This window comes from Myotis nattereri (assembly GCF_964212035.1).
Source record: "Myotis nattereri genome assembly, chromosome: 8".
In the NCBI taxonomy this organism is placed as follows: domain Eukaryota; kingdom Metazoa; phylum Chordata; class Mammalia; order Chiroptera; family Vespertilionidae; genus Myotis; species Myotis nattereri.
This window is the reverse complement of record NC_138083.1, coordinates 46159152-46231240: the sequence shown is the minus strand read 5'-3', so window position 1 is coordinate 46231240 and position 72089 is coordinate 46159152. Positions and strand designations below refer to the sequence as shown.

The 72089-nt window shown below is 39.7% G+C and overlaps 3 protein-coding genes across 4 annotated transcripts; all 3 read right to left on the bottom strand.

The window, feature by feature from the left end:
* Positions 1-19612: 19612 nt before the first annotated feature.
* Positions 19613-35764, bottom strand: SERPINB8 (serpin family B member 8). The gene is made up of 7 exons (XM_081097660.1): positions 35569-35764; positions 31104-31343; positions 29736-29873; positions 27284-27401; positions 25514-25656; positions 23440-23592; positions 19613-21665 (listed from the first exon to the last, which is right to left on the bottom strand). The coding sequence occupies exons 1-7, from the start codon at positions 35740-35742 to the stop codon at positions 21261-21263; spliced, it is 1371 nt and encodes a 456-aa protein (XP_080953786.1). The 5' UTR covers positions 35743-35764; the 3' UTR covers positions 19613-21260.
* A 2224-nt stretch (positions 35765-37988) lies between these two features.
* On the bottom strand, positions 37989-55296 carry SERPINB10 (serpin family B member 10). 2 transcript variants are annotated; one of them, XM_081098045.1, is made up of 8 exons: positions 55199-55263; positions 50670-50751; positions 48342-48407; positions 47759-47896; positions 46641-46758; positions 42867-43009; positions 41008-41163; positions 37989-38533 (listed from the first exon to the last, which is right to left on the bottom strand). In XM_081098045.1, the coding sequence occupies exons 3-8, from the start codon at positions 48342-48344 to the stop codon at positions 38129-38131; spliced, it is 963 nt and encodes a 320-aa protein (XP_080954171.1). In that variant the 5' UTR covers positions 48345-48407; positions 50670-50751; positions 55199-55263; the 3' UTR covers positions 37989-38128. The 2 variants fall into 2 exon arrangements, with proteins under 2 accessions (XP_080954171.1, XP_080954170.1); XM_081098044.1 differs by having other exon boundaries at positions 37990-38533; positions 50575-50751; positions 55199-55296.
* Positions 55297-59728: 4432 nt separating this feature from the next.
* SERPINB2 (serpin family B member 2) lies at positions 59729-71564 on the bottom strand (the record flags this gene model as incomplete). The annotated part of the gene is given in 9 exon segments (XM_081098043.1): positions 59729-60133; positions 60463-60627; positions 61230-61372; positions 63310-63427; positions 63942-64070; positions 65267-65383; positions 67148-67324; positions 71499-71510; positions 71514-71564. Coding segments are annotated over 9 exon segments (1317 nt in total).
* Positions 71565-72089: the final 525 nt, after the last annotated feature.

The window sequence follows — 72089 nt, the reverse complement described above, 5'->3', positions numbered from 1 at the left end:
TATAGTAATGAGCAAGAGTTAGAAAACTCGGAATTAACTGACTTTACTTCACCAAAAAGGATATTCAACAATTAGGGGAACATGACTATCAGAAATATTTATAAAGCATATAGCTATTACTTTGAAGATACAGGTATTTTCTTTATTTTGTGATACATATAAGAATACCCTTTATCATTATGGCTACCCTTTGACATATTCCTCATTGAAGTATAACCTATATGACTCCCAAAAAGAAAACCTTTGCATGTGGGAGTCACATCAGTCCTGTGAAAGGGGAACAACCTGGGCCTCTATTCGGACTGTTGTTCATTTTCATATCACATGACCTTATATTCTCATCCCTTCATCTACACAATGGAGAGCACTCATAGCTTCCTAACTTCAAAGTCTCTGAGTACTTTAAAAATAAGGTAAAAGATTTCTATTGTCTGGGACTCACCTCACCCTACAGCTAGTTTGTGACTTAAATCATGGGGAATAATGTTTGCAATGGTGACCCCTGGTGGTGATTTTTATTCTACTCCTTTTTGTTTGCTTACTTGTCCTAATCACTTTCGTAATAGCAAACACACACAAAAAATTTAAGTCAGTTTGAATACCAAATAGAACCTTTCAACTTCACACATGAAACTGGAACATATGACCTATCAACACTACTGGGATTTGCTCCTTACTTGCCCTCTAATCACACACTTAGTTAAATGTACTTTTATTGTCTCTACAAGAAGAGATTGGAAGAGTGGATACTAATTAAGCAGCTCCCATAATCATTTAAAAGCAGTTAATTCATATCTCTTTACCTATCCATGGATAGATTATTATTAGTGAAATGTGTTTGTCATTTTCCCCTCCTATTCATCTCTGAAATATTTTAACACAAAATTGTGCTTGCTGGTAAAATCTGGTGACTACAAAACTAATGGTTTTATTCTGCTTGAGCATGCCTTTTGTAAAATGCAGCCCTAATTATCATATTTCTTCTATGTGTGAGTTATTAATCTAGTCTATGTCCCATGCTTTGCAGAATATGAAAAATAGTGTGAAGTCCAAAGGTTCACCATCTCTATCAAATGATGACTAGTAACCCCAGTGGAAGCTACATTAGAACATTTTCTCTCAGCACACCTGGAAGGGGCTCCTTCTTATATTAGAGAAATAGACTAGCATCCATCTAGATAAATGTGATATTTTTAAAAATAGGACCTCTGGGTCCCAATTTCTAACATTTGAGTAATTTGGAATGTCACTAATCCTCTATAATAAACCTCAGGGCTACAAAGATACAGAGTTCCTAGAGGTGACGAAAGGTGTGCTGTGAACAGGAACTAACTAGTATTTGTGCTACATTCTCAGGTTATGTGGTGGTAGCTCTTTCTAGATTGTTTTAAATGTGTTACACAATTTAAGAATTATGCTTTGCATGCCCATAGCTATGTCATTTCACAACCAGTGCATGCTTTGATTCTATCCAAGGAAACTAAACAGTCCAAGCATATCCACAGACCAGTGAGCTTCTTCTATTTCTTACTGTTTGGTTCTTTCTTCTCCATCTATCTCATATCCCAGATTCAGCTCACCCTTCCTCATTGCTCCAATCACTACCTTCACTGCTAAATCTCAAATTGTAACTCCAGGTAGAGTTAACAGTAGGAAGGCAATTTCCTTCCCACTGTTGGGGGAATGGTGAGGAACGTTTCCCCCCTTGATTGCAGTCTGCAGAGCAGATATCTAGAACTGGTTCAGAGAAATCTAGTGACTGAATTAAAATGTTCAAACACAAAGACTAGGCCAAAGTATCAAAAAATAAGCCATTAAGCCAAAAAGAGAAAGCACTGATTACCTCCACTTGTGCTTTCCATGATACCTTATGCAGTCTTCTAATATAACATCAGTCAAATTGTATCGCATTTTTTATTTTACATGTGTCACACCTTTGTTAGATTATCAGCTCATCATGGAGAAGGAGTATATCTTATTCATCTTATCCCTGGTGCTTAGGCCAGGGCCTGATGTGCTGGTGTTACACACACACACACACACACACACACACACACACACCCCTAAATGAGTGAGAAAATAAGAAATGCAACCTAAGGTATTTGACTCCTCCATAAATTCCATTAAATCTTAGCAGACTCACAGGCTTTCTGAAGCACAGAGTCTTCACTATTAAAGGTCTTCAGACGCAACCTCCTCACCCCACAAAGGACCTCCTTCTATCTTGTGATTTTAGATGATAGAAGACTCACTGTCTTCTGAGGCTGTTGTTCATTCTTTGACCAGTTTAAATTGTTGGAAAGTTGTTCCTTTTATTGACATATCTGGCTTCCTCCCACATACTAGTTGTTCCCTTCAGGCTTTCAGTGAATAAATAGAATCTTTCAGAAGATTATTTGTCGTTGATTTGAGAGCTATGTCTAGGCCATATTTGATTTCCAACTGAATTTGTTACCAATCTTACGTCATTTCATTCACAAACTGTAATAAATTATTGTCAGAAACTCAATTGAAATTACTCAGTGCAGCATCAAAGGGATGGCTGCTTTCTTAGGACTTACCCATGTTGAATCAAGAAGGGAGAAAAGAACTGTGAGTTGTTTAGTGCCAACAATGTGTCAGCTAGTTCCCACACACTTTGTACTTCATCTAATTTAACTTTTCTCATCAAATTATGCTACAAAGAGTATCATTATTCTCCTTTTACAGATAGGCTAACTGGTATTGTTAAAGGAGCAAATTGTACCTGGTTCAATCATATAATAATATGTATGTGATTTTAGATAAAATTGACTAGAAGATTGTCATAAATTAATACATGAATTTTTTTAAAAAAATCCATTATTGGCAGAGAAATTTACTTCCTCTAGGAAGGCACCATGGATTTTAGAATGAAAAGGATCTTGGCTCTAATTCCTGGCTCTGCCTCTTTATAGCTGAATCATAGGGTAAATCATGTAACTTCTCTGGGATAGAGTATCCTAATCTGTGAAATGGTGATCAAAGTATAGACTCGGGAAGGTTGAAGTGTGGAAAAAATGAGATCATGTATGGAAAGGCTGAGTACAATGCCCAGAACATGACAGTGGTGATAATGATGAAGAGACATTGAGATCCAGTTCAAAAGACTCATAAGATTTCAGAGCTGGGAGTCACTTTAGCAATCACTTAGTCAATATATATATAGACATAGACCCTGAGGGGACATGGGTCTTATTCAAGGTCATAGAGCAAGTCAGCATTGCCTGCCAGTTCCCTAGGTCTGTGCTATTCCCTGCAGTCCACGGAGTTCCCAGAATTGACACCTCTTTCTACAAGTTAGGACAGAAATCAGCAGGCAAGGCAGCCCCTGCACTCAGCATGTCCTCCAGCCTGCAGGAGGGGTCCAGAAGAGAAAGCACAGCCTTGTTCTCCCCAATGTGCTCTTTCTCTAGTGTTCCCTTTATACTTAACAGCAAAAGACAGTCACATGAAAAATAAATCTTCATTCCTGTGGGGTCCATCTGTTCCCATCACTCATCTGCAGTGAGAGATGCCTATTCATAAATGCATCTCAATTTCTAATGAACAGTCAAATAAAAGCTACTGCCATCAAGGCTGCCTCATAGGTGATCAAAGCCACAAAGACAGGGCTCCTCCTGGGGCAACAAGCTCATGGCTTCCTTGCATCATGACCATGCTCCTAATACTGAGGCAGGTAAGAAGAACCTGTCAACGCCACTTCCCCAGACCTGGGGCCCTCAAGCAGGCAGATGTGTTGAGCGTGAAGAGAAGTTTCCAAAAGCTTCCTCACCCGCAGCCTGGGGCAGAGCAAACAGGGCTGGGACCACTGAGTCCTGAGTAACTGGCCTCCAGGGCTGAGGACCTAGTTATGGAATTTTAGCTTCACCTTCTTTCTCACCCCGGCTCCAGTTAGTTTAGTTGTGTGTTTTTATAGACTTGTAAAGTTATTTTTCTTTTATTTTTCCCCTCATACCTATGTGCTGATGTGATACCAAATTGAAAAGACAGGCACCTGACTAATTCTGACTGAGTGAAGAAGGCATATGGTTTTCAGGGAAAGGCGGGAAAGGGCTGAATCTTGTATTTTTAGTAACTGCCACTTTTCTTGATACTGCTATCCACTTTGTGCATTCTACAAAGCAGTGATGGGTGGGAATCATGCCTGAAGTACTGTGAATTTTCTGAAGAAAACCACATCTCCCCCATAAGGCTTTTTTTTAAAAGACTATTAGAAAATAATTAAGTTCTTGCATCTGTGGACTTCAATATGGAAATATATAAGCCTAGAAATGTTGGGGGCCACCATGTGAAATCGAAGAATGAAGGCTACCCAATTGAAGGCAGAGCCCAGAAATGGAGAAAAACTGAACTCTGATGAAACCCACTGAGAACCTAGATTAAGCAATGACTGAAGCTATAAATGTTCCCTTTTGCCAGTGTCTGCATTTTGGTATTCATTTGTAAAAATAACTAACTTATCAATTTCATTTAATAATCTACATTAATAAATATTCTGGTAAGGCAGGTTCAGTGCAAAGGTATGTGAATTTGCTAGCACAAAATATTGAAATAAAATAATATTATTTCATAAAACAATAGGACGATTTCTCTCTTTTTCTTTTTTTTGTAAGCACTACACAAGAAGAAAGCTATTAGGAACAAGTTATTTTAATGACTTACTCCCTCAAATGTCTTGAGCAGTACAATAAATTGTCACCCATTTACTACTTTGATTAAATATTTCTGAAGTCCAGTTCCCACTTTGTAACAATGTCTTCTTTTCTTTCCTAGACAATGGGTACCTTCCCTGGGTTCCTTTAAATGCAAAGAGTCAGTTTGACTGGTGCCCCTGCAAAGAGAAAAAGTGAAAAGCATGCTCAATGCTGTGGGCTCATGTGCTCCTCAATTATAGCCATTGCTGACATGTGTGGCTGTTAGTTTCAGGAGCTACAGGGACTGAGGACTCACTAAATTTCTGGCCTAGAAAGAGTTCTCTAGATGCTAGAGAGAGAATGATCCTTCTTCCTCAGTGTGATGCTCCAATATTTTCACTCCATGCCAACATGGGCATGACCCAGTGCCAAAGAGTTCTAGAATCTTGATAGCCTTGGCTTATACACTCAGCTGTTCTTTGAGGTGTGGCCTAAATACAAGGGTGACTGGATTACATAGAATTTGGCTAGGAGCCACATTTTGTATCAAGAGGTAAACCTTCCCTAGGAATATGGAGAGGAGGGAGTGCACTTATGCAGGTGCACCTTTATTGGGTTCAAGGGGTCATTCTGGTTCTTCTCACTGAATGTTAGAATTATCTGACCAAAGGTGGGGTAAGCATGTGGGTGGAGGAAGGTTTGGAGGTGATGGGCAGTCAAAATAACCCCCTTTCCAGTAGCCCCCAGTAGACCACCACACATCCTAATTTCAGCCTGACTCTATGTTTCTCCAAGACATCATGTTTTAGAATTAATTTGGGTTTTCCTGTAACACCCAGAGCAGGTTATATTTTCTATGGAGATCAGCTCCCTACTCCACTATACACTGGTTTCCCCCAGCATTAGCTCCTGCATCCTGTACTTGTTTTTTCTTCATCACAAACAGTTCTTCCCTATTTTAGAACAGCCTTAGCATCCAGTGTGTGCATGAAAGAGTACCCAACCCACTTTCTGCCTGTGGTGTCTATGGAAATAACGCATCTGCCAAACACTCTAAGATATTAATCGCAATCTAAAAGTTTTCCCTGTACGCCACCCTAGGCATGCTTTTTACGATCAAATGGGGATTCACACTTTCACAGACCACACAGTCCTTCCACACTGTCAGAGGAGGGCTGGCCTCACTACAGATCACTCTGATTCCACGTGAGAAGCACTGAACCCCAAAGGGCCAAGTTGCACTACCTTGATCAGAAGAGTGAAACCTCCATGCTCTTGAGTGAGGACACACTCCTCGTCACCTAGGCTTTCTGAGCCCAGATGAAATGCTTCTGATGTGTCTTACATGCTTGTAAAGTTTCAGCCAGCGTTTCTCGTTCCACAATTTGGAAGCAATGTGGGAATGTCTAGCTGGAAGCCAGGTAGTAACCAACCATCATAGACATCACACCGTCATAGACCAACCTATCCTCAGGAACTCCAAGGCTCTGAAAGGTGTCAGGAGAATGAAAAGAAGACACTGTGGGCTGGGAACAGACACAAGAAATTAAGGAAGAAGAAATGAGAGTTCATCTGAAAGTCTGTGAGGAGAGCAGCCCGTCACTCTCCACTAGTAGCTTCAGCAGCTCCACAGAAACAACAGAATGATGAGTGGACCAACAGGTGACACCGAGGGGGACAGAGTCATACCCTCAATGCAGCTGGCCACACTCTGACAGCCCCATGTGCCCTCAGGATTCTGCCTACGTGTCCTGGGCACTGTGTCAACCGACAGAATTGGGATTTGAAGCTTTTCAATAACATCAAAATGTTGAGTCTTGAGCAGCTGTTGAGTGGATGACAGAGAAAGCGAGATAGTGTTTTATTTATTTGTTTTGGTTTTAGTTTGGGGCTTTTTGTTTGTGTTCAGTGAAACTGTCAATTCTGAGAGAAACTGTGAGAAAAGCAGAATCTGCTCCTCCAGATGGAAGGTTGGACACCCGCCTGCCAGAGGGGCTGTGGGAGTAAGAACACGAGGAAGAAACAGGAGGGAGCCCAGGGAGTTGATGGGAGGGGAGGGAGGAGGCGGCATGGGCAAGGAGGACAAGCTTAAACCAGGGGGTGAAAAGAGAAATGAAGGGGGCCTGATGGTCTGGCAAAAGGCACCAGGAGAGACCTGCATTTGACTTGCAGCCAAAAGGGAGGGACTCTGGTGTCCCACGAGGGAAGGAAGTTCATCCATCAGCTACACTTGAAATTGGAAGGTGGAAAGAAGAGCAGTTTGGGAGTGGCCCAATTCCCTTTGCATAGTTTCTGAGAGATAGAAATTAACATAGTTGAAAAGGATACTTTTTGTTTTATAATTGTGTGTTCTGTTTTTAAACTTCTGAGGTGTGACATCATTTTTAGCACTATTGTAAACCTTATTGACTACACTCGGACATAATAGGGTTTTCTGGAGACTGTTACTTCATATGTGAAAGTCAGACTTTTGTATTCAGACTCTGCCCGCTATCCTGTACAAACTCATAAGAGGAGAGGTGGTAAAAACACAATTTTGTGGATACATATTAAATTTAAAATATTTGATTTTTTTGTTGTTGGTAATCCTCACCAGAGGCTTTTTTCCCATAGATTTCTGGAGAGGGTGGAAGGGAGGGAGAGAGAGAAACGGAGAGAAACATTGACACGAGAGAGACATAGTGATTAGTTGCCTCCTGCAAGTGTCCACAGGGGGCCAAGGATCGAACCTGCAACCAAGGTACATGCCTTTGACTGGAATTGAACTCATGACCCTTCAGTCCGAGGACCGACACCCTAACCCCTGAACAAAACCTGCCAGGGCTAAAACATCTGATTTTAAACATTTGAATGCAAATATTAAGATAAAGACAAAAGCTACAGGTGAAAAAAAAAATGTTAAATACAAAAGACTAAAAACTTTCCATTACAATAATTGCCTAAGTCACTTTTAAAGAATTAAAATGTCATTACTTAGGATCAAATTTTCTGAGGTAGGTGGCAAGAAATCTCCTAGTGTGGATGTGAGCATAAAGCATTCTGATCTGACTGGCAGTAAGATGTGTTCAAAACAAAAGCTGAGTGAGTTACGAGCTTCAGTAGCTAAAACTGTTGAAAGTTTTATTTAATAAGATTTAGATGAAATGCTATTATATAACTCATAATGACGAAAAAAATCTTTTTTCTCAAAATGCCTAATTTTAGTTTTTATGGAATATACTAAGTACAAACAAAGGATTTTTTAGCTGTTCCCAAAACCAAAGGCAATATATACTGGACTTATGCAAATCCTGTAAAAAACAAAGAACATCAGTTCTCAAATAACAGGGAAAATGAATTCTTTTTAAAATTGGTCTTTAGCAGGTATAATGAAGAAAATAAATTTGAACAATTAGAAACTAATAAAGACTGTGTAAAAATTGCTATTTACAAAGAATAAGTGGGAAAATTATTGGGGGGGAAATGGACATATATTAAGCAATAGGTCTGAATGACAAATGCCCTAGGCCAGTGGTCGGCAAACTCATTAGTCAACAGAGCCAAATATCAACAGTACAACGATTAAAATTTCTTTTGAGAGCCAAATTTTTTAAACTTAAACTATATAGGTAGGTACATTGTTGTTAACTTAATTAGAGTACTCCTAAGGCTTAGGAAGAGCCACACTCAAGGGGCCAAAAAGCTTCATGTGGCTCGTGAGCCGCAGTTTGCTGACCACGGCCCTAGGCTATTAAGGAAATCCTATGTAATAAATCCTATATAATAAAGAGGTAATATGCAAATTAGCCATCATGGCCACCCCCATGTGATCACAAGATAGCCACGCCCATGTGGTTACAAGATGGCCGGCTCAGGAGGGCAGTTGATGGTGACCAGGCCAGCAAGGAAGGTCAGTGGGGGTGCTCAGGCCAGAAGGGGAGCAGTTAGGCATTGATCAGGCTGGCAGGCAGAAGCGGTTAGGGGCAATCAGGCAGGCAGGCAGGCGAGTGGTTGGGAGCCAGCAGTCCTGGATTGTGAGAGGGATTTCCCAGATTGGAGAGGGTGCAGGCTGGGCTGAGGTACAACGCACCCCACCCCCAGTGCATGAATTTTGTGCACCGGGCCTCTAGTTAGTCAATAAACTTAATTAACTTAAAATGGTATTTCAAAACTCTTATAATAGATCAGATACTGGCAGCATGGTGTCCAGCTTAAGGAAAAGATCAGAAAGAATGAACTCAGAAATTGCCAGGGGGGAATTTTTTCATTAATTATATTAATTACTAATAAAGTCATAAGGTTAGAATGCAGTACATGCAAAAAGATCATGGCACCAGATTCATAATAATCATGAGCTTATATTTGTTAAAAAAAAACCACACAATATAAAAAAACTTTTATTTGTTTTCCCTCAATACAATTGAAATGCAGAGAGAAGGAAAATAAAATTTACATTGACTAAGAACATATATATTTTTATAAATTTGGAATGTAAAAAATCAAACATTCACTTGAAAAATTACTTTGAATGACTTGTTTAGAAGTTTAGCTATGTACGTTGAAACCTGCCCTTGGCAAGGAAAGACTGATCATTATCATCACATAAAAGAAATCTCTAGTGAAGGGTCAGAATAGTTCTTCGAAGTCTAATTTCCATTAGTCTGTACCCTATAATAATGATGTCGGGACCCAACATTGTGACATTTGGTTAAATCTCAATAGTGAAAGTAATCTGAGGATTTAAGCTTTCATTGCATTGGAAATTTGTGGTTAGTACTGGTATGGGGAAAAAAGAAAGAGGAGAGAGAGAGAGAAAGAGAGAGAGAGAGAGAGAGAGAGAGAGAGAGAGAGAGAGAGAAAGGAAGGAAGGAAGGAAGGAAGGAAGGAAGGAAGGAAGGAAGGAAGGAAGAAAGAAAGAAAGAAAGAAAGAAAGAAAGAAAGAAAGAAAGAAAGAAAGAAAGAAAGAAAGAAAGAAAGGAAGAAAGAAAGAAAGAAAGAATCTAAAAACTCAAAGCCAGGAGAAAAAAAATAGCTTTAAGTGGGAAAAATTAGAGACAAGTATTAGAGAGGAAACAAAGTCTTTAATGAAGATAAATGTGTGGCTAAAAAGCAAGTAATCAGTGGAAGAAGGATATTCCCCAGCCAGTGGCCATCCTGATGAATTATTCACTAGAACCATGCCCAGGGCCTGCTGGGAACTGTCCTCTCCTCAAATCTGCAATTACTGGCAAAGGCAATGGCTGTGTCCGGACTTGACTCCATGCACCCTGGGCCCAGCCTTGAGGAGTCAGACTGTGGCAGGTTTGGGAAAATTATCTTCATAGTGTTGAAATAGACAGTAACCTACATAAAAACCTTGCTAAGCTGCTTTGATATTTGATGTTCTGGAGACTCTTCATGCTATGTTTCCTTTGTCTTATCTTTTTCTTCTCATATCCTGATAAGAGAAGAGAGAAAAATAGAATATTTGATGCATTTTGGTTGATTCTAGAGATAATATTCGTCCTTCGGAAGAGGAGCTTGGGAGAGCAAAAGTTGTATATCCACAGTATAAGTGTTGCATCGTCTATTACTTCAGCATTTATGCATTTGCATTTAAAACCCAGAGCATATATATTGTGAGTCAGAATCAATTTTGCTTTAAATCATTTGGGTAGATCCAGAGCCAAAGCACACTGGCAGCCAAGGTACCTGTTAAGGGAGATGATAAATTGAGTCCTTAAGTCCTTGGCAGAGGAGCTGACTTGGAGATAAGAGATAAGAAAATTAGTTTGCAATAGAATCTCTAATGATTGCTTGGGATGGAAATCAGAAGGTCTTCTGCAGTCTTGATTACATTTTTTATTACCTTGGCAACTTATTTGGCATATCAGCATCTTTTGCAACTTTTCCCCCTCAGTCCCTTCAGTAGCATCTTTTGCTGGAGTGAGCAGTAAATAACAAGCAGAACTAGAGACAATTAACTATTATCGTAACCCTATGACTAATGAAAATTCGTACATTGCACTTTGGGGGAAAATGTACTTATTAACTTGCCTGCAGGGGGTAGGTTAATGTTGCTATTTTAACTTTGCTTAGGAGAAACTGAAGTAGAATAAGTTAACCAAGGTTATCCAGCTACCTATAGCAGCCAGAATTACACAGATTTCCTCCCAGCAATGGCCCTAAGCTACCTTTTGAAGAAAGTCCAGGGTACCTACAGGGTCCTCTTGCCATACCCCAGACTCTAGACAGAGGATTCATCTCTGTATAGTGAAGCTGCTTAGCTGACTAACTAAAAATTTATGTATAAACTAATAATTCTTAATACTCCCAAATCTTTTCACATGCATTCACATATTTACTTAATCATTAATTTTTGAGGATTTTTTTAGCCCAACTCAAATTTCCAAAGCTCCCCCAAAAATAAATTTTTAGTGGTGTGGCAATTGGCGGGGTTGAGGTGCAAGTCTATTCTCCATCAAATCACACTTAAATTCAAAATTCCTTGAGGACTTTTTGGGTAATTCAGTGTGGCCATAGCATAAATCGTAACAGAGTACTGTAGTATTACACAGGGAGCATGTACTAAGTGCTTTCTGATTTTAACCTCTAGTTAATGGTTAGCTACTGGGAAATTCTGAACACAAGTGTGACTTGATTAGATTTTCTTGGCTGGTTCTGGCAACAATCTGGAGGTCAGAGTAGAGAAAAAACTGGAGCAAGAGTTAGGAAATAGTCCTTTTCTTGAAAGAGATGATGAGAACTTGAACTAGGGTATGCAGAAATGAAGACAAATTGTCAGAGATATCAGTATCCAGAAGACAAACAGGAAGACATGAGTGACTGAATATAAGAGACAGGAGAAAAGGGAAGACTAGGATGACTTCCAGGCTTTCTGGCTTGAAAAATGGGGTGGATGATGGTGCTCCTGGAATCTCAGGGGGCAAATAAGATGGGGTTGGTTGGGATGCAGCTGATATAGGGATGGAAAATGTCTTTACTTTGAAATATGCTGAGTTTGAAATACCTCCAAACACTCTCAAAGACTAGGCAGCTTGCTATGCAGGTATGACCTCAAGGCGAAATCAGTACTTACATAAAGATTTGGTAATCATGATGTAGTTGACCTTCATGCATGTTGGTTGGCCTTGACTTTTCACCCAGCTGGTATTTGCTCTTAAATAAAGGTTATAATCCTTAGACTTGAAAAACTGGAGACAGTTTTCTTTTTCTTTTTGTCTTCATTATTAATATATATTTTTTAACCGTGAAGAAATATGATGAATTTAGCAAGTACTAGGAACAATGTGCAGTCCAATATCAAGATGTGTCTAATGAACTTGGGTAGACTTTTATAAATCCATAATAATAGGGAGTATAACTCATGGATGTTTCTCCTGTGTCTTCTTTGTTTCTGGTTTCCCTGAGTATTTTTTGACATTTTCCCTCTGCCTAATGGGAGTCATTAAAATAAGTGCTTTGTTAACTGCATAATATTAAAGAATTAAAATGGTCATAATGATGATGATTAGACTTTATAAATGTAAATCACTTAACAAAAATATTCACATGGTAAGTACTCAATCAATTTTTTTTTACCCACCTCAGTGGACCCACATGCTTACATCTTCAGCATCATAAAGACTAGAACAGTACTAATAACCAAATTACTAGTTGAAAAAATCAACTCTAAATATTCCAACTCACTTTGCATTGATTTGGCTTTGACAACATTTTTAAGAATTTCTTTCTGGTCCTTTTATTTCTGCTCAATACACTGAGATGACTTGGATGCAATAACCAAGGCTTTTTATTCTTAATTAGAGAAGATCTATTTGTTCAGAAATGTGTCTACTGAAATAAACCCAATGTTTTGAAAAATAATATTAAAAAGCAAGACATTTAGTTGAACTCTGATAGATCTATTTCAGCTTAGCCCAAAAATATTTCTTTAAAATAAACAAGTTGTCATTTGTTTAGAATACATATACACTGAAAGTAAATCATTATTTGGTCAACAGGCTAACAGCGACACCAAGTGGTATCATGTTAGAAATGTTTTTAGTCTGGTTTTTAAACATCTGAGAGAAATTACAGCCTGGGAGAATGGTTACTGTGACCAGCCTATCTGTGATCCGGCCCTAAGTGGGTGGAATTTTTTAAATTATAATTACAACCAGTACTTCTGAAATACAAATGATGTCTCTAGTGCAGACTCAGAGTCCAATAAGAAATTCCATTGAGGTCACCATGATTAGTACAGAAATGAACATAAGTAATTTTGCTTATCCTTTTAGAAATAAGGGGGAGGCAGGTGTTGAGCAGTGTGGCGTCAGCATTCTACAGAGGCAGCTTCTAATCATGAGAAGTACCAATGGGAGGTTCAACCCAAAAGGTTAAATCTTTCTTTGCTGACTATTAGGTGCCCTCTTTGCAGCGCATTATTTAAAATCTCTCATTAATACGTTGTTCCTCCATCTCTAAAATGGGAAACCTAACCTCATCTGTATGAGGGAAGGCCAGACAATGGATCTGTGATCACATTCAGATAGCTGGACACCTCTTGTCTTACATTTATCTGGAACCACCTGAGTTATTCCGGGTTGCAAGATGCTCCATACGATGAAAAGAAACAGAGAGTATGCCCCTTGTTTAACTGATACCCATGGGCACGAGGACACGAAGCCATGTGGGATATTCACCAAAGTACCCCACTCACTACAGCTGAAATATTATGTACAAGTACCAGTAGAGTCTCATGCCTCCCCTTCTTCCACACCCATCATTCAGGACTGGCACCAACAAGATTTGTGCTCCAGAACACTCATTCAAAATAGTTAATAAACTTATAAAATGTGTAAGGCTATGTGCAGGGTGCTGGGCAAGCCATACAAGCTCTATAGGTCTTAGATATCATAAAAGAAAGAGTAGTGTTTAGATTATTCTTAAAATCCCTTCTCATTCAAATACCAAAACTGTGACTTTCCAACAAACCGGTCTCCATCACTTGTCAGTCTTAGCAACAACAATGTTTATCCCTTCCACTCATCACCATTGGTATTTCTCTCTGGTGTCTACCTAAACATACGGAAACTAACCTTCAACCTCCCCTGAAAACAGAAGTATCAGAGATTCTGGGCTTTCTAGAACAAACCTGATTTCAACCAGAACAATCTTGATTTCAAGCTAGAAAAGAAAACCTGGTTTCAAACCTGTCTCTCAGAAAACACGTCTGCATTGTGCCCTGATTCCACTTGAACGCTTTCTTTGTGTGCCTTCAGGAAAGCTCTCTGACCCACTGGATAAGCGAGGCCTCTCCCTGCTGAAGGGCTTTATGGTGTTTCACCAGCTATGCTTCTCAGGAAGGGATAACCAGGTCAGCTATTCCCACCCCCCAACCCCAGGGCTCCCAGGCCTCCCTCTCCTGGGGAAGAGGCATAAAGGGTCTGGAATATAAATAAGCCAACTTCCAATCAGCATCAAGAAGGCTACAGAAGCCACCAAGCCTTAAGGGAGTTGTTGCCTCCAAATTGTGGTCCCCTAATTGAATGTTGGCTCTCTTTATGGGGAGGAGAGGAGATTGCCCAGAGACCTTGGTTAGCAAAAGCAGGTTTGCCTAAACCTCTTTCTGGGGCACAAGCAGCAGCCCTGAGAACTATTAGCAGAGGCCTTAATTCTGATGAGAAAATCTTCAAAGGCCCCGAGTGAGGGAAGAAGTGTCACTGAAAAATGTTAAAATGACAAGTAGCAATATTTCCGCTGACAAAAGATGAAGATGAAACAAATGTTAGAACAGAAAACATGATTTTATTTGGCGATGCTCTCCCTGGCAACTGTCATCAAAGTCTTGAACTGAAATGAAAAAGGTTATCGATATAACAAGCACACGAGAGCATACTTAGATTTCTAACAACAAAAGTTATCTTTGAAATAACAAAAGCTTGTAACAAAATGAAAGCTCACAAGGCAGAAAGTAAAGGGGGTGGCCCCAAACAGCCTGGTGCTGCACATTTGTTAGAGAATGTTAGAGCTGGAAGCCACTTAGGGATCATCTGGACAAATCCTTTAATGTTACAAAGGAGGAGATGCCGAACCCAAAGGACTTTAAGTTACTTGTTCAAGGTCATATAACTAGTTAGTGACTTCTGAATTGTTAGCAACTACCTTCTCTGCTTCTGCAGAGCCAGTTTTTGAAGTCTTCAACCTGAAAACTTACCTTTGCCTAGTTACTGAAGTTCAAGGTCATTAGTTGCTGGGCCTCGTATTTGTCTTGTCTTTGATCCATTCTGTGTTCTGCTCACATAGACTTGCTGGAAGGCACATCACTACTATAGACTACCACCCCCTCAGCTGCAGACCCAGCCTGCCATTATCTGATATGATAGAGACAAAGATTGTAAATAAATCCCAGAAAAATCTTGGGCAAAATGGTTAGAGAAGGCGTGGTGCATCCTAGAAACTGAAGCCCACAGAATTAAATATTATGAATCAAATGAAAGATAGAAAACCCAAAAAGTAAATAAATAAATGAATAAATAAACAAAAAATTTTAAAAAATTAAAAACTTTAAACACTGCTCAGTATGAGAGGTCCTGAGGATCAGTCAATAGGTGAGACATTTGGACAATTTACCTTTTAGAAACTTGTCAAGGATTTGGAGCTCTGTAGCTTAATCTGCCTTTCAGATAAACAGATTATACATTTTTTTTTAAAATGTGAAAAACATATTTTAAAAAGCATGGAGCATATAGAGCAAAACAACTTCAGATCAAAGGGCAAGAAGCAGCATGAAAAATACTCAGAGAAACACAATTGGAGAAAGATCTTCTGCAGAATCTAGTGTACTGGCATATGCAGCAGAAATCAGGATGTGCTATTTATGAAATGGGATCACACCATCAAGGAGAGAAGAGTCTAGCATGGCAAGACTGAGATAACTGGCATAAGGAAGGATGTCCCAAGGACACTCAATGCACACTCTCTTCCCAGGTCTCCTGCTTTCCCAGCCTCACCCATGGCCTCTCCTCCAGCTGAAATAGTCTTCTAGGTTCCAGACCCAACACATCTCCTTCCATTCCTTTGCTCATCCCAACCCTTCAATAACTTTACTTCTCCACACCAACCCCACATGTATGTTGACACATTCTGTCCAACACTTGGACCTCTGATTTCTTCTTTAATAGATGACTCCACCACATTACCTTCCCTTCCCTACATATATTTCTCTACCAATCCAGTGTGAACAGGACTCATCTGTTGTCAAGGCTATTAAATAATCTTCCAGTTGGGCATCTGTTCCTATTTTTGATCCCTTTATTTCATTCCCCATATAGTAGTCCAAATAATCTTTATAAATTACAAACTTAAATGTATTTCTCCTCAAGGTAAAACCTTTTATTCATTGGTTTACTACAGGACAAATATTGACACTCAGCAGAGTTGATCTGGAAGAAACAATTTAGGTAAGAACATGAAAAACCTTCATTAATATCTTTAGCTAATCCTAGAAGTTATTACACATGCTTACACACACATAGACAAGCACACACACTGATATGAAAAAAAAGGAATGATCAAAAGGCAAAAAATACCACATTATTGCCTCCCTAATCAATAGAGGAACTAGGAGAAAAAGCTCAAGATATATTTTTAAATTAAAGAAGGGAACATAGAAAGAAGTTGAGTGTAGGGTCCAACACTCAATGCACATGCATTCTAGACAGTAAGATAGTAAGAGAAGAAAAACCCAATAAACTATACCCCATTTCATTAATTCTAAAATGACCTCAGCTCTGAAATGCATTATTATTTCATGTACCACTAAGAAAATGAAAGCTCTGCCAATTGAATTATGATATTATATTTTCTTTCACTTAAATTTTTATTCTATATATATGTACATATATATTTCTTTTATGTACTTAGATATATATTTTAATATGCTTTTTTATTGTTCATAATTAAATATTTGCAATATATACTTCAAGATAACCTTAGAACATATTTAGAGTCTGAGTCTTTTTCATCATGGGGCATAAACTATGGATGTTCATGTTTTTCATCACATCACTGTGTATTGATTATGCCATCAACAGCTTTGCTATGTGGATATCACCAACCACCAAACAGGAGCAAACACAGCACTATTGTCTCTGGGATTTTCTTCCAAGTGGCTAATACCCTCTCTGCAGATTCTGCTGTTGGTATGTGATTGGTCATCCTCTAGCACAACTTTTGCTGCTTGTCTGTTTTGCTGCTCCTATAAATCATGGCCACTGCTTTGCAAGAAAATAGAAAAATGCACTAGTTCCTCCAAATATAAAGTGTTTGCTTCTCTAATATCAAATCCCACATCAATTTCACTTCAATAATTTTTGATATTCACAATAATTTTCTCAATGTCAAATAATAATATAACCTTAAAAATAATGACAACTATACTTAACACATATATTACCAATGATAACTTAAAGTGGGAAAAAATTATAGTCATCTATGTCTAAATGCAAGCATGTATGGGCAATAAAAGATACATCAAGACATATCTTAATTTCAGAGGTATAAAGGTGTACAAAAATGGGTCTTAGCCGAAACCGGTTTGGCTCAGTGGATAGAGCGTCGGCCTGCGGACTGAAAGGTCCCAGGTTCGATTCCGGTCAAGGGCATGTACCTGGGTTGCGGGCATATCCCCAGTAGGAGGTGTGCAGGAGGCAGCTGATCGATGTTTCTCTCTCATCGATGTTTCTAACTCTCTATCTCTCTCCCTTCCTCTCTGTAAAAAATCAATAAAAAATATATTTTAAAAAAAAATGGGTCTTAGTGTAAAGTACAGTGTAATATTGAACTTTTCATCCAACTTTTATGATTTATTTTTTCTATGTTCATCTGTCCAGTTTTAACATTTTACCTTTCCTATGAATCATGCCCTTTTCTATATCAAATGATAGCATTTCTCCATTTTTATTAATTTCCTTAAAGTCCACTTGTTCTGATATTATTAATAGCATGACCACTGCTGTCCTTTTAAATTTGCCTGATACATCTTTACCTCTCAGTTCACGTACATATTTTGTGTCACTTTGTTTGAGAAATGCTAATTGAAATCACATTTACCAAAATACTGTTTCTCATCTCCAATCTAAAAGGGGTTGTTCTTTTTTTGTCTTTTAACAGGAAAGTTACATTTAGCTTTATTATTAAATTTGCAATATTTTATTTTTTTCTATCTTAGCTGATTGTAGTTCTCACCACATCATATCATACCATGATTTATCCATTCTTTTATTAAATTTCTTTTCATTGTTAAATGCATCATACATATAATGCAATGAATTTACATATATACTATACTTAAAAGTTAATAGTAGATTGAATAATTATCTAATATCTACTACCCAGTTTAAGAAATAGAGAATCATGAATAATTTTAAAGCTCCCTGCTGACCTAGTTAATCACATTCTTTCCTGGATTTAATATTATTCTGTTTTGTATGAATTTCTTTGTTCTTTCCTATGTAGCTTTATTGTGTGTGTGTGTGTGTGTGTGTAGCACAATAATCAGTTTGCCTATTGTTTAACATTATGCGAATGCAACTGATACTTGTTATTTTGGGTTGGCATTGTGTTTTATAGTGGTAGCTGTGGTTAATTTATTTTGCTTAATATATGGTATTCTGCACAAATTTGTACAAACTCCAGAAAATGCCAGTAACATTATTGAAATGTGCAGACTATGTGAATGGTGCCCCAGAGCTGAGCAAGGCAATGACCCTGATTCTTTCCTCTGCATGAGTGCAACATGATTTATTCATTTTAATAATTCAGTGTTTTTTTTATATTTCTACATTTTTTTCTTGCTATGATGAACAATGTTGCTATGAGCATTATTTTTGCATGCTTTTTGAACATAGAGTTTTTCTAGGGTTTCTAGCCAGGAGTGGAATATCTGGTCATAGTAAATACAAATGCTTAACATTACTAAGTCATGCCAGAATCCTTTTCTAAGTGGTTTTACCAATTTCTGCTCCCTCCAGCATTATATGAGAATTGCTCTTGATCTCTGCCAAGATTTTATATTTGCAGGTTTTTCTTTATAAATCTAGAGACTATAAAATATAATTTATATTTTTAAAGAGTAATTCAAATTTATTAATAGTCTATGAGTATATGGTAAAATACACCTTTTTTTTACTTTGACATATTAGCACAAACATCATTAAAAAGATGATTCTGTTTCCTGCAAAGATGCCACAAAGCAGGAGTTTGACTCTCTTCCCAAAACTCAGCTCTAGAGAAATTAAAGGCAGGAGAGAAACAAGAGATCTAATCAATCAAACAAATAGTAACAACAAGATAAGACTCACCAAGCAACAAGACAGCCAAGCCATCCATGGGAAGCAGAATGGTGCTTGGACGCTGGTGCTCAAGCAGTGCACAGCTGCCATTTGGAAAGGGAGACACCTGCTGCCTACAGAGAAGATAGGCTGGGCCAGATGTTTTAAGTTCCTGCCTTGCTGGCCTTGTTCCTTCAGAACAAAACTCTAAATTGATAGCCTATATCATCTGTATTAGCATCCTTGAGATTATATTGGTACATTTTAAAAGCCTAGCAGGGGTGAGGAGTTGAAGTTAACAGGTGAGAATTTGGTTCCCTTTGAGTATGACTGCTTCAGCCCTATGAGGTTTTCCTGATGGACTGACAGAAAGTGTGTCATCAAACTGGGTAGGACTGTCACTAAAAAAAAGACAAAATTAAAAAAAAAAAAAGGTCTGACTTTTAAGCCTTACTCAACCCATATCAGCAGAACATATCTGATAACCCAAGGTCAACTTGAACCCACAGGCCAAAAACTGGATACTTGAGGAAGAAAAACACTATAAAATAAATTGACTGAAGTGAGCAAAATGGGGGTTGGATGCTGGGAAGGGGGGAATGTGGGATATCTATAATAGTGTCAATAAAAAAAAAGAAAATAAATTGACCAACCTAAACATTTGAAGCAGAACTGTTGCAACAGACATTTTATTTTTTTATATTTTTATTGATTTTGAGAGAGAGGAAAGGAAAGGAAGAGAGAGACAGAAACATTGATGAGAGAGAAACATCAATCAGTTGCCTCCTGTGGGACCCCCTACTAGGGATCGAGCCCACAACCTGAATGGGAATCAAACCAGTGACCTCTCGGTGTATGGATCAATGCTCAATCACTGAGTCATACCAGCCAGGCACAACAGACATTTTAAATAAGAAAATAAAAGAAGATAATAGTGATAAAAAGTAAACAATTTAAAATATCTTATAAGAAAACACAATGATTAAAATAAATAAAAAGAAAATAGATGAGACCCATAATAGTAAGATTTATAAAGAAGCCAAAGACATCTAAGATCAAACTATAAAAATCGACAGCATTTCTCTATTCCAGAGATAAATAACTAAGACATACTACAAAGGCTTTCTAATTAAAAATAAACATAAAAATAAAAAAGCAGCTTGTTCAAGGACAAATAGATGGAACTACATTAAGGGCATAGAGAGAACAATATGTATTAGAGCAGAAAATACTATAAATATGTTCATGCGAATCAAAAGCAGATAGTTGTAAGGGTAGAAATTAGCTACAGAAGGGCCTGATTAACTTGTGTTGGTTTATAAACTTCTATTTGCATACATAGAACAGGGAAGTATATTTATCATTGTTAACAGTAGTGATTGCTGGGTAGTGGAACTGTGAGTGACTAATTTTCTTTGTATACTTTTCTATAATTTCTAAAATGTTCAGATTAAAAGTGTGTTTTTTTAATCTGAAAAAATGACGTAGGGAGATCTGTTTTTTAACACGGGGGGTGCTTGAGCTATGTGTGATTAACTAGAGGGTCATTACTTCCAAGAAGTGCTTGGTGTGGGCTTTTTCCTGGTTGTGTGTATGTTTCAGAAGCAAGGGAAATGGAGAGGACTGGGCATGTTTCAGAGATTTGGCTCCAAACTCATTTCTGAAGCTACCTGCTGAGCCCCTGAACTCATATCAGGTTTATGGCAAAAGGATTTGAAGGAGTGATTTGCATAAGGGACTGTGTGAGATATGGGACATGCAAGGCTGCCTGTGTGATACTGCCCAGGGGGCACTCTGTCTCAGTTGTTATGAGACATAGGTGGCTAGTGTTAGTTGTAGCATCCACCCCTGGCCTTGTATGCAGGGGGCCTGGACACTGCCATCTCCAGCTGAGCCTGGCAATGGTGGTGGGCACCTCAGTGATCTTTGAGATCATTGTAGAATGGAAGGGCATGTGGAGGGCTGATTTGTCAATCCTTGACATGTTCCTAAAGATGCCCACAATGGGCACGGACTTTGAGGATTGCTGGCCATCTTATAGCAGGTAGGTGAGGGCAGAGTCTTTGAGGGAAGAGCTCCCCAAACATTTCAGAACAAGCATACCCTTCTCCTTCCCAAACTCCACCCATCTGAAGTCTCAATTAATCTCAGTGGCCGTGGAATATTTGGTAAAGACATTCACAGACATCCTAGGTGCAAACGCTTTATTTTGGCATTCATACCACCACATGCACCAATTTGGTCCTACAGAATCTGAATCAAGGCAAGGTTGGCAGAAGGGAAAGGAGCACCTGTAAGCAATGGCACCTCTTTATGGAGAAGAGAACCTGCCGCAGAACAAGATACTGTTGGTTTTGTGGTGCCTGATGAAGAAAAGGAATGGGTGGTCTGCACAAAATCTTGGCTCTATTCTGCAGGACCGGGAATTCCTGACCACGGCAGTGGCCGCAGCTGCCTCTGTGCCTTCCTCATTGACCTCTACAAAGCACTTGTGTGCAACCTTGGACACAGGCACATTCTTCTTAGTTGACATTCCAGAAAAGTCTGCCTTGGCTTCCTCAAAAGCATCAGTCATTCCTAAACTTCGAAGATAAGACTCCAAGTCATAGCTCTTCTCCAGTTTTAACCGGGGAAGAAAAACTTGAACTTTTATCTCACTCATGTTTTCTGGATCCGTCCAGGCTCTGAACTTCTCATATGTAAGTGCCTTTTCCACCTGAAATAATGAAGAGTCAAATCCTAAAATCCAGATGACAATAGCCTGGTGTGCACCCCCCTTTATTCATCCCCCATAGAATGCAACTAGATGCTGAGTTCTGAACCAAGACAATCTACTGAGATTGTCCTTACACCCAGATTTCCCCTCAAATTCTCATCTTTTCCCTGTTTTGTGGAACCAAGAGTAAAACACCTAAGACAATGGGAGGGTTTTTTTTAAACCATCCATATCAAATTCATTTCAAAATTATTTAATATCCTATCTAACAAAAAGGGAATATGCTAATTGACTCTCACTTCGTTGCAAAGATGGCAGTGCCCACAGCCAATAAGGAGGGAATATTCTAATTGTCTGACCTGCCCTCAAAGATGGCGGTGCCCACAGCCACAAGATGGCAGCGCCTAGTCCCCTAAGCCCTGCTGGGCCCGGCCTTGCCGCGCACCTGCCTCTGGAGTCCCCCAGTCCCCTCGGCCTCCCAGCCACCCAGGGCCAGCCAGAGGCGCAGGCAAGCCTCAGATGGCGGCTGCCCAGCTGCCCAGAACCGCCCGAGGCTCAGGTAACCAGGGCCGGCTGAGACTTGCGCTGCCGGCAGTGGCAGCAGCAGAGGTGTGATGGGACCATTGCCTTCTTCTGATCACCAGGTCAACTCCTGCCCCTGAGGGCTCCCGGACTGTGAGAGGGGGCAGGCCGGGTTGAGGGACCCCCACTCCAGTGCATGAATTTTCATGCACCAGGCCTCTAGTATTTTAATAATCAGGCAGACCCCACCCTCAACATCCTGTGCATTGGTATGCTGGAGCTGGCTTGTATATCTGGCGAAAGTCAATTGTTAAATTCTTGGTAATCTAAACTTAGCCAAGTGGAGTATTTGCATGAAATCAGCAAATATTATAAGTCCCATCACCCAGGGATCCAGATAGCCAGCACACTGTTGGTTCTCTACCATCCATCTTACAAATTTACCTTCCTCCTGAACTCCATTCCTTTTCTGTCATGGGAAGAGGGCTCTCTGCTCCTGTCTAAGATACACTGCTCACCTGTACTCTTGTACTCAAAATGTGGTCCATGACCAATAATAGCACCTGTATCACCTGGAATCTTGTTAGAAATGCAAAAAATCTCAGGCCATAGCCCAGCCGTGGGCAAACTACGGCCCGCAAGCCGGATCCGGCCCGTTTGAAATGAATAAAACTATTGAAAAAAAAGACCATACCCTTTTATGTAATGATGTTTACTTTGAATTTATATTAGTTCACACAAACACTCCATCCATGCTTTTGTTCCGGCCCTCTGGTCCAGTTTAAGAACCCATTGTGGCCCTCGAGTCAAAAAGTTTGCCCACCCCTGCCATAGCCCTTAGTCAAAAATCTTCATTGTAGCAAGATCCCTAGGAGATTTGTATGCACATGGATGTTTGAGGAACTCAGCCCAGATCAATCCTGTCCTTTTCTAGTACTTTCATTCAACAGTTATTGGGCCCTCAACTAGCCTCTCTCTTAAGAATAAAGAATAACGATTAATGAATAATTCTTTTAAATTCTTGGAGCTCTCCTTAGCTTCAACATTTGTCCTTACCCGCAATTCCATTCCTAGATATATACTCAACAGAAATGCATATACACTCCCACCAAAGACATGCAATAGTGTTCATCCAGCACTCTTTGTAATAACTCCAAATTGAAAACTCCTCAAATGCTATCTGATGGATGGACTTAGAGAAAGGAGCTAAGACTAGATCCACAGACACTCAGACTCATTGCCAAGGGCTTACCACTGCAAGATCAATGTCTTCATCAGGCAGCAGAATGACCATGCTCAGCTCCTCCCCCACATAGGGCAGCTCCAGGATCTGGCTTTTCACCTCCTCCACACAGCCCATTTTAAATTTATCATGCTTAAACATCATCTGCACTGTCTTTTTTTCCTAATGAAAACATGAAATTAAAATCAGATTTTTGAAAAATGAGCACAGTTCACTAAAAATATGTCTAATTCACAGAACCTCTAGATACATTTAAGAGAATGATTACTTCTGTGCATTTATGCTGATATATACAAAATCCTCATTATTACATATTAGTATTGAGTATAACATGCTCATGCCCCAGCAGATCAATTATAACCAGATAAGAGAATAAATTGTAAAATATGGACAGACATAAAACTCTCTCATTATTTTTGGAAGAAGTTTAGGTTTTCTTTTTTGAGAAAATACATAAAGAAGCACTCCCAGAGACCTTATAATTAAAAATTGTTTTTCTAAGTTTAGAGGAGAATTAACTAATATTCAGGTCTTTGGGCTGGAGGATTAGGTTAGAGAAGATGTATAGGCCAAAGGAAGTTAGACTTTTATTCTGAAAAGTTGCTCAATTATACAATTGATTACACAGCTTTGATTTTCTTGAAGGGAGAACCTTAACAAGATGTGTAGGGTTCACCATTTTTAAAGCTTGCATCAAATATACTCTAGACTTTTAAATCTTGGTGCAATGTGCTATTGTCAAGTTGATGGAGGTGAAATTCCAAGCTAACAGCTATTGACACCAGCCATTATCATACACAAAAGGAATGGAGAGATATATTTTTAATGTTCGACTTATAAGTCTGGATACCTAATGTAGAACATGATGACTATATATATATATAATGCAAATTAGGCCGGGACTCCATAACGGGAGGAGGTTGAGTGGGCAGGTGAGACCCAGAGCAGAGACAAAGACAGGGGCAGGGGGGCCTGCCTGAGCTGGCGCGGTGGCTCAGGTGGCCCCAGAGCAGACACAGGCAGGGGGGCCAGGAACACTGCAAATCAGGCGCGGGTCCTGGCCTCCTGGGGTCCCAGAGTGGACCAATCTGGCCGAACTCCCATGGTGGCCAGTGCTGCACGAGTCAGGTGTAGGTCCCGACCCCCTGTGGGGTGCCTCCTCCCACAGGGGGAGGTGGGGCGCCTCCTTGTGTGATTTCAATCACATGCTGGGCCTCTAGTAGTTAATAAAACTGTACTGAATTCTGGATAGTTGCTAACAGAGTAGATTTCAGGGCTCTCATTACACACACAAGAAGGTAAGTATGTGGAGAGATGTTAGTTAGCTTTTCAGTATGCATATTAAATCATAATCTTGTACACTTTGAATATATACAATTTTTATTTTTAAAAGATTCCCCCAAAATTAAAAATAAATATTCAGCCCTAACTGGTTTGGCTCAGTGGATAGAGCATCAGCCTGCGGACTCAAGGGTCCCAGGTTCGATTCCGGTCAAGGGCATGTACCTTGGTTGCGGGCACACCCCCAGTGGGGAGTGTGCAGGAGGCAGCTGATCGATGTTACTCTCTCATCAATGTTTCTGGCTCTCTATCCCTCTCCCTTCCTCTCTGTAAAAAATCAATAAAATATATTTAAAAAAATAAATAAATAAATAAATATTCAGCCTTAACATCTGTTAACAACTTTTTCCTTGTGCTCAGAATTGCATAGCCATGGATTCTAAGGCAATAAATAGGCACAGTTTACCATGACACTAAAGAGGTGTCTAAGTAAATATAGTCAGTGATAGTTCAATATAAGCATAATTCCAAGGCTTAGAAGAAATTTTTTTCCATCACAATAATGTGACCAGGGATAGGTCATTTTGAACAAGGTCTGAAAAATGGAAACTATCAATAGAAAAAATTATTTTCATTTTTCTCCTCTTTTTTCCAATAACATATAGGAGGCATGAAATACATTCAGAAATGGGTCAACAATCAAAACAGTGTGAAATAAATGATTGATATTTTTCCCATTCACAACTATTCCCAATGTGCTACTCTAAGAAAATAGCGGTGTATCTGAAGTCGCTGTCCCTACCTGGTTGACTTTGAAAGGCATCCCCCTTGTGTGTTTTCTGTCGAACTGCTCCTTCCACCTGCCTTTGAAGTAGATCGCATTCACCAGAACCAGTTTGGTCAGTGGATCAACGGTGCCAACACCCAAAATCTCCGAAATCTTACCTATAAAGAGTAGGAGAGAAATGTATTGCTATTTGGGGGAGAATAAATATTCTTTTACAAAAATCCCCTTGACATAGAACACAGGCTTGGTTGACAGCCAGGCTGGAATCCTGTCTTTCGGTTGCTGGATGACTCGGGGTGATGACGCTTTGGGCTGGGCACCCACACTGCGTACTGTCTGTCCTTAAGCAGCAATCCTGAAAAGGGCAGGTCAACTATCATTTTGCCCTCAACTGACAGATGTAGAAATTCAGGTTCAGAGCATTTGCCTAACTTTTTTGCTAAGGTCACTAGATGGCAAGTAACTGGGCTGAGAAAAGATTTTATTTTAACTATAAGCCACTCAACCTTGGCACCATAATTTCTCAACCATGCCACTGTTGACATTTTAGGCCAGATAATTATTTGCTGAGGGGAGGAGAGCCTTCCAAAGAATGGGAAATGCAGCCCGATCATGGGAGAAAGCAGGCTTCCTGAACAGGGTGAATGGAGCAAAGGAATTAGGGGTATGCAATGAAGAAGCCCAACTTGTTGTTCAACGAAAGTAGGGACAAGGTGATCCCCAAAGTCCCCCCAGCTCTAATATTCTGGAAAAAAAAACATGGGTGGCCAGCCTGATGGAAGGAAAGGTGTGAACAGCTGTGGAGGGAATGCAGCAGGTGAAGGAAGGTGAGGTACAAAGCTTCTGGCTTCGCCAGTGACTTACAACTGCTCCAATTACTGGGGAATGAGAGACCACTGCACATAACACCTAAGAAAACATGAAAGGTTCTTCCCTTCCAACAGTCATTACTTTATGGGCTCTCAGTATAATCGTGATTGTTGCTGCTGCCTGAGATGGCAGGGATGCCACAAAGACTGAATGGATGGAATGATGAGTGTTGTTTGGGCACGCGGAGAAATTAGTGACTGAAGTCCCCATGTTCTGGAAGTCTCTACATGGTAGCTATTTAGAGTGCTTAAAAGCATGTCCTTTTTCTCTGCACTCTAATCAGGAACTGGTGGAACTATATCTTCTGAGACAGAATGTGGTTTGGACAGGGGACTTCGTAGGCTCCGCATAGGCTGTGGTTCCTGAATCTGGAGCAAACTCAGAAAACGTCATACTCTAAAAGCAAACTTAGCCACAGCCTCGTGACAAAGAAGGAGCAGGCCAAGAATGAAACCAGAGCTGTTCCATTACCACAGGGAGATAATGTGAAAGGTGGCCCTATCTGAGCTGCCACCAAAATTGGATGTCATCCTGCCCTCAGAGTGGGCAAGGCTCCTCCCAGATAGTAGAAAAACAGGGCCCCATGAGGATGCGTTTTTCTGATATTTTCTAGTAGAGTCCAGTGGGGAAGGCGTCTGAGACCCTTACACCTGGTTTAAGTTTTTATTTGAAATCACCACTCTGGGATCTGATAAGCCCAAGAAAAATCACAGAACTGCATGGCTGGCCTGAAATCACAGTGAGCACGTGCACATACACAGACACAGACACACACAGAGACACACACACACACACACACACACACACACGCTGGTTACAGGGTGCCAGTGGCAATACTGTGGAGGTCACAGCCCAGGCCCTCTCACCTCCTGTTCCTTCGCAGCTTCCCAAGCGCATGGAAATGAAACCTCTCACCTTCAGTCTTTTCTGCCACCCAGTCGTTGATGTGCTTTCTGCATTCCTCGGTGTCTTTAGCAAAGGACAGCTCCTCCAGCTCGGCCTGATAGAACTTCTGGCAGGATTCCTTAAAGGCCTGCAAGCGCAAGATACCAAGTCCAACCCCATGCAGCAGGTCCCCATGGTGGGAACACATCTGTTTTTTCTGAACATGTTTCTAGCCTAACTGCTTGCACAGCTCATCCTGCATTTTAACACTCATTCATGCAATTAACAAAAATGCACAAACCACCACTGGGTGCTGGACACCAGGGTGAAGACATGGCATGAGACCAGAGATGGCTCCCAGTCTGTGAGATGACGTACACGCACAGATAGTTATAAGATGTCTTGAGAACATGAAGGGTGGCAGGCATGCACCAAAGAGCCCATCATGAATGCCCATCAAGCACTTAAACTGCATATTGATTTCTGTTTGATTTTTCTGTCTCCCTCCCCACCAAGCACTCTAACTTTCTTTATTCACTTTTGCATCACTGGCACCAGCCCCAGAGTCTGAAACATATCTGTGGAGTGATTGGGAGGCTCCATGGCAGAACTAGATTACCAAGAAATCTTACAGGTCTCCCAGGAGTGGAATGTGACTGTCCTAGATGTGTGTGTGTATGTGTGTGTGCCATAAACCAATTCCAGCATGTCTTAATTTTAAGAGTTTCATCAAAAGGCTGATGAGACTTGGGGACTCAACAGGGTTGAGTCACACATATAGTCACCTGTGGGAATGGCTAAAGGCACTTCCCCAAACTTGAATAGTAAAGTGATTGTGGCTGCCAGACAGTTAAAGGGCATCTTAATCTACATGTTATTGCCTCCTACTGGCCAAACACCTGAATAGCTGTAGGCTATTCCCCAAACTGACAATGCTTCTGTAGCCTTTGAAACCTTACCCTTTGAAGTGTATTATCTCTACCTTGCCTTAGGACAAATTGTGTGAATAAAAGCAAGGGTCCTAGACAAGGAGGGACTCTTCAGTTTCTTTAGCTGAAGGTCCTCTGACCCCCAATGCCTTTCAAAATTATATCTCATCTCTGGACTCTTTATTAGTCTCTGGATTCCTATGCCATCTATGCACTATGCACAGCCTTTTCCAGATTCCTGAACCCTTCTTGATGCTGGGACAAGAACCCCGGCATGTGTGTGTGTGTATGTGTGTGTATGGTGTGTGTGTGTGTGTGTGTGTGTGTGTGTAAGGGATTAGGGGGAAAAAAACACAGGGACAGGGGCTGAACCTTGAAATGTAAGGTGGGATCAAATCAGGGAGGCCCTGTACCCAATATATTAAAACCCAACGATAACTCACCTCACAAAAACTTGGTCTCAGATATAATGTGCCTGGAGGGTGCCTATCCTCCGCCCATCTCCTGTTCTCAAATAGTTTAGCTTCTACAGAAGAAAGAAGATGTAGAGAGAAGAGCCAAGCAACTGAGAAAGGTGGCAGGTGGTTCCCTGTGTCCCCAATATTCCCCAATAACAATATTCAAAGATTAGGCTGATGTTCAAAGTGAACATTGTTTAACCAGTAGATTCCTGGAATCATGCTTATCCTAGAAGACCTAGCCAGCTGAAAGATCCAGAATCATCTCCAGTGATTTTTATGCCCAGTGCAGGCAACCTCCACGGGGTAGTGCCCACCAGCAGGGATGTATGTGAGTCCTACAGAAGAATCCTGGGAACTGCCAGGCAATAAACGGCCAGGCTCATCCTGACCATTTCCTTTATCTCAAGATAGCATCTCTCTGCATATTACACAGCAGCATTTTTTGGACCTCACTTACTGAATCATGGCAGGCTTTCTTTCACTGGACAAGGGGAACTCTGGAATTATACACTTAAATCAATAGGAACTACTCAGATCAAGAGGAAAAGAGTCTGGATGTCAGAGGATGGACATATTGAGATTAAAGTTCAGGAGGAATATATCAGAAACAATTTAAAAAGGGCATAATTCAGAAGCCATCATAAAATTCAAAATTATAATTACAGAGGTAAAATTCTAAGCAAATGTTTAAGGTAGTAGATTTATACTTTATCTCAGTTCCTCTGAAGTTTCTATTTAATTTTCAATTTATTGTTAATCAATGTGTGAGTACTACTGCGCTGGCCCATGTGGCTCAGTTGGTTGGAGCCTTGTCCAGTACAACTAAAGGTCACAGGTTCGATTCCTGGTCAGGGCACATACCCAGGTTTCAAGTACAATCACCAATCAGGGCTTGTGTGGAGGCTATCTATTGATGTTTCACTCTCACATCAATGTTTCTCTCTCTCTCTGCCTCCCTCCCTCTCCCTTCCTTTCTCTCTAAAAGCAATAAAAGCATGTCCTCAGGTGAGGATTAAAAATAATAATAAATAAATAAATAAATAAATAAATAAATAAATAAATAAATAAAAAAAATATGTGAGTACTACGTACCGGAAGGAAATCACACGTCTTTTCTCCAAAGAGTCTGTTGGCAGTTCTGAGCAAGTACTGGGTGTCAGATCTGTTAACGTCCGAGAGAAGTGCCTGGAAACCTTGGTGGACATCACCAGCCTTGTTCAGACAAAGTGCCTGGTAAGAGAAAACACAGACTTTTAACATTGCCATTTTGCTCCTCCAAACAAATCTTCATGCTGAAAATCACAGAGGATCCTATCTCGAAATGAGTTTGCTTTCACCAGTCAGCACAGGCTTTCTCAACCTCGGACTACTGACATGTTGGACCAGTTTCTTTGTTGTTGGGGCTGTCCTGTACACACAAGATATGTTGCAGCATTTCTGGCCTCCACCCACTAGATGGCAGCAGTACCTCTCAATTATAACCACCAAAACTGCCTCCATTTCAAACCGCGCCCCCCCCCCCCCCCCCCCCCGCCCGCCCCGCCTCCCTGGGTGTTTTACAGGAAGGCCAGGTTGTGAAAACTCAGGAGGGAGACAGAACACAACAAATAGGTGGCTGGAATGGATCTAGCCTGACCTGGGAAAACTTCAAGAATGAGCAGAAATAAACATGAAAATGTCTCACCAGCAATATTACAGAGGTTCTCCAGCCCAACCAACACCCCAGCCCAAAGCCTCAGTCCTCCCGTGAACTGGATGAAACAACCATGGAGATTCAGACAGTGGACACGCTTCTGTACACCCTGACATGAGTGGCAAAGTGACGAGCATAAGCAATTTTCTGGGTCGCTTTCACAAGACGATCAAAGAAACTAAGACCCAAAGAGGTTAAGGACTCCTTCCCTAAGGTATCATCCACCACTTCAGGGTAGCTGAGGTCACACCGAACCCCCATCAGATCTGTCAGATCATATATTCCTACTCAGTGACTCTGGGTAATAGAAGTCCACATCTGTGTGCATTCTTCCTCCACTTGTGCACAATCATACATTAGAAATAACTTGTTTGACAGAAAGTGCATTTACATAGCTACATTTCCATTTGAAATGTGTTAGCAAAAGTTAAAATATAATAAAGCTTAAATTTTTGGCCTTCTTATGGGACAAAATTATAATTTACCTTACTTCTCAAAGATACAATTTTGATGTAGCATATTGATGCTTTTTATCCACAGAAAATAACCTGAGACTTGATTTCTCCCATAAACACTAAGAGGAAATTCCCTGTCCTATGTAATTTACCTGCTCTACCTATGTCTGCCCTTTGTCCATAGCAAGTGTCCCCCTTCCCACCTACCAGCCACACTGGTTTTCATCAGCTGGGATAGATATGAAAAGACCAGCCCCGTGGAAGCAGAGAAAAAACCATGCATTGCTCTTCCTTTGTGGCAGGCACACCTACCTGGGACATCTGGGCTGCAGTGTCTCCTTTGGCCCCCATGAAGACCATGGCCAGGGCAGAGGAGATGCTCAGAGGAGATAAGAACACATTCTGTGAGTTGTCTTCTTCACCCAACATTTTTAATAAGTTGATGGCAAAAGTGCCATTTGCTTCCCCAAAGTCATCCATCAGGGAAGGTCTGTTGATACCAAGGGAAGGTCTATTGATGGATGATACCAAAATGGATCTTGCCCAATGAATCTGGAAAGGAATTAATTTCAATATTAAAACAAATTAACACCTTTGGGTACCAGTGCCACAATTCAACTGTGTCATAAAAACACAACACAGAAGCACATCAAGCCAAACCCTCTGACACCAGGTGTGGTCGGCAGAATAACCATACCCCCAAAGACATCCACGTTGAATTCCCCAATCTGTGACTACATTATCTTATGTGGCATGAGGGACTTTGCCGATGCCAGCGAATTAGGAATAATAAGATGGGGAGAATCTACTGGGTGATCCACGTGGGCTCACTGTAATCACAAGGTCCTTACAAGAGGAAGGCAGGAGGATCAAAGTCAGAAATGTGATGATGGATGCAAAGATCAGAATGATGAGAACCCAGGAACCAAGGAATGCAGGCAGCCTTTAAGGGCTGCAAAAGGCAAGGAAACTGATTCTTTCCTTGGACCTCCAGAAAAAGAAAACAAAACAGTAACTCTGGGGACCTATTTTGGACTTCTGACCTCCAGAACTGTCTGATAATAAATTTTTGTTGCTTTCAAGAACCAAATTTGTGGTAAGGTTTTACAGCATCGATAGGTAACTAATACTCTGGTTTACTCACCAAGTAAATCCCAGAGCTCATAACCGATCCCATCCTTAGCAACAGGACCTCTGCTGAGGCTCGGACACTCTCCAAGACCTGCTGACTGCTAATCTCATTTGTACACTAAAGCTGTTAGAGCAGTGTACAACTGCTCTTTAAATACAGTTCCTCATGTTGTGACCCAACCATAAAATTACTTTCATTGTTACTCCATAACTGTAATGTTGCTACTGTTATGAATCGTAATGTAAATATCTGATATGCAGGATGGTCTTAGGCGACCATCCCGCCAAAGGGGTCACGACCCCACAGGTTGAGAACCACTGTGTTAGAGGATTGGAACTTTAAACAAAATGGACCTTGCCCAATGAGTCTAAAAAGGAATTAATTTCAATATAAAACAGAGTAATACCTTTGGGTACCAGTGTCACAATTCAACTGTGTCATAAAAACACAACAATGTGATTTCCAGTCAGTAAAATGAGTTGGCATTAAACTAGTTTTCCCTTTACAGGTGAACAGACAAGGTCAGGACTCCTCTTAAGGTCTCATAGTAAGAGTGGCCGAGTTGGCCGCAAAAGCAAGCCTTCTGGTACCAAGTGTGTCATCTTCCTCTTCCTGGGGCTTTGAACACCTGCCAACTCCCTGCTCCACTCCCCTTCCTCATACACACACCCCAAAGTGAATTTGTTCAAAGAGCATTTAAGTAGAACTTTCCTTATTTGGGTTTGGGCAAGGAAATGAACAATAAATGTCATAATTCCCACCTGCGAGCGAGCTCCCTAGGGGAGACACACAGACACAAATGCATGGTTACAAGCCAGCCAGGGGCCCCGTAACAGGATTTACAGAAAGCCATGGAAGACCACAGAACAGCAGAATGAATTTACTTTAGCAGCCCCTGTGGTGAAGATGAGTGGTGAGCTGGCCCTACAAGGTGGGACAAAAGTTTCAGTAAGCTGGTGAAAGGGGGAGGTGAATTTTAAGGCTGTGGCTGTGGGATTGGCAGATGCAAAGAATGTAGCAGGGCGACATGTTTGTGTGTGGCCAGGGAGTGGGTCTGTGTGGTGTCCTCACAGGGACAGGGTGTGGTGAGTCAGGATGGGCCCCTTGTACCCGGTTTAAAAGTCTGAACTTCAGCTATTGGCTGGAAAGCCATGCATGATTTTTAAACAAATGCTTTACAGGAATATATTGGAATTTTAGAGAAATACTGTGGCTCACCCTATAGCATGAAAAAAGGCTGGGGACCCAGCTGGTGGACCACTGCCGTTGATCAGTACAGCTGAATACAGAGGAAGCTCACGCACTAGCAGTGATGGCGAACCTATGACACGCGTGTCAGAGGTGACACGTGAACTCATTTTTTTTGTTGATTTTTCTTTGTTAAATGGCATTTAAATATATAAAATAAATATCAAAAATATAAATCTTTGTTTTACTATTGTTGCAAAAATCAAAAAATTTCTATATGTGACACAGCACCAGAGTTAAGTTAGGGTTTTTCAAAATGCTGACACGCCGAGCTCAAAAGGTTCGCCATCACTGCTCTAGAGCAGCCTTGGGCAAACTACGGCCGCGGGCCGGATCCGGCCTGTTTGAAATGAATAAAACTAAAAAAAAAAAAAGACCTGGACCCTTTTATGTAATGATGTTTACTTTGAATTTATATTAGTTCACACAAACACTCCATCCATGCTTTTGTTCCAGCCCTCCGGTCCAGTTTAAGAACCCATTGTGGCCCTCGAGTCAAAAAGTTTGCCCACCCCTGCTCTAGAGAGTGGGAGATGGAACTGCCCTGTTGGGGGACTGATCACATCAGGGCAGGGAGCGGAAGGAGTCAAGGATTACACTGAAGCTTCTTAAAAGACAACAGACCCAAAGTGGAGTCACTTATGCGAAGCCCCACATCACCAAACCAAGACTTAATTACAGTTTCAGCTCTCCCAGAAACGGGATCTTAAAGCAGTCAATCAGGGTACCTGATCAGCACTAGTCAGGTCATCTGCCGTCCCTAAAGGAAAGCAACTGCAATAACCCACCGGCCTTTTGCCCAATCCTTGTCCTGGTCCCTTCTGCCTACAAAAGCCTTTCATTGTCTACAGCTCCTTGGAGCTCCTTTCAGTCTGCTAGGTTGGATGCTGCCAGACTCAAACTGATCTTTTGCTCAAATAAACTCTTAGAATTTTTAATGTGCCTTGGCTTATCTTCTAATAGACTGCTAACTAATTATGCTGAAGAGGGGCCAGGAGCCACAGGAAGTTCATATGAGGAGCCAGCACGGAATGGGGAAGGTGTACATTCCAGGTGACATGTGTGGAACACACCACACCAACAGAGCAGAACTAAGACAGCCAGGGCGTTGGCAGGTGACATAAGGTGAGCAAGGGTCCTAGAGGGAGAGCTTGGGAACCACAGCATTCTGATTCCAGGAGAGTCTAGGCAAATGGGATGATATCACTCAAAAGGTACAGTGGAGGCAGAAGACAAGAAAGTCACCTAGTTCTGGAGACTGTCCAATGTTTGCAGGTAGGAAGAGGAAGAGGGCAGGGACTGCCACCCAGCAATCGGGACATTCTGGGAGAGCTGCGAGTCTCTCTCTCTCTCTCTCTCTCTCTCTCTCTCTCTCTCTGTGTGTGTGTGTGTTGTCTGGGGGGAGGAGGGAACAGGGAAGCTGGGAGGCAGGCAGGAGGAGAGGTCAGGCCGGTAGTGAACTTGGAGGCAGTTTGGCCCAGAAGCAGCCTCAGCAAGGAGAGGGAGCAGGGGCTGGAGCTACAAGGCGGAGTGGCTGGGAAGTGAGGACTCCATTCCATTAAGTACTGCGGCTGCTGCGGAGAAGACAGCAGGTGAGCGCGCACCTTTTCAAGGTGAGAGAGAGAAGCCCATGAAGAACAGATGAAAGAAAGGAAAAATGGACAAAGAATTGAAGGGAAAAAAAACAGAAAAAGAAAGGAAGGAAGGAGGGACGAAGGAAGGAATCAGAGGGGGGTGTAAGGGAAGGAGAGAGAGAGAGAGAGAGAGAGAGAGAGAGAGAGAGAGAGAGAGAGAGAGAGAGAGAGAAACAGGCAGGATCGCAGAGGGAGTCAGGGGACAGGCATCTGCGCGGGAGGTGGCTTGCCCAGCACCCCGGAACTTGCCCCAGGAGGCACAGAAAATCCAGGCCAGGGTGCAATTAGCACTCCAGTTTTCCGGCTGCACCCTGCGGCTCCTCCCACTCACCTCCCAAAGTTTCCGCCCACCCTTCTGGGTCACTGGCTACTCCTTCACGGCTGGCAAAGGGCAACGCAGTGGCGTCAGCAGGCCGCAGTGTCCCTCCCACCCGGACCACCCTCAGACCCAGTCGCCGCTCGGCAGCGCTCGGGTCCCACGCCCCCCGCCTAGGCGGACACGCACCGCCCGGTAGCGCACCAGACTGCGTGGCGGAGCCAAGGGCGCGGCGGGGACCACGGCGACCCCGGTCCAGTAGCAATCCTGCCGGGTTACCCCTCGCCACCTTTCCCCTAGTCGTCTCCGCCCCTTCCTCCTCTAGCGCCTGCCGTCTGCCTTCCTCCCTCCCTCCCTTCCCTTCCTCCTTCCCGCCCTGCGCCCGAGCTCCTGGCCAGAGGGGTCCGCGTGGGAACCTGGGACCCGAGCGCCTCCCAGCCCCGGTACCTGGGAAGTTCCTGCTGCGGCTGCTGCTCCTGCTTTGCAGCTACTAGTCCAACTTGGAAGATGCTTCCCGTTCGCTCTGATTTGCTTCCGGCGATGACTCACAGCAGCCGGATTGCACTGGCCTGAACCATCTGACCCACATCCCCAGGCTGGGGCCGGGAGGAGCCTGAGCATCGCGCTCACCCTCCGCCCAGGCCCGAGTGCAGATGGCTTGGCGCGGGAGCCTCGCGTCCAGTCCTACACCCAGTGGGGGATTGGTTCCTTTTCCTGTGTTAGCATGCGCAGAATTCCTGCTCAGTGTGTGCATGCAAGAGAAGTTCGGACATTGAGACTTGCTTTTGAAAATTAACCAAAAGCAAAACCGGAGGTGAAAAGTGGTTCCTAAAGCCATTTGTTTCCAAACTGCATAGGGTACACCATCAAAACAATTGTTGAGCATATACCCCCAGTACCTATATGAACTATATGTAGTAATATGTTAACTATTAATATACCATGAACACTATAAAACACATAAACAGAAATTAAAACGAATAAGAAATAAAAATTTTATTAAAATACTCATTTTTTTCTGCTTACAAAAATTTAAAAATTTAATGAGACCAGTGTAATTAAATGCGTGATTGTTTTCATTTTAGTTTAAAGCTTTGAAATAGAGTTAATTTGAAGACCTGGTTTTAAGTTCAGTTTATTTCTAAACTTGCATTATTGATGGCTGTCAGGAAGAAAGGCTGCTGGGGAAATGGGTTGATTTAAATGGAACAAAAATATCTTTGGCTCTACTTACTAAATCTTGACACTTGATTTTTTTCAATCCATATACTAATTGTGCAAATATTTCTAGTTGACATCTCACTAGTAAAAAACCATTCATCCTCTTGAAAGTCAGTTCTTTCTGCAAGCTAATTTTTTCTAAATGTTGTATTTTTAACGTTTTTACAGTTTGAAGCCCACCAAATGTTTTCTGTTTGGAAGATTTTTATGAAGTTTTGAAATTGTATTTTCACTTTTAAATGCAAATATATGAGAGTTTAAATATTTTTTTTAGTAATAAAATCATCTAATGATGGAAAAAATACACAAATAGATGTTCTCAAAAGGATCACTCCACATTCTTAAAAAAAAAAAAAAAGTTGATTTCTCATTCACAGACAATGAGCACCTTTACCTACAGGCAACCTAATACCCCAAGGCTGAGATTCAGACTTCTTTGAAGGTATGGCTGACACAGAAATGTGCCTTCTGCCAGTGGCAAAGAAATTTGCCGGAGGTCAGAACTGGTTCACAGAAGCTGTCTGCATTACAGGAAGGTGTGGGCAATCTACAGCTGGCCCATGGAAGCAAAATGCCAGGCAGCAAAATCCCCAAAGTGATTTCTTTCATTGCGACTTAATATGAGGTGTTCCATAAAGAGATGATAAAATATCATATATATTACAATTTTCCATCTTTATAGCTAAGACATTGTCATTGGTTTAGTACATTTTATTGTACTCATTTATATAATAATGTTCAGGTCAGACCCACTCTTCCATTTGTTAAATAAAGTCAAACAAGCAATCTAGAGTGACACAATCAATCTTCTCTAAAAGCAGAATAACAGCTGGTGAGACTACCAATAAGCAGTTTCTGGAGAGCCGAGGCACTCACCTAGGCTCTGTCCTGTTGCTTCTCCCCTGAGACCTCTCAGCTTCATATTCCCAGCTTTAATAAATGTCCTCTAAAAATTACTTGGACTTGTACTGTGAAATCTTTCCTGCACAAAGTCAAGAACCCACACATTACAGGCCGACCCTGCTCAGAGCTTGCTCCCTTTCCAGTGACACTAATATCTAACATGACCAAGACACATCTGTGAAAACGAAGAAGCCAACATTGGTACATTGCTGTTAAGTAAATTCCAAATTTCATTTGGCTTTCACTAGCTTTTCCATTAATGTGAACAGAGTATTTTTAAATAGATAACAGAAAAGGGGGGTTTAATTTTCCAGTAGTAATTTATGAACTATCAAAATTATACTTCTAAAAAACTCTTGTTTATCAATATATCATCTTTATAAAGATTTTTCTTCATTAAATGATGCATGTGAAACATAAGTGATAATACCATGACAGGCAGCTCAAGAATTATAAGGCATTCAGTTGAATAGCATAGTAGTTCTGAAATGTAAATAAAAGCCGCATTAAAAAAACGTCTAGTGGTAGAAATACAATTTGCCATTCTTTCTAGCCATAAAGATATGACAGTATCCAAGTTTCTTAATATTAAGGAATTCATGCTTGTGCTGGCTATGATTCCCCGTGCTGTAAATAATATCTTCTATTATTTTTACTCTTCTGTAGTCTGATGCCTGGATGTCATTTTTTAAATATAATAAATATTATAGTAATATTTGAAAAAAAGATATGACAGTATCATTAGAATGCATTATTTCAAGATTTATTTTCTAATATTCAAATGTGAAAAATATCTAGACTGCAAACTATTTTTTATTATAATTGTTTTTCCATCTTATGATGTATTTTTCACGTCGTCTTGTTTGATGAGGAAGAAGCAGGCTTAGGGGGAGCAGAATCTCCCATAAAAGAGAATGGTGTTGGTTTTGTTGTGCCTGATGAAGAAGAGGAATGGGTGGTCTGCACTGAATTCAATGGATGGGAGTTTCATTCGATAACTCACCTCACTCCCACTACCAGCTGCAGCCTCTGTACCTTCTTCATTTATTTCCACAAAGGACTTGTGGAAAACATTGGACAGAAATAGGTTTTTCTCTGGGGACATTCCTGAGAAATCAGCCTTGCTCTGGCTAAAGGCATCGCTCATCCCCATGCTGCTTAGGGCTAACTTGAGATCATAAGACTCTTCCAGCTTGAACTTGGGAAGGTGCAGCTTCACATCATACATCTCCATCATGTCTGCGCTGGTCCACTCACTCAGCTTTTCATAGGTGGCGGCCTTTTCCAGCTGCAGGTGTGGAACCAAGGGAGAAAAAGTCAGTAATTCCAAAGTGGAGTGGGAAATATTGGTTGAGTGAGATCTCTATATAATTGATGAATTACGATTTCTCCCAGTAACAAAACACACATGTATGGAAATTCTTTGGGTCACAACATCTTTCACATGGTTAACCTACAGAATCTTTGTTCTGCAGATTGATGGTTCTCAGGATGTAAGAGAATTCTATCTTGATTAATAATGAAAGTACTTCTATGATAATATGCAAAAGATGAAAAAATACACTCAGATACATAAAAAATAGATACAATTTACATGTTGTCTACACAAAAGCATATACTATAGGACAAGTTGTAAGTCCTATACAAAAACCATTAGTGTGTTCTTTAGTTTTTTTATTGATTAAGGTATTACAAATGTGTCTTTATCCCCCCATGGTCCCCTCATGCCCCCAGTTTTGCCCTCATCCTCACCCCCTGTTGTCTGCGTCCATCGCTTATGCTTATATGCATGCATACAAGTCCTTTGATTGATCTCTCCCCCTTAACCCAACCCTCCCATTCCTTCCCTCTGAGGTTTGAGCATCTGATTGATGCTTCTCTGTTTCTAGATCTGTTTTTATTCACCAGTTTATGTTGTTCATTATAGTCCACAAATGAGTGAGATCATGTGATATGTATCTTTCTCTGACTGACTTATTTCCCTTAACATAATATTCTCCAGCTCCATCATAAAAAATGAATTTAATTTGCATGTTGTGTACACAAAAGCATATACTATAGGACAAGTATGTCAGGGCACAAAAACCATTAGTTTTATTAACATAGGAGATAATTTTTTAACATAAAATCTGAGATAGAATAAGATGTCTATAATCACAACAATATGAATTTAGTAACCATAAACAATGCAAAGAAAGAAAGAAAAAACCCAAAAAGATAGGGAAATCCCCAAATCTTAAGAGTAATGACTTTTAAAAATTGATTAGTAACATTGGTTAATAAACTTACATAGGTTTCAGGTATACAATTCTATAATACATATCTGAATATTGTATTGTGTGTTCACCACCCCAAATCAAGTCTCCTTCCATTACCATCTATCCCTGAGTAATGACTATTTTTATAGTGATTTTGGGGGTGCTTTTTCTCCTCTTTATGTTATAAATTTTAAAATAATAAATATATATGTATGTATATATACATATGTGTATGTGGAGAAAAAGTTTTTGAGTTTTTTTTAATAACCTGTTTGTTTCAAAGTATGTTCTTTTGCTACTTTGTGAGTTTAGTTTTCTAGACCCAAGTTTTGCTGTCAATGACATACTTATAAATGGCATACATTAATAATGTGACCATATCTTAAGTTCAGGAACCTGCACTCTTAGGAAGAAAGGCTTATCTTGTAAGAATGTGACTCTCATGGTTTAGTGTCCACACATGGTCTTATTTTTACCATCGTCTCCAGTTTCAAAAATTTTATGATACAGTGGGAAATATTTTCTACATACTAGTAGGACCATGGAAACTTCTAAGTATAAAAAGTCTAGCACACATAAAAAATTAAGCATTGTGCAAAGAAAGACAGGCCATCTGCAGAGAAATCAATGTTCAATTTAGACATGCAAACTACTCAGAAATGTCATCTGGCCAAAATTATATCAGGCTTAATAGAAATGTGGCTGACAAACAACTTAAATAATACTTGAAGATGATACTTATATAGACTATTTCTTCAAAAGACTGTTTACATGATAAAACTGTGTTTACAATTTTTGGAAGTAAATTTAATGTTTTAAAATGTACATCTAATGCTACTTTAATGCAGGTGATTAAAAATTAATCTCCCATACTAGCCAGTTTTGCTCAGTGGATAGAACCTCAGTCCATGGACTGAAGGGTCTCAGATAAGATTCTGATCAAGGGCTAGTAACCTCAGTTGTAGGCTCAATCCCCAGGCCTGGTCAGAGCATGTGCAGGAGGCAACCAATGGATGTGTCTCTCTCACATCAATGTTTCTCTCTCTCAGTCTCTCCCTCAGGAACCTGCACTCTTAGAAATAAAGGCTTATCTCATAAGAATGTGACTCTTCTTACAAGGTAAGAGAGATAGGCTTCCACTCTCTCTAAAAAATATTAATGGAAAAATACCCTCGGGTGAGGATTAACAAAAAAAAATAAAAAAATTTCCCATTAGGTAGGTCCTGCCAGAGGGAGAAGAAAGACCTGAACGATCAATCCACATAACTTTGTGACTGACCATATCTGTATCTGTTGTTCATGTTGCTGTTTGTGGGACTACCCCAGATTACAGGTGTCTATCAATTACTGACACTTTCTAAGGAATAGCCATATCATCCTTACAGAGTTTTGTGAAGCTGAAATGGTATTGGTTGCCTTCCTCTACAAGTTAGGAGACAGGGAAGCCATATTACATGGGGGTAAACACCAGAATCATCCTCATGTCAGACAGATGATGTCTTACCTGATCCAGCCCACCGATGTCTTCTGGCAGCAGTATGAACAGGCTGAGGGCACGGCTCTCATAGTAGAGTTGAAGGCCGATTGCTTGTGGATTTTCTATGTGAAAAACGGGAAGCTTTTTTTTCATCCACATCATTTGCACTGGTTTGCTTGTAGTCTATAGAAAATAAGTAGCAAAGTCACTGAGGAGGTGTTCCACCAAATCCTTCATTCTTTATCCTCATTGGTCCCCAGGAGTCTTGGGCAAGGGCTAATTTGGTGATCCTCTGCTAAATACTGAATAAAGTTATTCAGACTTTGCTCTCTGAAAATATGTCTTCTACTGGATAGCATCATGAACAGGTGATATGGAGTTTCATTCTTTAACATTATTGTGGCAACATGTATATATCATAGTTGCTCATTCTATCAAACACTTAAAAGATTATATAATCTTATGCAAACTATGTAAGTGCCAATGATTCAGATACTGAATAAGGTGTGTTTCAAAGGCAAACATTTTGAGAAAGTATTTCAGTTTCATAAAAAATGGAAATTCACTAAGAGAATGAGGAGATAAGCAATACACTAGGAGAAAATATTTACAAAACACACCCAATAAAGGACTGGTATGCAAAATTTACAAAGAACTCTTAAAAACTCAGTGGTAATTAAGCAGACAACCCAATTTTAAAAATAGGCAAAAGATCTGAACAGACACCTCCTCAAATAGAAAGAGAGAGAGAGGAGAGAGAGAGAGAGAGAGAGAGAGAGAGAGAGAGAGAGAGAGAGAGAGAGAAGTGAGATTATGTTTTTGAGACTCTCGGGTTGCCACTCTAGGACATGTCAGTTTCTCTTATTTACATGAGTCAATGCTAACACAATTCACATTTTACTGGAGCTAGTTTGGAATGCTTTCCTCTCGCTTGCAACTGAAAACTCCTGCTGAATATACCAAGGTGACTATCTAGCTCAATTCTGGTTAGCCTTCCCCATTATTATCCCACTGATTGGGAACTGCTTATTGCATACATCCACAGGATTTCAGCAATAGGTCCTCAGCAGCACTGTTTGTATGAGATGTCCCACCCCAGACTAAACCCCTTTTGCAAACTTTGTCCAATCAGTTCCTTTCCCAGGAATTTTGGAATGAGATCTATTAGAATGTCTTGCGAATGGAAGAGGTGCGTGGGTAGCCAGGTTCTGCCATTGCCAACTGGGAAGAAGAGGAAGTTAGACCTCAGCTTGAGAGAAGAATGATGAGAGAAACAGTTGAAAAGGTAGAGAATGAATCCTGACAGCATTTGGATCCTTGTTTCCATGCAAGTCCCAAGTTCCAGCCACCTACTGGCCCTTGGATTCTATGAGATATAGCTGCCATCTTATGTTTGTTTCTGTTTTTGCTGTAGTGGGTTCCTAGTACAAAAATAAGTGTGTTATGTCCTAGCATGAATAGAAACCTTAATGAGAGAGGTGATTTTTTTAATTTTTTGGGGTTTTTTTGTGGGTTTTTTTTTGGTAGAAGATAGTATAGGTTTAGTAGAACAAAAACAGAAGTAATATTGAAGACTTTCGGTTCTAGTAGACTTCTAACTTAATCACTTAACCACACTGTATTGCTCACCTGGGAAACAAATATAACTTATTTCTCTAGCTTACTTGTAGCAAGGACTGAGTGATAACATACGTGAATAGTCTATTTTTTAGAGAAAAGGAGATTTCAAGGTGGGATGAAATTGGGAATGCTCACTTTAGCCATCTGTGCCCTAGTAAGAGCCATACTTTATAAGAACATATATTTAAAAAGAGGATTGAATTTAAAATAGGATCCCCTTTACAAGGCCACATGAAAATCCATGCTGATTATTAAATGATTCCTACCTTGTTTATTCTGAAAGGCTTTTCTGTGGTGTCTTGGACTAAGAATTGATGTTCCCAGGTTCCTTTAAAGTAAAGGGCATTCACCAGGACCATTTTGGTTGCAGAATCTACAGCATCATCAGGTAGGAGATTCAGAATTTTTCCTAGAAGAGCAAAAGGACAGATTCAAATGGTTTAGTTAAATCTCGATGACATACCACACTTATAAAAATGATGATCATGAAATATTATAATCCAAACCAGGAAGCCACCTTTTTAAAAAAATATTTTATTGATTTCAGAGAGGAAGGGAGAGAGAGAGGGAGAGAGAGATAGAAACATCAATGATGAGAGAGAATCATAGATCAGCTGCCTCCTGCATGCCCCCTCCAAGGAACTGAGCCCTTAACCCATGCATGTGCCCTGACCGGGAATTGAACTGAGACCTCCTGGTTCATAGGTTGATGCTCAACCACTGAGCAACACTGGCCAGGACAGGAAGTTAGCTTTGGTAGAATACTATGAACAGATCTTATTCAAATTTTATCAGTTGTTCCAATAACTTATTTTTCTGGACTAGAAAATGATCCAAGATCTCAAGCTGTGCTTAGTTGTCATTTCCTCTTAGTTGTTAGTCCTCTTTAACCTGGGAGAGTTTCTCAGTCAACGCTTGTCTCCCATGACCTTGATACTTTTGAAAAAGTTTTATAAGAATGTCCATCAGCCCTAGCTGCTTTGGCTCAGTGTATAGAGCCTCCATCTGCAGACTCAAGGGTACTGGGTTCGATTCCAGTCAAGGGCACATGCCTGGATTGCAAGCTCGGTCCCCAGTAGGGGGCATGCAGGAGGCAGCCAATCAATGATTCCCTCTCATCATTGATGTTTCTATCTCTCTCTTCCTCTCTAAAATCAATAAAAATATATTTTAAAAAATGAATGTCCATCAATTCTTAGTTCAAATTTGTCTGATGTTTCCTCACAGATAATATTTAGGTTACAGATTTTTTTTTTAGAATGCTACCATTGTGGGTTTGTATCCTCCAACCCCTGAAGAGATGTGAACTGGCTCTTGTGAGCCTTTGCTATGGACTCCAACATACCCCTCAACCGCTGGTCTTCACAGGGGCATCTCCCAAACACTGCAGCTTTATTTAAAAGTTCTAAGGGCAGCACTTCTAGAGATTCCACTAGCTCAGAGGTGTGGTTTGAACATGTCTACTCAAAACAAAACAAAACAAACATCCCCCCTATGAAACAGACCTTTAGGTTTTAGAAATTAAATATAAATTTGGTTTTCAATGCTGATGTGAAAATTTCCTGAAACTTTCATATTTGTTTTTCTATCTGATTAAAGACAGTATATTAAACTTAATTTGAAAAATTTTTTGTGATTTAACCTGGGGAGTCATGTGTCATTTTTTAAATATGGTTTTTGCACAGAAGTTGTTTTTTTTAAGCTCTGTGTCATACTAAGTGAATTATTCTATCATTTGATAGAGTTGTAGATGTAAATAGAGAGCATATCGAGGACTGAGGTTTACACAGGTTGATCTCAAGTTAGTTGGCATCCAGAGGATTTAAGTTTCATTGCCTTGTTCTCTGGGTTCAAACGTTTTCAAGGAGCATAGCCTCTTGAATCCACATCCGTGTTGTTAGTTTATTTGACAAAGGATGTACAAAATGTATTTACAGACAACTTCAAAGTAATGCAGAGCAAATGGACTCTTCTAAGAAATGTTCTACTATCCTCTTCAGAGTTAAAGTGCCACCTACTGGCTTGCACATTGCACACATCCTTGGTAGCTCTAGGTAATGAATGGGAAGGGCATTGGCTTCACAAATATTCAGGTTACTGGTAAGTCCTGCTGGGCACATATTAATGTGACACTAGAGGTTCCTATTTGCCAAGCGCATGATAGATTTTGAGATTACAAATATGCACACAATAACCTTCCCCAATTCCTCACATTTTAGGAGCTTATAGATTATAAGGAAAAAAATAGGAAAAAAATTGTAGCAACACATGACAGGTATTATCTTGGAGAATTTGACTCTGAATGCCTTGTGTTCTGGTAGTTCATGCAGCTATTTGGAAAAAGACCTATTCGAAGGGCCAAGGAAAGAAGCTTCTTTCGAGTGGTTCAGATAGAACTTAGGCATGCTGAAGAGTTTCTAGCAATGTCTCCATAAGGATGCAACAAAGTCAAAGTTCCTGAATAGCTGGTCAATTTTTTTACTTAAACTGATGTTGAATAGCTGCCAAATAGCAGATATTTGTGTCCAATGTGTAAAACAACATACAGAAAAATTTCAGCTTTCTCCCCCATTGGAAGGTTCAACTTCTAAGAAATAGAGTCCACAGGGCCAGTGGGAGGAATGTAGACATGAAATTAGGGAAACAGGGACTTAAAAGCTCTGACCACGTCCAGGGTGGGCATAATTTTGGGGACCTCTTACTGGATGAGTGCTATGACAACAGAGGATTTTTCAAAGTGTGCCCACTGTGTATTTTGACCATATAGTGACCATAATCTGAAGTTTACGCTTTCCTCCATAATGTAAAGTATTTGTTCAGGTCTTCTAAAACATCTGTGTTGTTGAATATGGTAGCCACCAGACACACAAGTCTACTTAAATTTAAATTAAAATGAACTAAAATTTAAAAATTCAGTTCCTCTGTTGAGTTAGCCACATTTCAAATCATCTCTGGTCACATGTGGATAGAACATGTGACTGTATCAAATTGGGCAATGCAGATGTATGGCACATTTGTCATCACAGGAAGATTTCCAGGACAGCTCTGGCATCTAGACAGTTATCATTCCCCTGGAGTGTGCCAACCCCACTGGGGAAGCATGACAAGGACCAAGCTATGCAGCATCTGATGACAGGTCTCCTCTCAGGTCTAAAAGGCTTTGCTGGGTGAAAAGGTAGCAGATTACTTATTTGCTCGTAGCTTCCCTATGTGTAGGGTTCCCAACTGTCTTCCAGACAACATACTTGACACTGGGCTAAAAATTTAAGGCCAGAGATCTAGTTTAGTCCCTTACTATTCTTCTACCCCTTACTATTCTCCTACCTCTGCCATGTTGAATTTGAGTTGCATATTACTATGGGCTGTTCCTTCTACAGTCCTATTTGGTCCTCTTGTAAACTGGAGCAGTGCAAGTACCCAGTAAATGCTAGCTAATTCTAATTCTAAAAGAGTCAACTTTTGGATGACTCAAAATCAGGAATGAGTTCAATATAATGGTCATTTTTGCCTCACCATGGCTTTTGAAAGTTACATGAAAAAGGAACTGAGAATTTAGGGCTGCCAATTTCCTCAGTTCACTCCAATGAACATTAATTTTCTGAATAACAACTATGAGTGGGCTTTTTATATGTTATTTATTCAAAGCTGAAACCAGAGCTATTATGCATGGGATCCTTCAGGGGAGGCAGTTGAAATGAAGCATCAGAGTTAATTTCAATAACACTGTGGACAGTGTAACAATAAACAATGCTTGTCCCTAGCCTGTTTGGCTCAGTGGATAGAGTGTCAGCCCGCGGACTGAAGGGTCCCCATTTTGATTCCAATCAAGGGCACATGCCTAGGTTGTGGGCTCCATCCCTAGTGTGGGATGTTTCTCTCTCTCTCTCTCTCTCTCTCTCTCTCTCTCTCTCTCTCTCTCTCTTCCTCCCTCCCTCCCTCTTTCTCTCTCGCTTCCTTCCTCCCTGAAATCAATAAAAAATATTTTTTTAAAACCAATGCTTGGAGAGATCATGCGGATGGGCACCTTGGTGACAGCTTACCCTCAGTCTGGCTTTCAACCCAAGCGTTGATCTCCTTTCTGATTTGGTCAGAAGCTCCCAAAAAGTCCACAGGCTGTGGCTCTGCACCAAAGTATGCTTTCATGTCTTCTAAATATTTCTGAAAGATACCGGTAAAATTTCCTTTTGTAGAGTTTTTCCAAAACTGATAAATCAAGTCTATTTAGGTTATCAAAAAGCTAGATAGAAGAACAATTGTACACACACACACACACACACACACACACACACGCACACACACACACTGCTCCATTCTCTCTTTCCCACTCCTGTTTTGGTCAAAGACTATACTCCTCCTCTTTAAATTTTTCTGGGCTCTGACTAGCCATGAAAAACTCCAGGTATAGAAGGAAGGTCTGCCACCCACAGCTCTGACATTACTGCTTGAAATCTCAAGATAGGTTTATTGATTCTACTGCTATCCCTCCACCCTGCGCAATGTCCTTGCTTTTTGTCTACTGGACCCCTCTGTCCTCCTGCTCCTTTCTAAGATGTGCCAAAGATGTAATGGACAAATATGAGACAAGTAAATGCTTGTCATGGCTCCTGGGTAGACCCCTCTGAGAAGCCTTTGAGTCTGAACTAAGGATGAAGTCATGGCCTACTCCATGGAATTCCAACCACCCAAGAAAGGACAAAGTTGATATTATTCCATGTTAAGAATCTTCCATAATCTCTAAAGTCATGATAGAAAATGACTTGTCTGATTCCAATATCAACTTTGCTCTCCATTACACAGTTTCCAGGCATATTCCTCTGTCCAACATCACCCTCTGCTCCTTCAGATTTACCCTACATCCATACTCTACATATTTTATTCCATTTCCCATGAAGCAAATGTTGGCACACAGATTATATAAACCACATTTATATCTTACTACTTTGGATAAAGATCTGCTCACTAGACCTGGTTTGAGACCTATTATTGGTTTTCTTTACAACTAGACACTTATTGGTTGGTCTAAATGATTGTTTACCAGAAATCTTGACCACATTAAAGTTGTCCCTGGGATCCCTAAAGAAATGTACAAAGAGTTCATTGATTGATTTCACATGGCTCTTTGTTTCCCATCAGCTTTAAATAACATATTTGCACTTACTTTGAGAAATGGGTAAGTTTTTTCTGCATATATCCCATTGGCTGTTTTAAGAACATAGGCATTACTGGGACTGTTGATTTCGGAGATGAGTGTTTGGAAATTGGAGTGTATTTCTTCAACCTTCCCCAAGTTGAAATCCTTTAAAAGAAAAGGGATTAGTCTAATAAAAACATTGAACAAGAATCGTATATATAGGAACATCCTACAACTAAATGAAATAATTTGGTGTATTGTGAACAAAAAGATGAAATTAATTATAAAATAGATAAATGTTTTCTCTAATGTTACCAGGGCAAAAACATAAAATAATTGAGGGCATCATTTCCTTCACAGTTACTTTGCAAAAACAGGAATAATTTTGAAAGTAGAGCAGTTTTGAAAGAGAAGCAAAAGAGGAGAAGAGATGAGGTTAAAAAAGATAACCCTTCCAAAAAGTGTAGACATTCAGTATTACAAAAAAATTTTAACATATGTTTCTAAGAATATTTATCCAGTAAAGTTTGCTTAACTTAGTCATTAACATGCGGATGCTGAAAGTGGTTTCCCCCTTATCAGCAAATGGATATTAAAATATAAAATATACCATTTTCCTTTTCTTTTCACATTCAGGATAAGATTTGATGTCCTGATCCCTGTTAAATTGAAGCACCTATAATTTCAATAAAAAGACAATATTTGAGTGCACTTTGCAGAGAAATAATCATATCAAACACACCTTGATAAATACATTGCTACAGAACATATAATTAATGAACCAAGGGGGTTCTGATTTGATTTAACAGTATGTTAGCTGAACTAGTACACTAGGTCAAGAGTTGCTTTTAGCCCAGCCAGCATGGCTCAGTGGTTGAGCGTGGAACTATGAACCAGGAGGTCACAGTTCAATTCCTGGTCAGGGCACATGCCCGGGTTGTGAGCTCCATCCCCAGCATGGAGCGTTCAGAGGCAGCCAATCAATGGTTCTTTCTCATCATTGATGTTTCTATCTCTCTTTCCCTCTCCCTTCCTCTCTGAAATCATTTCTTTTTTTAAAAAAGAGTTGCTTTTAAATAAAATTTTTAAAAGTCTGATTTAAGTTGCTCTTTATTTTAATATTTTATATAGGACATTTAGGATGATGTTGGAAATGCCCTTAGAGGTAAAATTCTCTTGTTTCCCAAGTTTCATTTTTGTCTATGGTTGCTTTGAAAAGAAGGCTAGGTGTTCAACTGAGTCCAATTAGCAATTTAAGCAAAAGTCACCACCCAATTATCTGGAAAATGCAAGGGTTTTCATTGTTTTTCCTAGGTTAGTGCTTTTGTTCCCATTGTCTATCACCACTTGACATATGGATGAATTCTTTATTTACACCCCAGAGTTTTATTTGCAGGTTAACAGGAAGGATGTGGGCACCCTTGTTTCCCCTGAATTGTACAACAGTAAAAAAACAGAGCGATAATTCCGTCTCCCACATCCTGACCCAGCTCACAGCGAGGAGCAAAGTCTGACCAAAGCTCCTGCTGACACACAGTGACAGCACAGGGACCATTTGCCACAGGGAAAAGGGGTGCAAACTGAAGCTGTTAATGTTTAAATACATATGAATAAAACAAGGGCAAGAGACACCCAGCAATATATTTATATGAAACAGACCCAAAGTGAAATTCACCTAAGATTGTCTATCGCTGAATGGTTAAACCTCTGATAATTAATTATTAACCAGGATTCTATTGTTGTTGTTTTAAACCCCATAGTATCTTGTGAACTACAAGAATAAAGTTGATAGCCTAAGCCCAAATTCACAGAATATATATTCTGCCTGTCTTATCCAGAATTACTGGCTGTACCCATGTCCATACTTGGCACAGAAGACACCTTCTTTTGTGGAAATTCTGTCATTTGGTCTTTCCATTGTTGTATGATTTAGGGATGGATTTATTCTTTTTTGGTTTATTTTTATTTAAAATACACACACACATATATGTATAAGTTTACACATGCATGCATACACATATATATGTGGCTATTTTATTATGTTTTTTATCTATGCTTACACATACACACATACATACACCATGTTTTGAGGATGCTTATTCCAAGTCAGTAATTGCTTATACAATAATATTGTTTTGTATTTTCATGCTCCAAATAGGCTTTTTAAATTCATCAAAACAAATAGGGATTGAAAAAGGAAACAACCAAGGTACAAAGAACAGAATTCACTTGACTTTTCTATTTGTGTTTTCAAGAAAATCCTTCTGAAATTCAAAACATACTAATTCTACTATTTAATGTTTGAGCCATTACTTCTTGAAATGTCTTGATAGTCCAAATAAAATAATTTTTGGTGTTGAACCAAATTTGATAAACTCATCATCTCTGTGTATGATTTTGCTAGAGAATACAGGCTCTTAAATGGTTTTCCTAGCAAATCAACTTCCTTTCCCAGACTTTCTCTTATGGCCTATAAAACTTTTCAAACTATATTTTTATTTATTTCAGAGAGGAAGAGAGAGGGAGAGAGATATAGAAACATTAATGAGGAAAGAGAATCATTGATCAGCTGCCTCCTGCATGCCCCACACTGGGAATCAAGCCCACAACCCGGGCATATGCCCTGACCAAAAATTGAACTTTGACCTCCCAGTTCATAGGTCAATGCTCAACCACTGAGCCATGCCGGCCAAGCTAGAAAACTTTTTAAAGTGCATCTTTTGTTTTGGAAAATATGGCTATAAAATGTGAGCTATCTGGAATTTGGAAGAAAAATGAAGATAATAATAAAAAAAATAAAGAAAACATTTTGTTTTAAGGCAAGACTGAGCTTTGCCACTCACCTGGGCTATTTGGGATGCAGTGGTACATCTGGTGCCCAAATACACCATGGCTAAGGAGGTTGAGATGCCCCAAGGAGAAAAGAAAATATTTTTACCCTCAGCAGACTCAGCTAGCTTTTTGCTAAATTCCAGGGCAAATTGGTTGATTGATTTTGTTAGAGAATCCATTGGGAAAATCTAAAAAAAAAGGAGAGAGAGGCCATGTTAATAATTTTAATAATCCTTTCCATTCATTTTACTTTTGTAAAACAATTTGTTAGCTTACATGTTACTTTTTAACTATGCTTCAGTGAAATGACACGAATATATATTATCCAATTTGTATTCATAAGACCTCAATGGACTTATGGACTTTAAAAGCATATTAGTCCAACATTATTAGTTTACATATTGGAAAACTGAAGTCCAGGGTGTTTAAGAAAATTGTTTCAAATTTTAGTGCTGATGTACATCAGAGAACAGTTGGGTTCTGGTGTGTCAGCAGCTCCTTGTTGAGACTGTCAAGATGAAAGTGGCAGTGGAACCAGGCCCCCCTCTCAGCCAGTGCCTCTTTTCAATACACTGCACTACTGCTGACTTTACACAGAAAATGAGAAATAAGGATGCCTCTCTTCAACTTTGTACTTTTTCTCACCCAGTTTCATCCATATTTTTATTTTTATTTTTTAACCTTATTTACCACTTTTAAAATGCCTTTTCTCCTCCTTTATTGAAATCCAACTCTGTCCAAGGACCTTCTTTTCCCCTGAAAGCTTTTCCTGACCTTTGGGGTAAACAGGAGCATGTCTGCCACCAGGTCCCATAACATAGCTCTGGCCATGTACTTGACATTGGTCACACTGTTAGTTCTATTTCTATCTTTCCAACTCCAGAGTAAGTTTCTCCAGAGCAAAATTTTATTATGCTACTTCATACATCCCGCATCTATTAATCACACTTTGCACAAAATGGATTCATAGGAATACTTTTGTGCATCGTGTTCATTGTTGGGCTCTAGCTACCCTTTTTTGTTTTGTTTTGTTTTGTTTTTAGCTCCTTAAACTTGAAATCATGCACAATTTAATGGAAAGTGCTTGTAGAGAAACCAAGATTTTTTTGCCTTTATTCTCACTCACTTTTGACCCTCTGAAACTGGTCTTCTTGAACAAAGGAGCTCAGGATTTCTCTCTCTCTCTCTCTCTCTCACTTTTGATATTATATTCAACTTTTAAATATCACCTTTAGTTACCCTAACATTTTAATTTAAGTCTTTTCGAGCCGGGTCTCTATTTTTAAAAATACCAGTTAAATTTACTGTCACTTTATAATCATACTAGAGGCCCGGTGCACAAAAATTTGTGCACTCGGGGGGGAAGGGGGTGTCCCTCAGTCCTGCCTGTGCCCTCTCGCAGTCTGGGACCACTCAGGGGATGACCACCTGCTGGCTTAGGACCGCTCCCCAGGGGATTGGGCCTAAGATGGCAATCAGACATCTCTGGCAGCCCGGCAGCCCACGGGGGATGTCCACTTGCCAACAGGGAGCAAGCCTAAACTATAGTCGGACATCCTAGCACTGCTGAGGAGGCAGGAGAGGCTCCCACCACCACCACTGTACTGGCAGCCATCAACCTGGCTTGTGGCTGAGCAGAGCTCCTCCCATGTGAGAGTGCCCTGACCACCAGGGGGAAGCTTCTGCATTGAGCATCTGCCCCCTGGTGGTCAGTGTGTGTCATAGTGACCAGTCATTCCCAGTCCTTCTGCTGTTAGGGTCAGTTTGCATATTATCCTTTTACTATATAGGATAGAGGCCTGGTGCACGGGTGGGGGCCAGCTGGTGTGCCCTGAAGGGTGTCCCGGATCAGAGTGGGGGTCCCTCTTGGGTGCCTGGACAGCCTGGATGAGAGGATGATGGCTGTTTGCAGCTGGTCACACCCCCTTCAGGGTGGGGGTCCTGTTTGGGTGCCTGGCCATTCTGGGTGAGGGGTTGAGGGCCATTTTCAGGCTGGCGGGTGACTGAAGCTCCCAACCTCTCCTTTTTTTTCTTTTTTTTTTCTTTTTTATTCTGGGATTTATTTACCTTCTATGGCTGTCACTGGAACTGAGAGCCGGCTTTAGCTCTGTGGCTCAGCTCCAGCTCTGAGATCTCGGCTGCTGAAAGCAGGTATCTGGGTTTGTTTGGCTTCTATAATTGAAACACTGTTGCAGCTCCAGCTCTGAGGCCCGGCTGGCTGAAAGCAGGTTTCTGGGGTTTGTTTAGCTTCTATAATTGCAACATTGTTTCTTAGAGTGCAGCTCAGAGGCCAGCAGTGGCAGGTGGGGAACCTTGGCTTCCTCCATCACTGGAGCAAGCAAGCCTCCTGTTCACTTCAGCTGCCTGGCTGCCAGCCGCCATCTTGGTTGGCAGTTAATTTGCATATTTCCCTGATTAGCCAGTGGGAAGCATTTTGGAGGTATGGTTAATTACCATGTTTGTCTCTTATTAGATAGGATAATGTCTCAACCTTGTTAAATGATTAAAAATAAATCAAATTCCTGGGCCTGGAACCTAAGATATTGTCTAGAACTTAGTCTTCCACTGACACCACCTGACCCTCTGAGGAAACTTGAATGAGAACTTGAGAAAAGCCAGTTCTCCCTAGTCAAATAGTTGAATCAAGGGAGAGGCATGTGTAGGCAAAGTCTTGGTTTCATCATGACTGGGATTAAATGATACCATTGAAATTACTCTTATCCACAGTCTTGTACTTAACAAAACAGCTTCCAAGCCTCTAAATCACGTCCTAGTTCCAGCTCCTGCATATTCCAGAGGCTGATGCTAATCCTAGGCTGACATTGTTGATTAAAGGAAAAGGAAAAAAAAAGTTGAGTTTTATAGTAATGCTACACCCTCATAAAATATTAGAAACTTTCCTGTGAGTATTTTGTTTCTTATCAGATTCAATGCCAACTTGGAAATAATCTCTCTCTTTCTTTTAAGGTGATATTTATTCAGATAATGCTTTCTTTGCTGCCTATATATTACTTTGTCTTTTTAGAACTCATGCATTAAATTCATATGGAAAATGTTTGGCTGGTTAGCCAAACCATACTCAACACAAAGGGAGAAGAAGAGAAAATACTATCTTAGGGTCTGGGATTTTTATCTTTCTAACTAGTTATTCTAGAATTCAGTTACTTATAACAAATTCCTACAAACAATAATTCTTTCCAATGAAAGAGCTAATTTCTTGTGGAAAGCTAATATTCAGTTATCTCCCACATCATGAATTCTCTCATTATTATCATTATTAATAGATGTAGCCCTTATATATTAGCTCATATACAACAGAAAAAAAATTTTTTCACAGAAATTTACAGAAGCGCTAAGCCAGTCATTAGTAAAGTTTAACTCAACAGTGGAATGTGTTTTCCAAAGGATGCGAAATTTCAGGATGCAATTTTACAGGAAATAGTTTGTCCATATAAAGGTTGTACATTTTTTTTTCAGAGAAGACTGTAAATCTCTAAATCAGAAGCCTATTGTGCCTTTTTTAGAATTAAATGCTTTTTTGCTCAATCTGTAAAGGGACTTAGGGGAGAACTATAAAAATAGGAAAATGATGTCTTTCAGCAGAATGTCTCATTGTAAATACACATACTCTTGCATATCAGAATTGGAAAGAATTTCAGAGTCCCTCTAATCCAATTGCCTCATTTTATCAGCTAGGAAACTAAGGCCCAGAGACATTAAATGTGCCAACCAGCAGGCACAGCTATCCCATAGCAGAGTTATCGCTACAATCCCGTTCTCTGGATTCTGAATATACTTGGTTTTGTCATTGTATTTCATTGTCGCTAAGATTTTAATGGTAAATCAAGGAATTGGGTTATGAAAGAAGATGGACAAGGGGAGGGTGAAAAGAGGAATGATGATGAGGAGGATGGCATGGGAAGGAGTACCATGCCCTTTTCCACAAGAGGAGGTCCAAAGTCCCTTTACTTCCTCATGATCCTGATGATGTTTTCATCTACTTCATGGAGTTGAGCATATCAGAAGATGACATCTCCCCACCCCCCAGCATGTCTATATTCACCTAATGCTGTTTTCCAAAGGAAGTAGTAGCTTGGGATGTTTTATGATGAGCACCTAGCATAAGGTTGGGAGGAGAGGAGGGATTTATATTATTCGATGAAAGAGAGGAAAGATAATGGCTAATGGTATGGTGGCCAAGGCAGGAGTGTAGAGAGTCAAGCCATTAGTTCCACACATTAATGACTAGATTCAAATTCATGTTGCCAAGTGAAGGATTTGGGCTCAATTATTCTGAGAAGATTCTATTTCTCTGCCTAGGGTGACAGACACAGAAGTAGCAAATCCTGAAATGTGACTGAAAAAAACTTCATTCATAGTTTCACAATCCTAATAAAACTATTTTTCTAGCTTCTTTGGAAATAAATGCTCTCTCCCCCTTAGCCCTCTTTCCAGTAGAAACGTTGAGCCAGCTCGGGGTTAAATCTCTCTCTCTTGCACAGAATTCCCGGGAAATGGAGCTCTATATACTATTTCTGTTTCTGGGGCTCTTGATCATTTGTTTTTGAGCTAGGCACTTTAACAAAGAAGAAAAATATAAATAAACATTTTTAAACAAAGAATTATTTACAATACCTTGTTTTCTTCCCCTGGAGCAGAAGTGGAAATTCGTTTCTAAAGTAAGAAATTGTGGCTGAGTTAAGTAACTTTTAACTGTAGGAACTTAAAAAAGCGGTAACACCTCCCTCTTCTTAGCCCCACCCCTTTGATTCACTTTCACAAGCCCATACACTCTTCCTTTCAGGTTCATCATGGCCAGAAGCTCAAATCAAAAGACAGAGAAACAGATGAGCAAGGTTTTGCCTGCATTCTTTAATTACTCATATTTTCCATGTCTGTACACATGTGGAGACCTGAATTCTGACAAATTGTAACTCACAGTTTCCTTACTTAATCTCTCCTCTAATCTGCCAAATGGAAGTAATTATAATGCTTCTTAAGAAAAAAAAAAAAAGGAAAGAAAGGAAGACTCAAATTAGTGGGATAACAATGGACAATAAAATTAAAATATTACTGGTGAAGTATTTACTGCGATAGCACCTCTTCCCATTTATGTTGGTGTAGAAACCCGAGAATAACTATGATGAGTGGGATGTCCATCTCCCTACCCCAGGCACAAGGGGTCTGGATCAGTTACTGAGTCTGATGTTGCTTCATCAGTTTCTAGTTCTCTTTTGTTTCTCCTTATAAATGTTCCCCTCACTTCACCATATTCATTGGAAAGGAAGATAATAGGGTATAGTTTTATTTTCTATCACAGCTGCATTGCTTGGGGGGATGCCGGAGAGAGTGAAGGGAGCGGTGGAAATGAAGGAACAATCCAGAAAGGATGAAAGGAAAGGAGGAGCCTATTTATAATGTACTTGGCACGTTTTCCTGCATGTAGTTTTTATTTTTCTCTGCCTAGGGACACACATATACTCTGGTAAACTGGCTCAGAGTTTGATAGTTGAATGTTGGTGTGGAACCTAAAGCAGAATGTTCCTCTGGATTTCACTAGGGAGTGTGACTTGTGGTAGGAAGTTCTGTGATGCCGGCCTGACATGTGCTGAGCAAATATTATTATCCATGATGCCTCTAGACTATTCTCAGCTGCAAGTATTGTATGGAGGCTCTAGATAGAGGGACTATCCATCATGACAGACAGTAGTGCACCAGTGAGTGACTTGCGCTGTCTCTCTGCACAGCATGAAGACACTCTAGTTATCATCCATTAAATGTACAATGTAGATGTGGCTGAAACAGCCAAGAAATTGTTTCATTTCTTTAAAGTCACAGACTAAGTTTTACTTATTTTCCCCCAAACCTTCACCAGATTCCTTTCTCACTTACCTCTTGATTAAAATTTTTACAAATAGATTACCTACATTAAAAAATACAACATGACTGTGCATTATTCTGATGCCTGTTTAGGGGGTGGGAAAAGAGGTATTAGTATCCTAAGTTAACAATAAAATATTATTAGCATGATTTTATTTGTTTGTTGTTCCTATTTATGGCCTGTCCTATGTATATTTAGCAATATGTACAGATGTTTTTAGGGGGATTGAGGGAGAGGAACTAAATGAATAGGGAAGGAGGGTGGGAGGGAGAGTTTTTGTTCTAGTCTTTTTATATTTGACTAGAGGCCTGATGCACAAAATTCGTGCAGAGGTAGGGTCCCTAGGCCTGGCCAGGGGTCAGGGATGATCAGGTTCCCAGCCTCCCTGCCTCCTCCTTCCCTTGCTCCCTCAGTGCCCTGCCACAGCTGGTCACCTGCCATGTTCCACCCTCCCCCGGTAGTCAGCACACATCATAGTGAGCGGTCAAACTCCTGGTCTCCCGATCAAACTCCCAAGGGGACAATTTGCATATTAGCCTTTTATTATAGAGGATGTTTAGACAACATAAATTCATTTGGTGAAAGAAAGAAAGAAAGAAAGAAAGAAAGAAAGAAAGAAAGAAAGAAAGAAAGAAAGAAAAGAAGCTGAAGAACTCCAGGTGAATCAATGTTATTCTAATAGGAGTCCAGAAAAAGAAAGTAGGTAGAGTGAGGCAGAGACAATTGAGGGACTTATTCAGTTTGTGTTGCTGTAACAGAATAATATTGACTGGAAGGCTTGAACAAGAGTGTTTCTGACTGTTCTGGAGCCTGAAGATCAGAATGCTGGCATGAGTGAGTTCTTGGTTTAGGGCTATCTTCTTGGTTCACAGATGGTTGTCTCCTCTCTGTGTCCTCACCTGGTGGAGAAAGGAAGCTCTGTTCCCTTCATCTCCTTATAAGGGCACTAATTACATCATGAGGACTTCACCCTCACGACCTAACCTAATCCTAACTCCCAAATGCCCTACCACTAAATACCATTATATTGAGAATTAGAGTTTCAACATATGTATGGGGGTGGGGAGGACACAAACGTTCAGTTCATAGCAATGGCTGAGAGTTTCCCAGAACTGAAGCAAGATACAAGTTTCCAGATGGAATAAAGCTGCTGATGAAAAAGATTAATTTTTAAAACCCATTTTAAAAAGTACACAATGCAACAAAATTTCAAGAACATTACCAAAAACAAAAAGAAAATTACTAGAACTACAAGGAGTAAGGATGATCTTGACCTCAACTTTCCCATCAGCAGCTTTGGTGCCAGAAGATAATAAAATTATACCCTAAAGTGCTGAAAAGTGCTTTGAACTTAGAATTCTACACTCATACCCTAACTCAATAATGACAGTGCAATATGGCTATCTTTGGACTCAGAACAGTGTAGAAGGTTGATACTTATTGCCTTGCTGAATGAATTATGGAAGTACATAGACAAATGAATCTAAAAGTAAGAGAATGCACAAAGCAAGAACCTCTAATTTTCAAGAATGTCTTAGAGAAAATAAAACACAATTCAAGCCTTAAAAATTATTTGACTGAATAATTTTCTGAGATTCTGTTTGATCACCTGACAGTAAGTAAATAAAACCAGAGCTAGTTTATTACTTACAAAGATAATAATCATAATGACTAGTATTTTTAAATACTGTATGTGCCAAAAATTATTTTAATTGCTTGTTATGCATGATTTCATTTAAACATCATAGAAACCTTTTAAGAAAAGCATTATTTTCTATAGTTTACACTGAAAGAAAAGAAGCATAGCAAAGCACCATTCTTCATCCATGGTTAGACAACTCAAAAGTGTTAGAACTGGAATTTAGATGCATATAGTCAGTCTTGAGGCCGCCTATTTAGCCACCATGCTCCATGGGTCATCCACCCCTGCCTTCCTTCCATCACAGGGAGAGTGGAACCTGGGTTACATTTCCAACATCCAGCCACACTTCTGTAGCCAGACTCTCAAGCCAGTTCAGACCCTCCAAACTTTAGATGTCTTAGTTCCTAGGTCTTAAATTATGTTAAATTCTACCTCTGACCCACTTAAAAGCATTGAGTGCTATTTGGAACAAACATCCTTAAAAGAAGCTCTCCTGATGGGTGTGACTCAGTGGTTGAGCATCAGCCTATGAACCAGGAGGTCACAGTCCGATTCTCAGTCAGGAAATGAACCCAGGTTGCAGGCCCAATCCCTAATGTGGGGCAATCCCCAATGTGGGGCATGCAGGAGGCAGCAGATCAAATTTTCTCTCTCATCGTTGATGTTTCTATCTCTTCTGCCCTCTCCCTTCCTCTCTGAAATCAATAAAAATATTTTTAAAGAATGTCTCTTGTTTTTCCGCTTCTGCTCTGCCACCAGCCCATCTTAACTCCTTTGAACTCTCAGATCAATGACTGTGACCTTGATTCTATGTATGAACCACTGGATTTGGCATTTATTCCTGATGTTCTTGAGGTTTAAACACCAGTGTCCAAAGAATGCTAACTATTCCTCTGAATTGCTACACCCTTTGCTGCCTTGAAAAGGCAGCTCTAAACCATTTTTTCACACAACTCCATTCAATCCCAAGAGTGGGACTCTGTGTAAAAGGGGTGGCTATCTCTTTGGCTCCTTTATTCTGTCCTGAGAATCATACTATAACAGGTCTCATGATCCAAAGATCTAGTAAAATGACAACAAATGATTGTGTGGAAACATATTTATTGTGTATTTGTAATCTTACATCAGTTACAGTCACATCTATGTGATATATAATGTTACAAATGCACATAATATATACTCGCTTGTTGTTCAATGCTATCTTCTAGGTTTTTACATAGAAGGGGATGGAAAGATACCTACTCATCCTTCCTCATAAAAACAAATAAATGCACTTCCTTGGAAAGAAACATAACCGATCACCTGTTTTCTGTAACTGTATCAGCTACATTAGACAGTTAACAATAATAAAATTATATAAAATAATAAATAATACAATAAAACTTAATGCTATAAAATAAACAAAGAATAAGGGAGAACTAAATGCGACATCATCCCATTTTAGGAAACCAATTAATAGGGTTGCAATGTTATGTTTGACAGTTGTCTGGTTATTTCTGTATTTATATTTAGTGTGTAGTAGAAAATTGTTCAGAAACACAGAAATACATAGAAAAAGTCCCTACATTTTTGGTACTTATAACAATTCTGAGGCTTATACCTCATGCTACAGAATTCTGTTCAGAAACAGAAACTTCCAACTTTAGGGTGAGACGAATCTGCCAAAAAAGAGAATGGTCTTAGTTGTTTTGTGCATTATAAAGAAGAGGAAAGGATGATCGGCCACAAACTGTGGGCCTCCATGGCCAGTTCTCCCTGACATGATAGCCCCAGTTCCAGCAGTTGCTTCCGTGCCCTCCTCATTGACTTCCACAGTGGCTTGATGAAATACTTCAGACAGAAACAGTTCATCTCCTTCTGACATTCCTAAGAAATTGGCCTGGCCCTTGACGAAGGCATCATTCATGCCCATGCTTCTCAGAATGGGTTTGAGTTCATAGTGCTCTTCTAATTTGAACTGAGGGATGTACGCCTCAACATCATCTTCTGCCATTGAGTCTTTGCTGATCCAGTTGTTGAGATTGTCATAAGTTATTTCACCTTCCAGCTACAAATCCAAAAATTAAAAAAGAAAAACACAGTGAGTGCTTAGAAATGAAGGAAAACAACTTCTAAGTCTAATGTTAAAAATCAGTGACTTTAAGGTTACTACAATGTGGGTGATATAAAAGTTTAATAGATTGGTAAAGTGTTTGTAAGAAGGTAATAGGTATGACATAAAATGGATGAAAGTTGGAGACATGCCACACTTACTATCAACCAATTCACATATTCATGTGAAAAATTGCACACAATTTCCTAAGGTGTATACATGTTCAGCATAAAAAGCAAATTTAGTCCCAGGAATCTAAAACAACTAAAGTTGGAATGGCTTACCAACTCCAAGCCAGTAGACACATTAGCAATTTCATCTGGAAGCAACATGAACATGCTGACATCTCCAGCATATGGCAGTTCTAGAATCTGAACCTTTAGGTCTTCTATGTATCCAATGTTCAGTTTTTCATGCAAGTACATCATCTGTACAGATTTACGCTGAGTCTAAAGTGATTAAAGAGTAAAATATGAAAGTTAATTCTAATACGTCAAGAGACTTACAATTTAACATAAAAGAGAATGGGTTCTGCTTTAGTGTTTAAGAAATATACTTTTAAAAATCAACAAAATAAATTATTTGTATACAGTATTCTGATCTTACTACCTTTTTCAAGATTACACCCATTATGGATAATAATAATAATAATAATAATAATAATAAAACATTTGTTTAGTACCTATCATGGGCCAAGAACTCTGCTAAATCTCATTGAATCCTTAACAATAACCTTTGGAGTTCAATATTATTATCCAAGTTTTGCTGATTAGAAAATGGAATTCATGGAATATAAGTAAGTGGTAGAGCCTACATTTGAGTCTAGGAATTAAGTATAAAGCCCATGGTTTTTCATCATTACTCATACGACCTCATAAAATTACTGAGTGGTATTCAGTAGCTAGAACAAGTTAATCAACTATCCAATGTCCATAAGTTATAACTAGCACATCATGTAGTGACATTAACAAGTGGTCTTTATTTTTTATTTCTCTGTCTTGTCTAAGACCCTACAATACATGTTAGGAAAATCTGTCTTGTTGTCTCATACCGAGTTCACACGGAAAGGATAAAGCCCAGTTAATTTCTTCTGAAATGGAGTTTTCCATTTTCCTTTGAAGTAGACAGCATTCACCAGGACCATCCTTGTCTCTGAATCTACAGAACCTTCAGGTAACAAGTTTGAAATTTTACCTACAAAAAAATAAAATAAAGAAAAAAAAGATGTCTGTTTAGGTCTCATGATCAAAAACTGTGAAATTGCTATAATTTCTTGAATCTTTTGAGTTGCCATTTAACTCAGAAGACACATTTGGCAAACTCTACGGAGATGTTGATCTTTAAGCTCAAATTTTCCTCTCAATTTATTTAAAGCATAAGTAAAAATCAGAGCAAATTCCTCAGAAGGTTTTCAAAATTCAAGGGAAAATGAAGAAGTAATGCATTTAAAATTTAGAATTACTATCAAAATTGCAGTGGAGATGTTCACTTCCTTTCATATTGTTTTCTCAGTTTTACAGTTGCATAAAGTTATTTAATTCCATTGGAAATGAAAGATAGTCTCTTAAGGAAGATAATAGTGTCTTTCCACAATATGTCACATAGTGCTCCTGCTAGATCTGGTCTAGACAGTCTATGGGTTTGACCCATTGATTCACTCAAGACAATTTTTCTGGAAGTTTAGACTAGACCTATACAAGGAGTAATGCAGATTCATGAGCTGAGCAAGGAAAAAATGTCCTGGTAGGGCTGAGAGTATTATTGCAAGTGACAGTCAAAATCAGTTCTGAAAAATATGTGATAAATTCTGTAATAGAGCTAAATAATGCATAATACTATGACGAAAAAGAGAAGGAAGTAAAAGAGTGAGCCAGAGAAGGTTCTCAGAAATGAAAACATCTGAGCGTGATACCTTTTTTAAAAAAGTTCTTTAAGAAATAGCTCATTATAGTGAATACCTACTCTGCATTATTTAAACCACTAAATACATTATTTTATTTAATCCTCACAACTACTCTATTAGGTGAGTATTAGTGCCATTTTACACAAAAGAACACCATTGTGAGAGAGGTTAATAACCTCAAGACTACAGTCTTGGTAACCTAGTCAGGATTCTGTCTCCACTGTCCTCCCCCCTCCAGTCCTACTGACAGAAAAAGGACTAATAAAAACGTCACTGTCTTCTGACCAGCTTCAATATATCTGCTCAATATCTCCGCTCAATACATTCCCCAGGCAATTAAAATTCTTGGTTGCTATTGAAATCTACTAACGTTTTATTTAACTTTATGGTGCATGTGGCAAAACTAGTATTTGATCATAACAAATGAAACAGAAAATTCTCTCAAATTATTATAAAATTTGGTAAAACAATCAGCCCTGATTACTCCTTGGCATTTTGGCAATACAACTGATATTCATTTACAGCCATTTGGCACAATGCTTAAAGAGAAAACTTATGCTGTTCTCAAAAGGCATAACTTTCATGTGTCTTTAATTTTGCACTTCATTTTTACTTTCACTTCTTTAATCTTCACTTTTCCCATCTCCTTTGTGGCAACAGTTTGTCAGTGTTTTAGAACAGTGGTTTAAAAATCCAGAATGGAAATGGAGAAGTAATATTAATAGATCAACTACTTTCTGAGAGACAAAAATATTTTAAATTCTATAGCACTTAGTTCATGTTTTTTCCCTGTATTGGTAGCTAAGCAATCAAGACACACAATTATTGCTGGAAATGATGTTTTAACCTGAGAAGTTAAGAAAATCCTTTTTTCATTTTGTTTTTTTATTTGTTTGTTTGTTTTTTGTTTTTTTTTTTGTCCACAGTGGATGGAGTGTCACAATTATTTCAATCCTGCTGTTTTCTATATTTGAAAACATCTGCCATCTGTCATATTCTATTATAATGTAATATCAAAAATCCAATTATTTGAGTATTAAACATATGTCTTCTATTAGTAGCCCTCAATTACAACACTCACTAAGCCAAATATGAATAAGGTTGCATCAACCAAAGTAACTAGGGTTGAATGAATTTTAAGGGATTAAGGACTAAGTTCAGGGATGGTTTTAAAAAATAGATTTGATTTTCTAAGTGGAAAGAATAGAAAATATTTCCTTGGTTTTACCTTTGGTTTGAGTCTCAACCCAGAAATTAATCTTTTTTCTGGCTCCTTCTGCACACTCTAAAAAGTCAACTTCCTGGGGTTGTGTAGAGTAATATTTCTTAGAGAGTCGGATGTATTCCTTTAAAGCAGAAAAATACAGGAGGTTACATAGAATATATGCTAAACAAGCCTTTGTACAATTGTGAATTATGGGCTTCCTGTCAAGACTGGAGGACCTGCGGTTGGGGGGCAGTAGGGGTAGAGGTTGACTATGGGGAGATGCTGCTGACAAAGAAAATGGTGCAGATTATAAGCACTCAGTGGACCACCTTCCCCACACTCCAGTCCCAACACTACTTGCCCTCCCGCACTGTTCACATTATAGACAGCAAATACAAAGGAGGTGGACCTTGCAGACAGTGACTCTGGAAGTCAGCTGTGTTCCTCCTGACTTACCCTGCAAGTGGGACTTTTGCAGCAGGTAGAGAAGCACCCACAGGGGGAGCACAGGGACACTGCCAAGGCCTTAGGGAGCCTTAGGGAACCCTGTGCAATTCTGACTTTCCCTACAAGCATGAATCCTAGAGAACAGCTTTGAAAGTGACCTCACTGCAGGTTTAGGTCCCTGCATTTGAATAACAGGCTGTACTTACCTCCTTGAATTGCGCAGTCTTCTCTCCAAACAGCTTATTGGCACTTTCCAATATGTAACCCCCCTTGGTCTCATTGATAGCAGAGATGAGATCATGGAAGCCTGAATGGATTGCGTTTTCAGCTTGTACCTTGAACAGAAAGGAGAAATCCTCTTTATATAACATGGGACTGCTAAGTAAGATCTTTCTTAAGCAATGGTATTTTTTTATATAATAATAAAATATTGCATTAACATATACTTTTTTCTGGTACTTAAGAGGAATCTCTGAGAAAATACTTTTGATATGGATGTGGTGCAAAACATATAAGATAATGTTTTACTTGTTTCATTATTTTGCCCATAGATTGGATTTAACCTATGAAATAACCAACATCCTAGAAGAAAGTGAGGCTCCTTCTATAGTTTAGTAAACCTTAAGGTCTCTAAGGAATTTTTATATTAAAATTTTACTTTACAGATGTTAATTTACAAGAGATTATTTGATTTTGGGTTATGGGTTCACAATGCAATATTCAGTCATGTGTCATAGAACTGTACCTAAAGTTTGTAAACAGGATGATGGACATGGGACTCAGTCATAGCAGAAGACTTACAGGTGACTGACAGCTGTCTCCAGAGACTCGGCTGCATCTCTCTATATAGGCCCTCTCCACCACCTTTAGCCCTCAATTCCCTCTGTAACAGCCAGAAAACTATGGGAGATATTGCCACATAACCTTTCTCAGGAGTGTAATTATGGAAGTTGGTTACCAATAGGAACACATTTGTGTCTGTTCCTGGATAGCTGATAATTAACGAATGGAGTATTGAGAAAAGATCATACTACTTGAGATAGATGATAGATAGATAGATAGATAGATAGATAGATAGATAGATAGATAGATTAGATAGACAGATAGATATGGGGGATATATAAAGGTCATTGGCCTCTTATGAAGTCATTGAACCTGACCTTCTTCATTCCTCAACTATTTGTCACTCCTTATCCTTTCTCCTCTGGAAATCTGCATTCATGCTTGTGTATTCTAGGAGTCTCTCTACCATAGTTTTAGAATAAATTACACAAATCCAACTAGAGGCAGGGTGGTGTGACATAATTTAGAAAGAGTCTTGGCCTAGAAGTCAGGAAGTCTGCATTCTGCTCTAGCTCTGTCCTTTTTTAGCAGTGAGACCCTAGAATATTTACTTAAAGATTCTGAGTCTTTTTTTTCTGGAAGTGCAGGGATCTGTACTAAGTTCCTTCTCAGTTTAATGTCATGACTTTAAGACAAGAAGATTTTAGAAATGAAGTACAAAAGAAATATGAATGAATGAGTCATATACCTTCAAAATAGCATCAGGATAAGTGACCTGCATCTGCTGCATGAGCTGACAGCTGGTGTCTTTCTCTGGGGTCACTGGGGTCACTTCATGGACTCCAACACCGTTAAACTGAAGCACCTACAATTGGAATTAGAGGGAATGATTACATTACATGTTCCTGCTAAATTACTTAACTTTTAAACCATTGCCAACAGGTACCTCTTCGTGGCCCGATGTCTAGTTCCCTGTCATTGTGTATGGGATACAAACACAGATACCTTTTATATGTAAGATGTGTCAGTCAACCTAAATTTCCCTCACAGGAATCAGTATGATGTATTTTATACTAATCTATATACTACTCATTAGTCTCTAGGCTCAGAGAGCTTCAATGCCTTCATAAACACTGTCAAAGCCACCATTTTAAACACAGATAGGTCTTGTTCCCAAAGTTTGTGCTCCCTCCTCCAAGCCAAAGAGCTTCTCCTCTTGCTTTTAAGTAGGGAATTAACCAAATTTGCTTTTGAATTTTAAAACCCGTACATGCAGCAGAATTACCAAAAAAAAATGATTTAAAATCTTGGCATAGTCCCATGTGCTCAAGCACTTTCCAGGTACAGAGAAACTGTCTTGTGCCCAGAGCAACCCATAAGCTACTTTTCTTTTGGTATCAAAATCAATGGCTTTATTTTAACAACGTAGAGTGCTTTATGTAGCATATGCCTTAAAAACATATTGCTTCAGAGTGCTAGTGATTTCTTTACTTTTAAAAAATTAAGACCCTGATGTGTTCTAAAGTTGTGCAGTTTACTGTCTTTATTTTTTCAACACAAAGAAAATAAAGAGGAAGGAGGGTTGCAAAATGTTGCTGGCATCAGAGTTGAGCAAACTGAGTTTTGTTGTAAGTCTTGATGTTTAAACTGCCACCAACACAGGGAGTGCTGCAGCTATCCCTTTCCTCCTGCGAGGACATTGGCCAACACTCTCACTCTTCAAACAAGGTCCATTCTAAATGGGTCACCGTGTACTTGGGAAGGATATATACACACTCAGGTGCCATTCTCACGGGAAATCCCAAGGTAGCCAGTGGCATTTTGGTGTGACTGAAAGCACAATATATGCCTGTGAGAAACCAGAGCATTCAATGTTAATGTTCATGTACATGTGCGTGCAAAAGAATTTTAATTATAGGATGACCTCGTCTGGGTCACTGACCTAGGAGATAATAGGATCATGTGAATTTTCAATGTGTTGAATTCATCCCATAGGAATATTGCAATGTGCAGTTGAAGTAGTCCATTGTATTTTTAAGGCCCAAGCCTCAGTAAAAGGGTCCCCTGACTGAGCTTTGTCCATTCACTCAGGAAGGAAACCAGCTGCCGGACACCCTTTCCATCTTGATTTTGAAGACTGACCATCAGGCCAGGCCGCATTTTGCTGACATGATCTCACGGGGTTGATAACCTGGCTGAGTCAACATTGCTCTCCTTGTATCTCCAAGAGTGTGGTGACCACGGCTCTGGGACACTCTTTTCTTTTTTGTGACACTCTCTTAAAACTATTCAGAGTAATTAATTCCATTAATAAGCAACAAACACAAAAAAGATATAAAGAATGAAAAACACTTTCAAACATTAGAATATTATAATGCAAGATGTTGTCAGTATTCATCCTTGCAGCCCTGCAATATAAGAAACTCCTATATGCCTTCTGCTATCTACAGTCAATGATTCATGATTTGCCTATTGTGTAGATTTGAATCTAAGGAACTAATGTTGTAATAGCAGGTGATGATTGCTGACCTTGAGATTGCCAAGGTATCTCAAGCCCACACTCAGAGCAATTCTACAATTTGGTTCAGGAATCATTCAGTCCGTATTTAGAGTTTCAACAGAAACTTACCTTTGCCATCTGGTCTGCAGTGTTGCCTTTGGCACCCAGGTAGACCATGACCATGGTGGATGAGATGCTCCATGGAGAGAAGAAGAGATTCTGGGTGGTGCTTGTATTTGCCAGATGCTTAAAGAAATTGATGGCAAAAATTGTGTTTGCCACATAAAGGTCTTCCATTGTTTCAATCTAGAATGAAAGTGAGGAAGAAAACACAGCTCTAAAAGATGAGACAACATTTTGGGTGATGTCATTAGAGGTGTAGTACAGGCTGTACCCTGCACATGGTAGGGGCTTCCTCCCTGTTCTGTCTTCATGGAACAATAAGAAGTAGAGCAGGGATACCATTAGGGTTATGTGACCCATTCAGCCATATGGGCCCCAATCTTGGTGCAAAACTGTGCTTTTACCATCTTGAAATTCTCAGTAATTTTAAACAAGGGGCTCTACATTTCCCTTTTACATTGGATTCTGCAAATTTTGCAGCCAATCCTGAGTTGTAGTAAACAGTCTTATGATGAGTAGTAACACTTCATATAATAATGATAATAACAATAATAACAATAAATAGCATTTACTGCGTCTTACTATATAAGAGAGTCTGTTCTAAATATTTTACCTGTACTAACCACTTTGTACTTACTGAAACCCTATAAGGAAACCCTAATTCCTCTTTTACAGAGGAAGAAACTACTGCACAGAGAAGATAAGAAAAGTAACCAATGTCACTTGACTAGGAATTGAAGTCAGGTGGGTGACCTCCAGGGTCATGCTCTCAACCTCTATGATACACCTGCAAATAAACACCACACACACAGGAAAATTCACACATATTCAAACATATGCCACCTGCACACATATTCATGTTGTCCCCCATTGAGATGGCAAATCTTCTTTGAAATATCCTACTTGTTGAAGTGGCTTAGACTCATTGTTTGAGGATTGGAGCTTTCATAGTACTACTCATATCTGCTCCCCTACACACACACACACACACACACACACACACACACACCTATCACAGCCTTGCTACAAAGAACTTCCAATGGTGAGTTCATTATTGGGAGTGCTGGGAAGGCTCCTTTCCTCTCCTGCCACATGCTAACAAAGAAGTCAATGCCATACAAACTGTGCGACCTTATACAAGTTAGTTAACCTCTCTGAGCATCAGGATGGAACCTATACTTTCAATGAAGGTAGCACTGTAAGAATGATCCTGGATATCTCATAAACACACACACACACACACACACACACACACACACACACACACACACCAGATCAACCATCTGAAGAAAATGACAGACACACCTTCCATGACCAAAGCCTTCCCATGCAACCAAATGCTTGGACACGCCCAGATGTGTGGGAGTATCTGTGGGTACTGGCCAATGATCATCTTTCTGGCTGCATGTTATGCTTTTGTAATGGCTTATAACACACCCTACAATTACCAAAATATATGTGTATCAAACAACATGGACACTCATCATTCCACAGGAAACCGTCTTGTGGAAGTGGTTTCCCAGAGCTGGGGAGGAGCTGGGAGGCCCCCAAGATGAGGCATGCCCTGCAGCTCTTGCCTAAGCTCACTCAGCAGGGCTTCCCAACCTGGGCCAGCACTCGCTTCTCTGCCTAATCCATGTCTTATGTGAACACTTGGGTCATGAATATTTCTTTTTAAGAAAGTAATTGCACTTTGTATCAACATTTCTCATTTGAAACACCACCTGAATGTGTGTTATCAAGACAAACTAGTAAATTAAGTAAAGCTTGTCTCTGAAACTCCCTCACCTCTTCTTCTCATTTTATCTTCACAGGATCTCTATGAGGCAGATACTATGATCTTCATTGAGAGTATAGGTTCCATCCTGATGCTCAGAGAGGTTAACTAACTTGTATAAGGTCACACAGTGTGTATGTAATTGTGCAGGGATTTAAGCCTAGGTCTGCTTCAGAACCCACTCTATCCAATGTCCCACACTGCCTCGCCTGCTGCTGTTCAACTTCACTCTACAGTGTAAGAGTTTAGGCAAGTTTGTCACTTGAGAAATGCTAGAAAGAGGAAATAAGAAGAGGAAGTTTGCAAGTCTGTAATGCTCCTAGAAGGCTTTTTAAGTAAAAAGTAAAGTCATTATATTTTTTTCTCTTGCTTCATCACGGACATTAGATTAACTTGAGTGGCTCAGAAATGTGTTTCCTCTTCCGTTTTCCAATTTTAAAGTGTCTTTATAATCTTATTGGGTAGTTTTTTTTGTAAAATATCTCAATATTTTGGAAATGAACTGAGAATTAATAAACAAAATATTTCTTTAACCCATGTGAAAAGAAAAACAGATAAGTGATCAGAACCAGAAAAGTAAATGTAGGTTTCTCTTGCAGCTAATTCTTTATAATAACCTGCATAGTCGGTCTCCTGGACACTAAGAAAATTTAAGTGTCAAGAGAAACTATCAGAGTGGGCTGTTAATGCCAAGTTAAGATTTCAGGTGGAAAAAAGGAGATAATGACAAAATTAAATTATCCCAATGCATTTACCTCTTTTAAAAAGAGTTGAAATTTTATTGGTAAAATAAGGTACAATTAACTGGATTTAACATTAAAAAATATATGTCTATATTGCAGCTACCAAACTGAGTTGTTTGTTTAATTTGCATAATTTTGTCCCCAGAAAAGCATAGTAATTCCTGTTATACAGATGAAAATATGAAGATGTAGATTGCACAGCTGGCCAGTTTCGAAGCCTCAACTAATTCTCAGCCTTCTGATTGCAAGATGAGGGCTTTTCCTACATGAGACTTGAGAAGCTTATAGTTTTAGAAATCTCTGAAGGCATACATATACAGTGTCCAGTGACCCTGAGACAAGTCCACTGCCTAAGACAGTGGTTCTCAACCTTGGCTGCACATGAGAATCACCTGGGAATCTTTTTAAAATCCTGACTTCTGGGCCTCATCCTCCGGAAATTCTGTTTCTTTGTTATGGAGTGGGGCCACAACATTAGTAACAAAGAAACAGAATTTCCGGAGGATGAGGCCCAGAAATCAGGATTTTAAAAAGATTCCCAGGTGATTCTAATGCGCAGGCAAGGTTGAGAACCACTGCTCTAAGACAATGTAAATTAAAGTCACAAAGTGACATCAAATAACACCATCGCCCAGAACAGGTAGCACCTGTTGTGAATTTCTTAAGAGTAAGTCATACAACTTCATTAGCTCCTAAGTGTTATGCTTGTAATTCATGTTTAATATTATCCTTGAAAAGAATGATGGAAAGCATATGTGGGGCGGGGCTCCATGACGTTTGTGGCAGTTCCTGCTACACAAGTTGACAAATGTGCCACTGAAACTTGGCACAGGTCATGAAGAAGTCGGGAGGTGCCCCACTACCACAGTCCCTCTTCATGTTGGCACTGGATGGTAGATTTGAACTTTCTGTGGCATTTAAAACAATTTTTGTGACTACACAATGCAAATAGTTTGAAGCTGACCACAAAAATCCACAAGAACAAAGAAAATAATAATTCCAAGGAAATTTCCTGTTCAAAACGACCAAATTTCCCCCTCTTTTAAAAAGAGTTGAAATTTTACTGGTAAAATAAACACACACAAACAAAATAAAAAACAGTTTCTGGTATTTGATGACTTTCATAGTAGATAATTGCCTATTTGTGGAGTACTAAATTATTTATTGCACTATTACTTCAGTCAATTCAACAACAAGTTTGGCAGATTTTTCCCTTTCCCTAAATTGACCAAATATTGAACTAAATTCAATACATATATTCTGGTAGTGAACTGACCCAACTCAGAAAGCTACTAATTTCTGATTATTTTAGATGAAAACTCAGTCATCTTTTAATTTTCTAAATAGGTATGTACAATTGATAAATTACTTTCAATTGCTGAAATGAATGTTTTAATTACCTCAACTATTCTTATTAAATTCAGTGTCAAAACACTAGCTAGTAAAGAATATACATATTCTAGCCTGCTCGACAAAATTAACATCACAACTTTAATGTACATTTTAGTTTGCTTACTGTTACATAGGCATTTGTGGCTTCCGAGATTCAAGATCAAGACACACACACACACACACACACACACACACACTATTGTAGCCATGCTACAAAAGAGCTTCTGATGTTGAGTTCATTATTGGGAGTGCTGAACAGCTATAAATTTATTTCAAATCTTGCACTAAAATATTTTCAGTTAAACAACTAAACAAGAAAGCACCACTAAATTTTTACTCAGCCTCTAAAAACATCCCACGTTTTAAATTTCATTATATTAGTAAGACCAAGATGAGGGAAGAGAAACAATGAAACCAGAGTTCATAGAGATAGTCATGGAAATACCTTGCTATTCTCTCAGGTGCTGGCTGACAGGAAACGGTCCTCCAAGAGTTGTTTGAGTTCAGACATGGTGATGACTGGTTTTATAAAGCATGGCCCCTCCCACAGAGCAATTTTTTTCTCTCTCTCTTTCTAATCTGTATCCTTTTGAGTGATTCAACATTTTACCAGAAAGAGCTTGTTTGCTAAGGTATCACTTCAGAAATTTGTTGGGAGGATGACGTCACTCAGAGACTTATGAATTTGGCAATATCTACACATGCCTGTTAACATTAGCTAAAGCCTGTCAGCCTCAGTTTATAGGGTCTTTCTCTATACCTTCATTGAACAATAGTACTAAGTTCAACAATATCCCTTCTATCTTTCCACAGGTTTGTCCTGTGGGCTCTTTGTAATACATAAAGGCAATAGAATTCTTTCTTTTGCTTCTAGCAACCGCTTAGGGGTCCTTTGGTCATGGGAAGAAAAAGAAAACTACTATCTTTCTCAGAAATTCTCTATTTTAAAATCTTATATTTTTCTCAAGCTCTAATTTCCTAAATAATTCTGGATTCCACTCTAATCTTCTGCCACCAGCCACACCCAATGCTCTTT

Coding starts and splice junctions, on each gene's coding strand:
- SERPINB10 (XM_081098044.1), bottom strand. CDS start 50,742: ATGGATTCTCTAACAAAATCAATCAACCAATTTGCCCTGGAATTTAGC. Junction 43,010..46,640: donor GGTTGAAAGCCAGACTGAGG/GTAAGCTGTCAC, acceptor TTGCTCTTCTAG/GAAAAATTCTGAATCTCCTA. Junction 41,164..42,866: donor AGCCTTTCAGAATAAACAAG/GTAGGAATCATT, acceptor TATTTTCTATAG/ACTACAAGCAAACCAGTGCA.
- SERPINB8 (XM_081097660.1), bottom strand. CDS start 35,742: ATGCTCAGGCTCCTCCCGGCCCCAGCCTGGGGATGTGGGTCAGATGGT. Junction 29,874..31,103: donor CTGCAGCCCAGATGTCCCAG/GTAGGTGTGCCT, acceptor TTCTCTTACCAG/GCACTTTGTCTGAACAAGGC. Junction 27,402..29,735: donor AGACGTGTGATTTCCTTCCG/GTACGTAGTACT, acceptor TTGCGCTTGCAG/GCCTTTAAGGAATCCTGCCA.